General features: G+C 52.6%; 2 protein-coding genes across 2 annotated transcripts in view; one reads left to right on the forward strand and one right to left on the reverse strand.

The window, feature by feature from the left end:
- Positions 1 to 3,248: 3,248 nt before the first annotated feature.
- Positions 3,249 to 52,134, reverse strand: LOC123936313 (receptor-type tyrosine-protein phosphatase N2-like; the record flags this gene model as incomplete). Its single annotated transcript, XM_045996937.1, has 11 exons — positions 52,064 to 52,134; positions 49,389 to 49,593; positions 49,167 to 49,239; positions 48,990 to 49,075; positions 38,760 to 38,907; positions 27,141 to 27,214; positions 21,046 to 21,123; positions 12,420 to 12,539; positions 11,331 to 11,497; positions 5,517 to 5,570; positions 3,249 to 3,313 (listed from the first exon to the last, which is right to left on the reverse strand). Coding segments are annotated over exons 1-11 (1,141 nt in total), but the record flags the coding sequence as incomplete, so codon positions are not given.
- A 16,508-nt stretch (positions 52,135 to 68,642) lies between these two features.
- LOC123936314 (60S acidic ribosomal protein P1-like) overlaps positions 68,643 to 71,266 on the forward strand; it is an 8,620-nt gene continuing 5,996 nt past the window's right edge. Inside the window, exon 1 of the mRNA XM_045996938.1 lies at positions 68,643 to 68,992. The gene's annotated coding sequence lies outside the window, so the exon portion shown is untranslated. The remainder of the gene's footprint in view (positions 68,993 to 71,266) is intronic.

Genomic DNA, 71,266 nt, shown 5'->3' on the forward strand with positions numbered 1-71,266 from the left:
AGCGGCACCACCCGGTGCACCACCGCGAGCGGCAGCGGTAGCGGCGCCATAGCGAGCGGCATCGCCCGTGCACCGCCCAGAGCAGAAGCGGTAGCGGCACCACCCGGTGCACCACCGCGAGCGGCAGCAGTAGCGGCGCCATAGCGAGCGGCATCGCCCGTGCACCAGAGCAGAAGCGGAAGCGGCACCACCCGGTGCACCACCGCGAGCGGCAGCGGCGCCACAGCCAGCGGCATCGTCCCATGCACCGCCCAGAGCAGCCGCGGCAGCGGCGCCACAGCACGCGGCACCGCCTCGTGCACCAGAGCAGCAGTTCCAGCGGCGCCGCCTTGAACGGTAACACGAGCGGCGCCGCCCCGTGCACCACTGCGAGCAGCAGCGGCAGCGGCATCGCCCCGTGCACCGCCCAGAGCAGCAGCGGTGGCGGCGCCACTTCAAGCGGCGTCGCCCCCTGCACCGCACCGCCCAGAGCAGCTGCGGCAGCGGCGCCACAGCACGCGGCACCGCCTCGTGCACCAGAGCAGCAGTTCCAGCGGCGCCGCCTTGAACTGTAACACGAGCGGCGCCGCCCCGTGCACCACTGCGAGCAGCAGCGGCAGCGGCATCGCCCCGTGCACCGCCCAGAGCAGCAGCGGTGGCGGCGCCACTTCAAGCGGCGTCGCCCCCTGCACCGCACCGCCCAGAGCAGCAGCAGCAGCGGCGCCAACTCCAGCGGCATCGCCCCATGCACCGCCAAGAGCAGCAGCGGCAGCGGCGCCACAGCGAGCGGCATCGCCCCGTGCACCGCCCAGAGCAGCAGCGGTGGCCACCTCAAGCGGCATCCCCCCCTGCACCGCACCGCCCAGAGCAGCAGCAGCAGCGGCGCCACCTCAAGTGGCATAGCCCCCTGCACTGCACCGCCCAGAGCAGCAGCAGCAGCGGCGCCAACTCCAGCGGCATCGCCCCATGCACCGCCAAGAGCAGCAGCGGCAGCGGCGCCACAGCGAGCGGCATCGCCCCGTGCACCGCCCAGAGCAGCAGCGGTGGCGGCGCCACCTCAAGCGGCATCGCCCCCTGCACCGCACCGCCCAGAGCAGCAGCAGCAGCGGCGCCACCTCAAGTGGCATAGCCCCCTGCACTGCACCGCCCAGAGCAGCAGCAGCAGCGGCGCCAACTCCAGCGGCATCGCCCCATGCACCGCCAAGAGCAGCAGCGGCAGCGGCGCCACAGCGAGCGGCATCGCCCCGTGCACCGCCCAGAGCAGCAGCGGTGGCGGCGCCAACTCCAGCGGCATCGCCCCATGCACCGCCAAGAGCAGCAGCGGCAGCGGCGCCACAGCGAGCGGCATCGCCCCGTGCACCGCCCAGAGCAGCAGCGGCAGCGGCGCCACAGCGAGCGGCATCGCCCCGTGCACCGCCCAGAGCAGCAGCGGTGGCGGCGCCACCTCAAGCGGCGTCGCCCCCTGCACCGCACCGCCCAGAGCAGCAGCAGCAGCGGCGCCAACTCCAGCAGCATCGCCCCATGCACTGCACCGCCCAGAGCAGCAGCAGCAGCGGCGCCAACTCCAGCGGCATCGCCCCATGCACCGCCAAGAGCAGCAGCGGCAGCGGCGCACAGCGAGCGGCATCGCCCCGTGCACCGCCCAGAGCAGCAGCGGCAGCGGCGCCACAGCGAGCGGCATCGCCCCGTGCACCACTGCGAGCGGCAGCGGCGCCACAGCGAGCGGCATCGCCCCGTGCACTGCCCAGAGCAGCAGCGGCAGCGGCGCCACAGCGAGCGGCATCGCCCCGTGCACCGCCCAGAGCAGCAGCGGCAGCAGCACCACCGCAAGCAGCACTGCACCAGAGCAGCAGTGGCAGCCGCGCCACTGCGATGCCACGAGCGACGCCACCCTGAGCCAGAGTATCAGCAGCAGCACCACCGCAAGCAGCCACGCCGCCTCAGGCAGCGCTGCCATCAGGAGCAGCCTCTCAAGAGCCAACGGTGCAGCCATGCCGGGAGTGGGTCTGTGGTACAGTGAGGGTGAGGCAGGGAGCCTCCAGGGGGGACCCCAGCGACTGGGAGGTGGTGGTCCCCAGCAAGACTCGGGCACCTACCAGTCGGTTTGGTTTCTAATGCAGTTTGGTTTCTAATGTAGTTTGGTTTCTAATGCAGTTTGGTTTCTAATGTAGTTTGGTTTCTAATGCAGTTTGGTTTCTAATGTAGTTTGGTTTCTGATGCATGGCGCGAAATAAAACTTTGCTTGATTTTCGCTTTGTGTCAGTCTCGTTCCTTTGATCACGGACCCTAACAGTGTGGTCCGCTTTTCTCCTCCTTTTTCACCAGAAGAGAGTGGGGTAAGGAAAGTGCTTAGTTTGGGCTCGCCGGCATCTGCGGGAACACACACTGAAAATCATCTCTGTAATCAGCACCTGCTCCTGCTTCTGGACACACGATGAAGGACGGCTGTCCCGGAAGGCTGGGATAACATGCAAGTGTGTGCCCGTGTGTGTACAGACCAAGAGAATGTTCTGTTCTCGGGTGAGAGGGATGGCGGGATCCCCGCCTTGGCGGGCCCTCCTTCCAGGTCCCATGGGCCGCAGACGGGCATGATGGGAAGAGCAGTGTTTCCTGAGTTGCAGTGGGAACTCACCAGGACTCTCCAAGAGCTGGGTCCCATGTGTATCCTTCCCCAAAAGTGACTGTGGGGTGTTCTCCCTGGTCTCTGAAGAGATGCCCCCCAGCTTCGGTCTGGAGAGCGTGTCCCAGTGACCAGAGCAGCTCAGCGTCCACACATCTGGGGGGCCCAGGGGGCAGGGGCCGAAGCTCTGCCCCTGCCGAGCCGCTGGCGGCCACGTAGGCCCCCAGTGCCAGACCCGAGCCTCCTCCTCCCGGGGTCAGGTGCAGCAGGGGTGAAGTGTGCGGACCAGAGTGCGAGGGGCCGCAGAGGGGAAGACCATGGCACCCTGCTCACCCAGCTGTGGCAACAGGGAGGCTTGCACAGAGGGCGCGGAGGACACTGGGGCTGCTCAGGTGGCTGAGCCCGCGGCTGGCTCGGCCTCTGCAGGGAGGCTCCCCGGGCCCCAGGCAGCGACTGCTTATCCCCACCCTGCACTGGGCTGAGTACTGCCCTGGCCACAGGCACCAGCCCGAGAAACACCCTGCTCACGCGGATGGCTTTCATGTGACCCAGGAAAGGGACCAAGGCCAAGGAGAAGAGTCCCCCCAGGTTGCCATGGCAACGCGGTCCTGGCTCAGCTGCCACAAAGCAGCAGCCCTGCCCGCCTCACCCTTGGCCATCTTGTTGAGAACCATGTCGATCAGGACGTAGGTGCTGCTCCTGCCTGCGCTGTTGCTGCCAACGGAAGGGGAGACATGAGAACACCGCCGGCCATGGGACCCCCATGTCCAGCAAAGCCAGGGACAGTGTATTTCCCTCCGCGTTTGAGTGAGGCTCACGAGGGGAGAGGGAGACTTGATTTGGAGAGAAAGACGAAGAAAGTGGGATGAGGAAGAGTAACAGGATGGGAGGGGGAGAAGGAAGGGGAAGAGGAAGGGGAGGAGGGGTAGAGGGCAGAGAAGTGGAGGAGAGAGAGAATGGGAGGAGAAAGGGAAGAGGGGGGAGGAGAGGAAAGAGAAAGAGGAGGGTTGGGGTGGAGGAGGAAAGGGAAAAGGACAGGGGAGGGAAAGAGGAAGAAGGGGAGGAGGAGGAGAAAGAGGAGGGAGAGGGAGGAGGAAGGGAATGAGGGGGAGGAGGAAGGGGTGAAGGAGGGGGAAGGGGATGAGGGAAGCTGAAGGGAGGGGGAAGAGGAGGAGGAAGGGGAGAAAGGGGAGGAAGGCCGGCGGGGAGCTGATCAGCGGCAGAGGGATTAGCTGTGTGTTTGTACAGATTTGATCCTGTCTCCCCTTTTCCTCCCTCTCTGGCCAAAGACATGGTCGGTTTCGTCAGAATAAACAACACATGAGTCTGGCTGGGTCCGTGCTGAGGGTGTCTGCACTGGCGGTGAGCAATGTCACCCCAGCTGTGACTGCAGCGTCCCTGGGAGAGGGCAGCAGCCCTCAGAGGGCAGGGAGGGCCCTTTCTGGGGAAGGCAGCTGCTTTGTGAGGCGTGAGAGCATGTCTCCCCTCACCAAGAGGCCATGAGTTCCCACTCCCAAAGCAGCTGCTAGATGGGGACTGTCACATGCATACTCCTAGCTGAGGTGGTCGTACCCACTTCAGGATCAGGAATTATGTGACCACGGTCCCGGGAGAGATGGCGGGGCCTTGGGTGGCCTTTGTGGGAAAGTCTCACAGGCTCTGGCTTTACCAGACCCTCAGACCCATGGCTGGAAAAGCTGCGGGGACCCGCAGGGTCTGTGCATGTGGGGAGCTCGCTCATCGCCCCGTCCGTGCTGCTCCCCAGGTGACACCTAGCTGTCCTGGTTTGGATGGGCCTCCTTCCCAAGGCTGCTCGGACACCCGCACACACTGGCCACTGCTGCGGCCGCGGGGCACCTGTGCCTCCAGCCTCTTCTCTCTGCTCTCCGAGGGCCCCAGACCACGGCTGGCTCAGGTCCTCATCACAGACCCCAGGGATGCACATGGACACACGCAGGGACATGCCACGTGCACTGGCACAGACACACTCACACACCAAACACACACACATGCACCTGACACACACACACAGAGGCATGAACCCATGCACACACACGGCACACACACACACACTCAGACACGTACCCAACACACACACACATGCACACACACACGGAGGCAGGCACCCGACAGACACAGAGATGCACACAACAGGCACACTCATACACAGACACACATCTCACAGGGACATGCACACACCTGACAAACACACTCACAGGCACACACCTGACAGACACACACCCGACAGGCACACTGACACATGCACACACACGTACACTTCCCCACCGCACGGACAGACTGGGTGTCTGATCCTTGGAGAGCTCCTTTCTATCCCAGCAGAAGGGAACGTGCTGTAAGACACTTCCACAAATCGGAGCACGGTTCTCTACCCCAAGGAGGTGGGTGTGAGGCCCTGACGAGAGGGCACCGTGACATGGCCTTCTGGTGGGAACTCTGCTTGTCTGTGTGGGTCCAACGGGCTTGAGGAGCCCCCGGGTTTTACTCCATGGCCAGACTCGCATCCTAAGCTGGGTGAGGCCAACCCTGTGCTAATTCCCGACTCTGCCCCTGCTCCCGACGGGCCCCAAGCACGTCCCAGCCTCTCGGTTCCAAACCTCAGCTAAGTGAGCTGGCGGCAGAGACAAGGCCACGGATGGAAAACACCATCCCATGGTGTTTGTGTGCGGGCAGCGTGCGGGCCTGAGAACAAATGGGCGTGAGGACATGCGTGTGTGGTGGCGGCCCAGGCGGGTGGACCAGCCCAGCGGGGCACAAGCAGCCGTCTGCAGCCTGGTCTCCTTCAGCAGGGCCATTAGCTGTGCGTGTGAGGCAGCAAGAAAGCTCAACATGGGAATGTAACTGTGACTCCTTCTCAGGTAGCGAGCAAGGGGCAATTCACGTGAGGAGTGGTACTTGCCTGCAGTGAACAATTATTGGACAAGAACGGCCCCTGTAGCTCTTGTTTACTTTTCTGAAATAAAAAGGGACAGAAATCATGGTTATGCACTATGACTCCTGTCTTCGGTTTTGCAGACAAAGTCCTAAGCCCACACCAACAACTGCGTCTGTGACATCGTTTTGCAACCGTAGCCTCTTTTAACAAAGAGAATCAAAATTACACACACATTTTCAAAGATTTATTTTTCTGTTCAATATCAAGGGATTAAACAGAGCTTTAAAAGCAGTTCTTACATTTCCACACTTCCCCTTTCCCAGCAGGAACCCACAGCCTCTGTCACCAGCCTGTCCCACTGCCCCATCTAAGGCTCCAGTCACCTGGGCTGCTTAGTGGCGATGGGAATATCTAGATTCCTTGCTAAAATGTTTGAGTTCTTGGGGTGCCTGGGTGGCTCAGTGGGTTAAGCCACTGCCTTCGGCTCAGGTCATGATCTCAGGGTCCTGGGATCGAGCCCCACATCGGGTTCTCCACTCAGCGGGGAGCCTGCTTCCCCTTCTCTCTCTGCCTGCCTCTCTGTCTACTTGTGATCTCTCTCTCTGTCAATAAATAAAAAAAAAATTAAAAAAAATAAAATGTTTGAGTTCTGCCATTTATGCACCAAGTTTCTTACACCCTAGACATCATACTGGAACGTAACACAACTATCGTCTCCAGCATCTCACAGGGCCTCTTGGCTCTGTCCATCGGTGGGAGCTCTACATCGCTAAGAAACCACAGTGGAGACAAGTAATTCCTTTGTATGTATATGTGTGTGTTTACAAGCAACTCTGCTGTGCAGATTTTAGACCACAGTTTAGAAAAATTAACAACAATATAGATTATTTTGTCACCGAGCCCTAAATCAAAGCAAAGCACCGATTTCAAACGCACTGTATGAACTCCAAGTTTGTCGGAAGTCAGTGAAGCATGAAACAACTAAGCGTGTTTACGAAGTGCTTCGGAATTCTCAATAAAATATTTCTGCAGAGAAAAAAGTCAGTGGAATAACGTGTGCGGGGCTGTGTTCTAAAATACTCCCTATGAATTTCTACAGTGTATGACATGAAGCAAAATTGAAAACAAATGACAGTGCAGAAAAAAAAAAAAATCTTTTTCCTTGCACCAGACATGGGAAAACGTCACCGTTCTTTGTAAAGGCTTGCTGCCCAGCACAGGGTCAGCTGGAAGCTCATATTCTCTCAATTGGTGGCCTCGTCCTGAAATCCCAGAACTGAGGGGTCGGGAGGTGGGGGTTGTGTGCAGTAGGGAGCTGGCAGACCGCCCAGGCACCCAGCACGTGTTTCCACGTCCACCCCCAGAGCAGAGCTGGCTGCTCCTAGTTCCTGTACGGGCTGAACAGAGTGAGGTCCACACGGCCCCCCAAAAACAAAGGGGTACCTGGGTGCAATGCACCCCAAAGATGGGCCATGCCGGAAGCCACTGGGGTAGCCCTTGATCAGGGCTGCCTCCCGCACTGTGTGGAACGTGCAGACCACCCAAAACCATCTTAAAAATGAGAAGACCCAGAAACGTGGAGGAACAATTGCTGAGGATCCCTGTGACCACATCGCTATTTCTGCTGGAGCTTTTTCTCACTTGCGAGGTCATTGCAGTGTAAGAGTTTAGCGGGAAGGTGAAGAAGGTACGAGTGCACTCATTAAAATCAGCGGCGGGCCAGGATGCCCAGAAGATTCTTGGACCTTTGTGAATCAAATGGATTGGAAAATAAATCTCTTAATTTCTCCTTCTAAAGCCTCCTACACTTTGGGTCACCTGGCCAGCTCAGTTGGTGGAGTGTGCGACTCTCAGGGTCGTGAGTTCGATCCCCAGGTGAGGTGTACAGATTACTTAAAAATTAGGGAAAAAAATCTTCAAACTCCCATTCTTAACTCAGGTTGTAAAGGCAACATGAGCTTTAGGTCTGACGAAATGGACGCCAAACCCACAGGATGAACCCCAGACGTGAGCAACGAGAGGCCCGCTGGCCCCCACCCAGGCTGTGTGCATGGCCGCGGACCTGGCGTTTGCCTGCGTGTGTATGCACACACGGTGCGTGCACGTGCCAATCAAGCAAGCCCAGGCTCAGACTCGATCTGTGGAAGGTTCATTCCTACAGGCCTTTTAGTTTCAAACACAAGGTTTTACTAGAAATCTCTTGGTCACTGGATCTTTTTGATGCGAGCATTCTGGCCGTTTCCTACTTGGCAGTCCAGGCTGGGTTTAAAACGACTCTACCCAACGTTTGCCTGCTCACACATGGCTCAGTCTCCAGGTTTGGGGCATTTTTTCTGATGGGGCCGAGCATGGAACTAGTACATTAGAAAGAAAGAAAGAAAGAAAGAAAGAAAGAAAGAAAGAAAGAAAGAACGAACGAGCCCCCAGATTCCCTTGTTTAGACTGTACCGGTTTCAGAAAACAGTCACCATAAGGGGCTAGGAGAGCATCAACATCCCGTTTATAGCTGGTCAGCCCCATTTCTGGCAAAGTGCTTTGAGGATAACTGCTCTTAGAGAGGACGGTGTTCTCTAGTAAGTGCCCCTGTGGTCCCTGCTCTTATGTGACAGAATAGAGAGCTGCTTTCTCTGGTGGGCGGTGACAGGCCACCTCGGCTGGACCCAGGGAGGGCTCACTGCGGTTTAACCCTCCACGCTGACCCCGCCCTGGCTTAACATATTTACGAACAGCTAGGAGTCCAGCGTGCATACAGCTTGCTGCCCGGTGGAGAGTTTTATTTACAAAGAATCGGAAGCTTGTATCGTTACAACGTAAGACATCACAAATAGGAAAGTAACAGCATCACACAGTCAACAGAAGCATTCACCTGGTCGACTCCAGACAGAGGCGCAGGGTGTTCATGCAGATAAGCGATACACAGCTGTCTTGTTTGACTCGATTAGAACAAATCAGCAGTCGGCGAAAGGTTGCAAACGTTCGGAAAAATGGATATTATATATATTTCAGCAGGAGGAATTCACTGAGAAAGAATGATTAGCAATACAAACCAACCCCTTAGGTCCCTGAGAAGGAACCATCATGCAACCAACAGCTAGCCATGGTCAGAGGTCATTAGAGGCTCAGAAAAGGGGCTTCCCACACTGCCTTGCAGCAGAGTCACAGCTTCCAATGATCACTTTTGTGACTATGCAACTGGGCTCAGCTGCAACATCACAAAAATAACACTGGCCACCACTCACGAGCTGGCAAAGTAAGGGTCTGTCCATTTCTACAGGGGTCAGCGTTGTGAGTGCCGTTGCGTACAGCAAGAAGGGAGAGACTCAGAGACACAGAGGGAGAGAGAGATAATTTTTTTTTAAAGATTTTATTTATTTATTTGACAGAGAGAGACCACAAGCAGACAGAGAGGCAGGCAGAGAGAGAGAGAGGGAAGCAGGCTCGCTGCCGAGCAGAGAGCCCGATGTGGGACTCGATCCCAGGACCCTGAGATCATGACCTGACCCGAAGGCAGCGGCTTAACCCACTGAGCCACCCAGGCGCCCCTAGAGAGAGAATTTTTAAAAGCAAAGCCCTCGGGTGCCTGGGTGGCTCAGTGGGTTAAAGCCTCTGCTTTCAGCTCAGGTCATGGTCTCAGGGTCCTGGGATCGAGCCCCGCATCAGGCTCTCTGCTCAGCGGGGAGCCTGCTTCCACCTCTCTCTCTGCCTGCCTCTCTGCCTACTTGTGATCTCTCTCTGTCAAATAAATAAATTAAAAATTAAAAAAAAAAGAAGCAAAACCCTCACATGTGATGCTGATTATCTCTTGGCTTCAGTGGCTTCCCTTTAAAGTGGAAATGTGCTCCCTCTGGGCTCCTGAACTGTGTAATCACACATCTCAGTGCCTGACGCACCCTGGCCAGAGCAGGGGAAGGCGGGGTGCATGGTTGGGGATGGGGTTGGCGGGGGGACCCCGCATAAGGTGACCAGTGTCTCCGGAAGCCAATGCCCCTTTCTGATTGCTGACTTTTGGGAGGTTCTTCTACCCAGAAAACCCCAAAGCGGCAATCCGTGCCTGAGCACGATGCCTCTGAGAATGCGGTGGCTGCTGCCCACCATCCAGAGAGTCCATGACAGGCAGGCTGGTCTGGAATACTGGGCGGTGCCGAGTCAGGCAAGCCCGCAAAGCTTTTGATTCTAATAGACTGGCACATTTCACCTGAACAAAAACCTCCTGGAGCCTTATTTCCCAAGCTTCCGGGGAGGGGGAACTTGGGGCATCCGTGTTTCTTGGAGCAGGTTGTACGCACTGAGGGCTGGTCGTGTATTGTTCCATTCCATATAGGGATATGGATTTCCATGTCCACCCATAGCATACATGTGCGAACACTGGGTGAGCATAAAGACGAAGCTGGTCTCTCTTTGTAGCCACGTCCTTTGGCCAGTAATGACTCCTTCCCAAGACGCTATCTCAGGAAATGCACTCTAGGTCAGATTCTTAGGTAGCCCACGTTTAGAAAGAATGATCAGCCTGAAACCCCACTGTCTCACGTGACATGGCCACAGACTCAAGGGTGGTAACTGCTCGGATATCAATCCCTCTGGGGTGGGGAACCACGCTGGACTAAGGTGCACTTTATTTCCTAGTTCGTTGTTCTGGATGTCTGCCTGCTTTTGCAATGAGGCAGGTTTCCCACTGGTTAAGCGTGAGAGGGGTCTGCAGAGCCAAGAGCTCGGGCACCGTGCTGCTCAGCACCTGCCTCGCTGGGTGGCTGCTCATTCTTGACCTCTATAGGCAACAGCTAGTGCTGGCCCCCATTACCAACTAGTCCAATGGACAAGCCAAGCTTCCATTCTGAATTCCCCCCTTTTTTGCCTTGTCAATAGCTTCCTGAAAGATGGAGTCTGGCATTCATGTCAACAGCTCAGTAACCACCCTCTAGCGCCAGACAGCCCCCTGGGCAGCTGGCTGGTAGGGCGTGATCAAAGACTGGATGTTTCCAGACTGTTGGCTTCCAAACTGCACTAGAACACACAGTCATGCACTAATTCCATCTGTGCTCTCCCCCAAGGTCTAAGGCCCCCCAGGCCAGATCTGGGCCCGCGCCTGTTACATCTCATTATCCTGTCCGACCAGAGATTATCCAAACTAAAACCCTGCCTTTTCCTCATCAATATCCTGCGAAGCAGGAACTTCAGGACTCCAGCACTTGGAGAATCTTATCAGAAACAAGGACCGCATTTCCACAATTCTAACATGGCTACATCCCCCCGTTTTAACTCCTGTAAAACCAGAAAACACCTTGCGGGTACTATGTACCATCATCGAAACCCCTTCCCCTCCCCCTCCTTTGTGTCATACGGAAGATATCGCTGACCCTGGAACAGCGCGGCTCTGAGCTGTGCTGGTCCGCTCACACCCGAATTTTTTTTTTCCCTCGATAAATACAGGTCAGCACTGAAAATGTATTTTCTCTTCCTTGTGATTTTCTTCATGATGGTTTCTTTCCTCCGGCGTACTGTACTGCAGGACCGCAGGGCCCAGTACACCCAGCAACCAGGATGTGCCGACTGGCTTCTTGTGCCACTGGTGAGGCTTCTAGTCAACAGAGGCTTATTATAGTTATGTTTTGGGGGAGCCAAAAGTTAAACGTGTATTTTCCACGATGTCAGGGGGCTGGTGCCCCAAGCCCGTGCTGTTCAGGGGTCGACTGTATGTTTATGATCTATAAGTGCAGACAGATGGTGCGTTGTACAGCAAATGACCCCTTAGACACAGGAAACCTGGTGTTGGACCACGCTCCCTCCTCTCACGCCTGCACTCCAATCATGTTACCCTGCTTGCAGGGCTGTTTGTCATACCTGCAGAAATCCAGGAGGGACCTCACGGAGGAAGGCACTCCCTGGTCATTCCAGCTCAGGAAGTGGAACTGGGTCATTGTGTGCATCTCGTTGCTTTGAAGGATCTTCAGGTAGAAGCTCCTGATGAGGAAATCCTCACACCATATGTGCTTGGAGACAAGATTTACCTGTACAGGAGGACGGGGAGGGGGGGCATTGGGAAGGTAAAGCATTGTCTGAGCACCATGGCATTCTGAGCAGCGAAGGGCGAACATTACCCGGACCACACACGGGTCAGCAGTGGCTGGACGGCCCCTCCTACCTTCTCAGTTTTAACTGCGTTTATGCAAACGATAACTGTGGGTTCTTAATATCACCCAGGTCCATTAGCCAAATTGTTAGAAAATTATGTTACAATCCAAAGTGATTCTAGCTTTCATCCTTTGTATCTCTAAGCCATCTAAACCTGCAAAAAAAACTATGCTTTGGAACAGAAACACCAGTGGGTTCCACTGTACCTTAAATCTCACTGCAGGTGGTTATCACCTCGAGGTGGAGAGGAGACCAAGGGGTTTATGCAGACAGCGGGGCTGGGTGCTTCTCGGGGTCAAGGGCATGCTCAGTGGCCTAAAAGCCAGGACTCTGAGCTAGGGCTGGTCTTCACACCCCTACCCCCACGGGACTCTGCATTCTGACTGATGTTTAATGCAGAACATTAAACATAATGTGCTCATGCGCTCATGCGGGTTCATATTGAGCTGCCCAAGTCGGCACAGTTCATCGTTGACGTGGACAGAGTGTCCGGCAAGGGAAGGAGGCTCGAATCTGTGCTTCCACAGCCTTGAACGCCGCAGGAGGCCACCGTGCAGGCAGGCTCTTCCTACAACAGGCCCAGGAGCGTCTATTGCTCGGGGCCTGGCTCCATGGGCCTCCTTGGGACATAAATGTTTTTTGGTTCCTTCTGTCTGGATTTGGAACCCTAAAGCTTTAGAATTTATGCCAGAGCCCGGGGCGCCATAGCACGGCTGTTTGGAGGGTCTGGGGGTCCATGGACTGTGGGACCCTGGGGACGCCTGCTTGCCCACCTGCTCCTGTCCTCTGCGGGAGTACCTGGTAGACGTGGTAGAGGTTGGAGTCTTTGTCGGGCCAGGAATGGTAGCACTGCCGGACGCCATTATCCGAGAGGGGCGTCAGCATCACGATGACCATGCAGCTGCTCTCCCACACCATGCAGATAGAGACAGAGACAGGCCACGGCCACCTCGTGACTACTGGGTCCTGCGTGACGCATGCAATCCCTGCGCTCCTTGACATGGGCCATGGGGGCTCATGCTCGAGCACTGCCCTCTCTTTGGCCACGCCTCCTCTGTGGCTGGCTTCCTGCCCCTGAATACACCCCGTAGCTTCCACGCTCCATAAAATATGAAAAACACACCACAAGTGGCTCATTCCACACCTTTTAAAATGTCTCGAGACCCACGTTCAGCCGTCTGGCCTCCCAGCTTTGGACCTTTGGAGGGAACCTTCTACCACACGGTACGGACAGGCAGCGTGGCCTCTGACACTGTCCCCAGCAGTGCCACTGCGGGCACGTCTGCTCCCACATGCAGTGCAGATGGAAACTGGATGGCACGACTGTTTTTTGGTCGTTGTCATTTTTCTGCATGACGAGAAAACCGTTTTTGCTTTGTGAAGCTGCCGTCCTATGGGAAGCAGACTCTGCTTACAGAGAGCCATGGCTGGGGTTTCATTTACCTCCACGGAATATGGCCACACTAGGCCATGAACACAATTCACAGTAGCCACGTTACGAGCCACAGCGAATGGATGGACACACATCCAAACATGGTGGAGGGCAGACACTGGGCCCTCCACAGGGCTTCCTCTCCAGCTCCCAGTCTGGTGGCTGTGGGCCTGCGTGTTAACCCTGTAGTGTCGTCACTGAGACTGAGACCGCTGGTTCTGTGGGCCACGCAGAGGCGGTGCCTGGGAGCGTGTCAGCCTGGTGAATTGCAGAGCCCGGACGAGCATGCTTTGCCTGTGGTGGGTTACGGGGACTTCACAGAAATATTTACAAGCAACTGCATTTCGGGGGTCTGCCCTCCTGCCCGCAGCTCCCTCCATCTGGTGACATTTCCCAAATGGGAAACAGCTGCTTCTGACCCTGGATCCAGATGAGGCCACCAACGTGGATGGAACACGAGCCTTCAGGGATGATTCTTGAGTATAAACGGGGCCGTGCTCGGAGGAACCGGGTCCCGCTTGCTGGAGAGCCTCTGCTCGGATGCCCCAGGGCCACTGCTAAGACCTGGGACGCCTCCATGGCATGGCTTCACGCACCAAGGCAGTGGCCATGGCAGCCTCTGGTGTATCTGGTCCCTGCTGGCCTCTTCTTCGGCAATCGTGCACTGCAGAGTTGGGAGCAGTCCCAATGTCCTGTGCCACCACTGGCCGCCAGTCCCTAGGAGCCTGCCCCAGGCTTCTTCTCCGGGATGATGCAGCAGTTGAGCATGCCTGCAGTTCCAGGGGCACAGACGAGCCTAGTTAAAGCAGATGGAAAGAAACCGCCATGTCTCTTCATTCAAAGTCCATCTTGAAAACTAACTATTCAGCAAACCAAACTCTTTGAAAGCCCCACAGAGACCTGATGAAAGGAAAGCTGACCCATCCAAAATCGCAGGGAGCCCAGGTCAAGTTCTCTGCCAGGCACCCGCTCCCTCAAGGCATAAAACTGCTCTCTGTACTTAGATCTCTTGTGATGTGTCCCTTTCTACCTTTGTTATCCTTGTTCTGTACTCATGCCTTTCTCCCACTGGCCCAGCATCTCTGAGAAGACCAGAGGCTGGTCTGGGCACAATTTCCACTCTCCCCGGCAGCCAGGACCATGCCTGGTTCTAGTGAGTGCTTGGCTAAAAACAACACGTGTGTTTAGAAGAGACCCCTTGAATATTTCTGTAAAAGGAAATAAAGAAAATCCTGTCAAAGGCAGGCCTGGAAGGAGGTTTCCCGGGACCTGCTCAATGCCAGAAAGGCTTTTTTGTTTTTCATTTTCTTAGCATGGGAACCATGTGCACGGGTGTTGGAGCCATGGGCACATGAGGCAGACAGCTCTTCTCGTGGGCGCTGTAGCCCCCACGGGCCTAACCGTGCAGCTCATTTCTGTGCTGGACTTACTTTTACAGCTTGAACAGAGATATCTGAAGTCTGGCCAAGATGAAGTTGACTCACATTTTAGGAGTCAGTTAATAAGATTTAGTAACACTTGCGTTTTCGTCCTTAAGGGCTCACTGGTGTCTGTTGGCTCTACCGTGGTCTGAAACACATCCACAAGGGAAAAACAAGAGTCTGGGACACTTTCTGCAGTCGAGACCCCCAACCCGCCCTCGGCCTCCCCGAACGCCAGGTCTGAGCACTGCAGCAGGCTTCCTGTGGTCACGGGCTCTGCATCAAGCCACTTTGAGGACAGGCGGGGAAACCTCTGTCGTGTCTTCCGCGCACAGCTCAGAACGCACCCACCCAACCTGCTATTTGGCGCACAAGCACATCCGCATGGGCCTCCCTCAGCGATAAAGACACCGTCCACGCTGGCGGTGTGATATTCGGTGCCGACATCCTGCGCCCCAGCCGGTCATATGGCCGCCATCCCACAGGCTGTACACGGCAGTCTTGACCTCTGAAATTCCCTCCTACCAGGCGTAAAGAAGGCATCTCAGTAAGAAATCCTTGTCGTGTCCCTGGAACGGGGTACACATTCTCTACGGAAGATAGCACGGCTCACTTAGCTGGAGGCTGCTGGACGCGAACCCTGGTCACGCAGGGGTTCCCAGAGCCAGGGCACACGCTTCCTGCCACGTCTGCGTCATCCAGTCCTGTGCAGTCCCTACAGGTTCTCATCACAGTGTTTGGACATCTAGAACGCTCCCTGGAGGAGGGAGAAAAGCAGGGTGGAGGTAGGTGAGGGAGGGGACAGAGGGAGGGGACAGGGAACCAGGAACACACTTAAAAGCAGAACAGCCAGGATGTTTTCAGCTGTGATCTGGAATACCAGCTGAAAAAGGAACTCAGGTGGCTCTGGGGGTGCCTGGGGGACTCTGTTGGTGAAGCGTCTGCCTTCGGCTCAGTCGTGATCTCAGGTTCCTGGGATGGAGCCCTGTGTCCATAGGGCTCTCTGCTCCATGGGGAGCCTGCTTCTCGCTCTCCCTCCGCTTCTTTCCCGTTCATGCTATCTTGTTCTCTCTCAAATAAATAAATCTCTTTTTTTTTTTTAAAGGAGAGAAGACGACACTCAGGATATCTGTCTTTCACCGAGGCCCGCCCAAATGCGAAGGCTGATGAGAGGACTCAGGGCTCTCCGCTGTGCGTTCCCTATGCAGAGTCGCAAGTGCTTGGCAGATCAGGGGTTTCAAGCCCTACGTTGAGGGGAGGTGATGAACTTGTGTGTAGGGAGTCCGGTGAGACGATTTATCTGCGGTAAAACATCCTGGCATGTCCCTGGCATGGGACTGAAGGGGTTTTCCCAAGAAATGAACTCTCCTCAGTTCCTGTATTTCCTTTAATTTAACCCAACAATGTGCTTGAAAACCAGCCAGTCCCTAAGCTAACGGGGCTCTGGAGCCAATGTCCGCTTCCACAACTCCTCGCTGCCCCAGAAGCAGGAGACCCCTTCACACATGACCTAGAGGGTGTCCAGGGGGAAGACCAATGACAATGCATCAGGAGCATCACACAGCGATGGGGCTTTGGGGACAAGCTCAGACTCTCAGGTGGGGCCTCTGAGGACGGCTAGGAGTCCGACTTCTGACCTGAGCCCTGGTGTGATGTGGTCCCCTGAGGAAGAGGGACGAGGAGGCCACGGGGACCCTGGATCTGGGGGAGGCTGGGGCTGGCCCTGGGGACCAGGCTGGGGCTTCTCTGGACACTGGCTCCGCTCCTGCAGGCTTTGACGGTGATGCCTCTGACAGGGCCGTGTGTGGCCGGAGTGGACTGCCCAGGCACCAGCCTCCTCCCTCCCTCTGCTCTCCACCAGGCACAGGCCCAGGGCCTCCAGGGCAGGACAGATGCATGGACTCGGTCCCTGGCCGTGTCTGGGCCCTGGGGACCTGCCGTATGCATGCTGCTCGCTTGGGCTTTGTTTGACTCTTCCTCCCGGGTCCCCTTCTCACCTCCTCCCCACAACCCCCAGCGGAAAGTGCTCAGGACAGGGAACCTTTGCCTTCTTGGGCTCTCCCATGGGATCATGGCAAGAACTGCGATAAATATAACCCTCTATTTAAACCCAGCCCATCCCTCTTGGGAAAGAGAGCGTGCCCCCGGTGAAGGCTTCATAATGGAGGACCTTTGGAAAGTGGGGGACAGGACTCAAAGGGAGGGCTTTCTTCTCGGTGACACGTTGCTAACCGTGTCTGTGTTTGTGTCCACCGTGCACCAGCGGGACCCCCTCTATGGGGCGGCCCTCTGACCTGGGCTGCAGACTCTGGGCCCCATCCCCACTTGCTGGCTGCTGGTTCCACCTGAAAGAGCTCATCTGTTTGGCGGGATGGGCCGGTGTCCTCTTGGCTGAGCCGCCCCATGGTGAACGGGGATGACAACCAGTCTGCAACCTGTGGAGAATGTCGCAGGTCCTGGGCCGGGAGGCTGCCTGTGCCCTGCTCTACCACTCCCATCTGCAAGTCGTCCTCTCGTATCTGAGCTCGGTGAACGGGGTGGCCTGACTTTCCGGTGGTGACGCATCAACGCGGCCACTGTGGAAAGGACCTGGTTTGGGCAGCTTCCCCTATAATACGAGAGGAGGGAGGACAGTCACCTGCCTCCTCAGATCAGGATTCCCTCGGGCCTGGGTGGGGAGAGAGAGAGTGTGTGCAGGTCTGCTGGGAGCTACACTGTGGCCATGGGAAGAGGGGGTACCCGTGGCAAGAATGGCAACTGGCCAAGTCCCCCAGGATGGCCCCCTCCTCCTGCTGCCCCGGCTGCCCACATCCCCGTCCCACAGAGATGTCTCTTCTGGGTGAAAGCTGTCCTCACGCTCCTCTGGAGATGTCTGGCATGGAGCTCAGCCCACGGGCTCCGGGCTCCAGGATGCCTTGGGGGGCCAGAGCTCACTGCCTGCAGCTCTGACATGCTCTGGGCCTCGAGAGCCAGTGACGCAGCACCTTCGTTGGCAGCAATGTGTTAACTATGAGAACGCCCACCGTCTCTGCGGGGAGGCTGCCTGCCTTGTGTTTCCGGGAGGGGACGCGCCTGGGAGCAGCGCCTCCCCCAGCATGACGCCGTCTTCCCTGCCGAGTATGGGCAGCAAAAAGCCTGAGTTCTGGAGATCTGGGTCTGCATTGTGCCCAGCCTCCAGCTGGCTGTGCGGACTCGGTGAAGTCGTTAGGGGCCCCGGGCTCCAGCCTTCTGGTAGAACAGGGACCACGATCTTCTCCCACTGCAGTCAAATAAACCTAGGATGCACCTTCTCTGTCGTTTTTACAAGCAGACTTAAGCAGCGTTAAGTACTCTCGTTGCCACCACTCATCCCAGAACGTTCTGTCTTCCTGAACGCAAACTGTCCCCGTTAAATACCAGCTCCATCCCGCTCCCCTGGCACCCACCCTCTGCTTCCTGTCTCCCTGGATTGGACTCCCTGCAGCCCTCCTACGGGGGCCCTGGGAACTCAGGTTCACCCTCGGTCATCAGGGGCGTTGGCGAAGGTGGTTGCCCGCAGCGCCGCCCAGGGTCGGGCACATAGTGAGTCCGCAGTGGGTTTTCCCTCTCTTCCTGCTCCTTTCCTTCCACTCCCTTGGACTCCAGAGCCGCCCGTGCATATGTGTGCGTGTCTTTCTCTCAAAGGAACCACGCAGGCCACACCACACAGTGGCGGACACCCTCCTGGATCAGGACGTGTGTTCCTGCCTCAGCGCTCGAACCAACAGATGGCTGGCTTCTCCCGCCTCCTCCTTCTCCTCTGCCCTCCAGTCCCGACGTTCCCCTCCCCACATGGCTCATCAACGCCCAAGCTTCCCGGTGTCTGTGGGCTGTCACAGGCTGTGGGACTGTCCGCTACTCCCTGCAAGTTAACTGAGCAGTCCTGGGGACTTGCACATTCTGGACATGCTGGGCCTGGCTTGGGCCCCCTCGCTGACGACCTCCCCTGCCCCCGCCGCCCAGCAGCCTCTCTCTGGATTCCCGCAGTGGCCACGTGTCTGTCTCAGCAGCAAAGTGTTTGGTCTCAGCCAGTGCTCTTCTCTTAGTAATGCACGGAATAGTGTCCCCCATAGGTCACACACACCTGGAACCTGCGGACATGACCTTCTTTGGAAATAAGGCCTCTGCAGGTGTGTTCAGCACGATGTACACTGGCCAGAATGGACCCTTAGTCTAATGACCAGCGACCTTGGAAGAGGAGCAGAATTTGAGGCAGAAACACAGATATCCTGTGGGGGGTCACCCCGTGGATGGAGGCAGGGGGGTGCAATGTGTCCATGGCCAGAACCCCAGCCATGCTTGCTACTCCAGAAGCGGGAGACAGAGACACGAGCAGGTCCCCCCACAGAGGCTCCGGTTGGAACCAGTCCTGCCCACACCTGGTGTCAGGGCTTGTATGCGCTACTTTGTTAAGTCACGGCAGCCTTGGAGAAGCCGTGCCCCCACCTTCCTCGAGACCATGGCATCTAGCCTCAGGGTGTCTGGAGTCGAACCAGTTTCTTTATGATAGACTTCTCAGCGGCTTCGGTGTGCTGTTGTGTGCAATAATCCTGGAGTGTGAACTGGTCACCTGCAGAGTCTTCTTGTCCTGGGACACCTGCTACCATTCAGATGGACACTGGCATGTTCTGAGCAGCATGACTAAGGCTGCGATCCCGCCCATGGTCATGTTTCTCACGTTGCTTCATTTATGATGGCTTCTTCTGTTCCTGAATGTCAGACCTCCAGACACTTTGGAGAGTGACCCACGCCCTGCAGGCCCTGGTGACATGACGTGGGTCACTCTGACAATTACCTCCATCTGGAACACGGGGCAAGAAAAACATCCCAGCGCTCACGCTCATGTGACCTGGGCAAAGCGGAGGCCTCTTCGTCTTCCGACAGCAAAGATTGTTTTAACACACACACAACCCTCTGGACGGGACCTGGTCCACGGTAAGTGGCTGTGGATGTGACCAGCTGTTACCGCTGGGAAGTGTCCTTGTGCCTTCCAGAAGCCTCGCATGTGGGAAGCAATTGCCGGCACCTAACCGTTGTTAGAATCGGATGATGGGTCAAGGTTGAGGACTCCCTCCTCCCGGCGCACAACTTGGAATGTTCTCTGTCCCTCCTCCTGAGCATCAGAAGCCGGGGAGGCAGCTGGAATGGGATGGCAGCGGCACATCAGTGATGTTCTATGAGCAGAGCCATAATCTGTGGGCTCCCATGAGTCTCAGCTGAGCCTCTGCACGAAGGTCCCTCTGGAGCTGGTGTCCCAGGACCAGGTGGCCCATGGGTGCTGAGCTCCAAGCAGGGAGGCACCCCACGCATGCCACATGGCCTCTCTGGGTGTGACGTGGGAGAACGTCAGCGTCTCGTGGCTCGGGACCCACTGGTCCTCCCACCATCCTAACGTGAGTTTAGTGGCTCTGCACCGCAGTTACAGGTTTGGACAACAGAACCCTGAGGCTCCGTTGGTTTATTTTCTTCAGCAGCATAAAGGCTGCGAGGCAGAGCCCGGGGCTGCATGGACATGCTCTGATCTTGGTTCCAGGTGACGTCTGTGGTAAGCTATGGCACCCAGGATCAACCCACTGAGAAGGCAGGGGTGCATGCGGGACCCTCCTCCAAGTTCTCCAGAGCCCCCCACGCTGGGCACGTGCCCTGCTGCAGGTGGGGAGGCTGCAGAGGGCCCACAGCACACTGGGGAGCAGAACAAGAGACTCTGGGGAACAGAAGCATGGAACCTGTCAGCCCAAGGAGGCCTTTACTCTTAGAACTGCCACTTTGGACGCCAGCTTCACCAGCTGGGGTCCGAGGTAACCCCATCTGAGTGCATGGCCATGCTGCCGGGGTGGGGGCTTGCCATCCTCCCAGGCACTCTGTCTGCTCGCCCTCTCACCTCTGTCCTCCACGGGTTCGGCTGGGCGGCTGGATGCCCCCACCAGGGCTGGGGACAGCAGCATGCTTGATGCACAGGGGAGTTGGTTTGACCGTGCCACCTTGCAAAGCCCCTTCCCCCTTAGCTCTGTGGCATGGCAGAAGCTGGAGCAGGACGTGGGGGAAGAAGGGGAGGCCCCTCGCTCTCCTGTCTGCTCTCTGGGGCCTGTGCTCATGCTGGCTCTCAGCGGCTGAGCCTCCGTCTGGGTGTTCAGGACTCTGCTGGATGGAACAGACTAGCCTGGCCCTTAAATGAGTGAAAGAGGGTCTACAAAGAAGAGGAGCTATAATCTGACACCACTGTTTACCTTCAGAGAAGAGAACCATGGACAAGGACACATTTGGACAGAATGCAGTAATTTAAACACTTATTAATTCCATTTCCTACTATTTCATGAAATAAAATTCTAAAGTGTGTAGAAAAGTAAGGATCTTTAAAGTATTCAATCTCTCGAGTTTTGAAAAACAGAAGATTAATAATAGAAACCATTAAAGGACCCGCATAAATCAAGTAACATTGATGAGTGCCGCCTAGAAACAAGTTTACATTTACTGAATCAGGTCCAAGCCATTACTCGCGGCCCGTCTGTCAAGGTCTCGTCGTCAGAAGAGTTCTGACTCCCTGCAGACTCACCTGCCAGAAGTTGGCCACGGTGGCAGGCAGCGGTCCCTGGGTGGCAATGTAGGCAGGATTCCCAAGGTGGTGATCCATCTGCAGAGACAAGATTAGAGGAACAAAGATGAGCCAAAAACCTAGAAAACAACCAGGAAAGAGAACACGGCTAAGGAGGTGAAGGTGGCATGTCCCGGGCCAGATGCTGGCCCTGGGGTCGCAGAGTGAAAAGAGCAGGCCAGGCTTCCTTGCTGTCCCTTCTGATTGCGACAATGCTTGGACCTCAGCAGAGCCCCGTGGCCCTGGGCGAAGACAGGTGGGGCGCCCACGTGGCGGTGTGTGCAGGGATGCGGGTGTTCTAGACCAGCCCAGCCACGGACCAGCATGCATGGCCCCCACCTCAGCCAGGAGCCTTGGCCCCGGCCACCTGCCATGTAAGCTGCCCGCACCCGTACCCCAGGCCACGTGCAGGGGTGTGGCCAACACGCCCCTGTAGGAATTGCAGGGGTAGGAATTGGGAGAGGTGAAGCCGGGGGTCAGACCCATGAGACCCCCTTCAGGGTCCCAGAAGAATGAATGGAGGAGTGCATCCTGCCTCCCACGAAAAGTTAGCTCTTCTCACACGGATGCTGGTCCCCATTACCCAGAAAGGGGTGCCGGCACCCTGATCAGGCTGGGGGTCTGTGAGCGTGGGGTGCAAGACCTCCCCTGGAGATGAGCCCAGCCTTCTGGCTGCTCGTTTCCCATTCCAGTCCTACAGAGCCAGGCACGGGGCTGAAGACAGACAAACAGCAGAAGACGCTGTGGTGGGCATTCTGGCTGGGTGGTCTATCCAAGCACAGCCTGCTGGTCGAGACAGAGGGAGTCTGGTTTAAAATACCTTTGTTATGACATTTAATTCAAAGACGTCTAAGCAGGAGAATGCAGGGAGAAAGTGACCCAAGGAACAAAGCCTGGAAAAGGAAAGTGGGGGAAATGCAATCTGAGGGTCATCGAATGGACAGCCCCTTCCCTCCCGGGTCTTCCCGGCCCACTGTGCACCCTGGATGGACGGCACCACGGGGGGTGGACTGGGCCTTGAGCTGAAGCCTCACCTCGGCGCCAGGCTTCCGCTCCCCTGTCCGTCCCTGATTTTCTCCCATCTGGAGCTAAAATTTACTCTCCTGATACCAAGGTTTGAGGAGAGATTTAAAATCCTCTGTGTTTAAAGAAACCTGTTAAGAAGACATTTCCCAATACAATGAAAAAAGGAGGCGTTTTCAACACACATGGTTGTGTGGCAGCCCACGGGGGTGTCGGCTGTCTACCCCACAGCCATGGTGAGACCCGGCCCAGCGCTGGGGTTGAAGTTGCCGCGGGAGGCGCCGTCTCTGCATCTGGGGCGTCCTCGCAGAGATGACGGCCGTCAGCACAAACGGGTGCGGGGCCCACCTTGTAATTACGAGGCTCCTGGAAGATCGGATGCAGGTCAGTCCCACAGAACAGCTGTGGGACGCCAGTGGGGGTGGGGCAGGAAAATGCTTTTTCTGCCTCTGGTCTGTGGGTCCCGATTAAGACTGGGCCTCGTTTTCAGAACACGCATTTGTTGGAGGCAACAGCTATGTACAAAAACCCTGTCTCTTTCCAGCAAACAATTTTGCGTGAGAAGTAAAACCCCACCTCCTTTTCAAATGTGGGTTTTTGCCCAAAGCAATTTAGAGAGCACCACATTTAAAAATCATCAGTGTGTTCAAACTAGCACCTTAGTTGCTTTCAAACTGAGAAATCTCTGATTAACAGTCAAAACCTGAGGAGGGCTTCAGGAGGGTAAACAAGGCGACTCACTGAGGTTGGTGTCCGTGGTCCGCCATGGCAGGGGAGGGCGTGGACAAGGCCCACCGGTCTCCCAGGCCCTCGGCCACGGCCACGCGGCTGCCACTTGGCAGACAGTAGACAGCATAACGATCACAGAGTGGCGGAATGTGTCATGCAACCGTTTAACAATAATTCACAGACAATTAGGATTATTTCATTCTGCGTACATTCTGTTGAACAGAAACTAATCTGGACAGAAGTGCTTTGTATGTGCAGCAAGTATCGGGCAACAGAAGGACTTCTCACGGGTTTGTGCAATCTTTAACCCAAAGAGAATAAAACAAATACTTGACTAAGTGAACAGAAGCTTATATTTAAGATTTCCAAGGCAGGAGGAGCTCCCCTGTTCTTGGCAGAGAGCACTTCACTCGTGCGCACGTATGTTCACACATGTCCGCTCTGGGACGGGGGAGGAAATCAGCAGCTGTGTCTGGGCCCCGCGGTCAGGGTCCGTGAGGTGGGGCGGGTGGAGGGGAGGCTGCACACATGACCCCGTGGCCCATCGGCTCTGGGAAGCCACGTGCATATGGTGCGGACTCCCCTGTGCGCGCCGTGGGCGTGTGTTGCCAGTAACCTTGAGGCTATCAGTCAAAGCCCGTGCAGTTCACACCACGCCCTCAGGTGGCCTTCCCCGTGGACTGCAGGGCCCCCAAAATCAAACAGGACTTACGCCCAGTGACTGCATAGCAGGCGTGGGCCATGGGGTGCCGGTTCCCAAGTACGACTCACACCACCATTTTGCTCTCACAGACTGTTGATTCCACTGTCCATGCTCCTGGCAGGGTACGGAGAGGTGTGTTCCCATGAATTTCTGAATGCACAGGCCCTGCAATGCAGTCCCAGCCAACTGCTCTAGGCTGTGCAATGCCAGTTAGTAAAGGGGTGCAAGTGGCTTTCAGAAACTCTAACCTGCGTTACAAACTTGGCAACAGTGTCCTCAATAGTATGAACAAAACAGACTTTTAACCTCAATCATCCAGCATGCCAAGTCCAGGGACCCATGTCCCAAAGCCATTAAGAGCTCGGGGGAGAAGCCGGCGGGCTGCCCGCTGCTGTGTCCTGCGGGGTCAGCCAGCTCTGTCCAGCACGACCCTCATCTTGACCACAACCCAGGGAGCAGTGCGGGGCCAGGCCTCTCACTCCGGGCTCTCAGAGAGTAAACACGCACGTCTTCCTTCTCTATTCCTATCTGACTGCCCCTGCATCTGTTTTTTCTAAACTTTAGAGCACACTTCACAGACCATTTTCTTCAAAACAAGTGAGGATGAAGCCAGAGTTTTCAAGTCAATTTTCTAGACACCCAGTCTTTGTAGGGGAATTCACTGAGAAACGGTCGCTTCTGTAGTTGATGTGAGAGAGGCTGATTTAGGAGCCGAAGCTGTTTTCATACTTTTTTCTTCTGAGTTGGGATTCAAGTAAATTATAAAAGATAACATACACACAGAGGTGCTTGCGTGTAAGTGTTTTCTGAGAACCAGAGAGTCGGCTCCCATATTTGGCCTGTTTCTATGATATTCACGACACCACACCGGTCACCCTTTCCTGAGGGGTCCAGGTACGCCCCTCACATTAGTTAAATGTGTTCTGGATTAAAACGTTCAACAACTTTTTCTCCCTCCGTACACAGCGGAAGGAAGAATAAGTTTATTTTCGAGTCGGGGGGACTTTCAGACCCATCCCTGGTCACGATGTATGTGGCGTTTCGAGCACACGGCATGGCAGGCGTGTTAATGACCTGCCTCAGTCCGCATCTTCGGGAAGAGCCGGCACCCCCACATGCACCCCCCCACGCGCCCCCCACCATATGCCCCCCACATGCGCTGGGCAGGAGCACGGAATTCCCATTTACTTCCACAACCCCTGCTCTCAAAGCCAAGACTGCACGTGGCTGGCGCGTGAATGACTTCCCCGGGATTCAGTGAGGACTAAGGACAAACATGACGGATGTAATCGTCATAGTTTCATTCCGCACAGCCAGGGTCTTCTTGGGCTGCAACTGAGCTTTCCGTTCAAGTGCAGCTGGGAAGCTCATTGTCACCGTCCCTCAGTCATTTCAGAAAGGTACCACGGTTCATTCTTACGACCCAAATGAGGAAAAAGAATTCTGGTGTGAAATGAAGGGGAAACATAAAATATGGCTTAAATCCCCTCTTTCTCCTGGCATCGCCTCACAACCCGTGCCATGGCCCCGTGGGGTCAGGGTCGGGGGTGTAGTCCCTTGTTTCCTGCAATGGAGGTGAGGGGTGTGGGAGCAGCTTGGGCCCCGTGGGAGCACCAGCCGTGTCCAAGGAGAACACAGCTTCTGCATTGACACTTCTCTTCAACTGGGGATCACCGGACAGTGGGACAGTGGGCCATTGGAACCTGTCAAATAGGCGGGGCAGTCGGGGGAGGCTGGATGCGCCCCAACTCTGAACGCTCACCATTTAGCTTGAAAGTAACAGCTCAGTCCTCTTCCTGGCCCAGTCACATGGTTTATGCCCAGGACGAGGAGTCCAGCAGGGGGACATGGCGCTCCAGGAAGTTCTGCGCTGCCGGCACCGTGGCCTGCCGTGGGGGACCACGTCCAGGCCCTCACCACGGCCTCCCTCCCAGAAACCCCGCTCCACCCACAGGAGAGGCTGCACACCCATGAGGCTTTGGCTTGGTTCTGAATCAGCATTGACAGAAACTACTGAGCCCAGTGCGGCATTTTTTGAGAGACTGGCTCAGGATGAGAACCTTGAAGACACGGGTGGGGCCAGTCCTTGTGGTCTCCCTGCACTGGGGGAAACAGTCACTCCTTACCAGCAACCGCAGGAGCCGAGGTCTGGGCTCGGGTATAGACGGAACAGCAGACCAGCCCGTAACCTGCTTTCTCGCGGTGAGGACGCTACCCTGTGCCCCTGCTGTGCACCATGAGGGCCACGGGACGGGCTCAGACCCATGGCACCCTGGGCTCCTAGGAGTATGCTTATACGCCGGGCGCCCCGGAGACACCTGCAACCAGTAGCTACTAGAATGTTCTGAAATCAGAGGGTGAACGTCCTCAAGGAAAGCCTGCTGCTGCCGGAATGCAAGTTTTTGTCAGGACGCTGCGGGGTGTGTCCCGAACACAGACGAGCTCACCGCCTCCCTCAGCCACCCACAGGTCACCAGCAAGCCCCCCGAGCTGGGACGCTATGTGCACTGCTCCCCGGAATGCAAGTTTTTGTCAGGATGCTGCGGGGTGTGTCCCAAACACAGACGAGCTTACCGCCTCCCTCAGCCACATGCAGGTCACCGGCAAGCCCCCCGAGCTGGGACGCTATGTGCACTGCTCCCTGGAATGCAATCTGAGGCTTCACTGAGAAGTCCTGACGCCTCCCTGGTGACCAGCTTTGACGCTGCAATTTATGGGGGGAGGGACAGGGAGGGGACACACCAACTGTCCCCTGGAAATCCCTGCTCGCTCCCAATCCCCACGATAAGCCATGCTGCCTAATACTCACACCACGGAGGCATGTTTCCCCGGCCTCCCACTTATGATCACTCGGACTTCACCTTGAGAAGCCAGGCTGAGCACCGTGCAGGCTGGTCTCTGACCGTCACCCTCTGGCTGCCCCAACCTCCCTTCCCGCCACTCTCCCGTGGGGCTCATGCTGGCGTGGGCTGCAGGGGATCCTCTGGGAGCTGGGGTGCCCTGGGTCACGGGGGTCCCCAGGGGTTCTGTTCGCAGGACACCTGGCCTCGGGACGCACCGCCCCGCGCACCGCTCACTGCTTGTCTTAGGGGAGGTGCACCTGGAAACAGCTGCAGGGACCAGCCTGTGCACGTCTGCCTCGGTGCCGCCAACTTTTCCATGAGGGGAGGGCTGGGGCCCGTTTCTGCTCCCCCTGAACACACAGTGAACAAGTGGGTCTAGAAAGGAGGAACGCCCCAGATTTTCCTGAAAGCCATAGGTTCCCATCAGAAAACCAGCGGCCGCTCTTGCTGGGCCCCCAATCCAGGGTACCCAGGACTGCTCTTGCCTGGGGAGGACTCAGCCCAGGCCGGCTGGTTGAGAGGACTCACCTGGTTAGGATTAACTGCCAGGTGGAGTCTAGTTGCCTGTCAAATACTAATTACCTGGTTCACGAGTCGTTTGGTTGAGCCCAGTGCCTGGCTGAGACTACCTAGTTCCCTAGTCACCAGTTGAGACAGGTCACCCGGTCAAGACTAATCACCTAGTTGACTAGTTGCCTGGCTGACACAACGGGGGCTCACGACTGAGGACAGGCAGGGGGGCCCAGGAAGGTACTCACGATAGGGCTGGCGTTGATATAGTCCAAGTTGCTGTGGCTGTTCTCAGATTTCAGCAGGATCCTGGAGTGATCGTCTGCAAGCAAAGGCAGGAAGTTAGATGAGCACAGAGGCCGGTGTCCCCAGGGGCCACACGAGGGGACAGCAGGAGCCGAATGCCCTTCGAGGCTGCCAGCTGCCATGCTGGTGTCCCTCCTTGGGGCTCTGTGGAGGCCACTATGAGTCACATCCCCCCCATCCTCCATTCACACCCCTTTAGCCTCAGGGTGGAGAAGCGGGGAGTGTGGCAAGGGACACTGGGTTTCATCCAGCAGAAATGAGGTATTCTTGGGTTTTTCTTAGAGTCCGACACTAGGGTCAGGTGTTCCGCTGCAGGATTTTCTCTGGGATCTCCCTTCAGCCAGTGGACACATGTGGCCACCCACAGTAGACACGTTTCTATGTGAATACCCAGGTATCAGGCAACTGTTCTCTGCACACAATTTTGTGGTCTGGACACCGTTCTGTTCTGGAGATGACAGCTTTTTTTTTTTTAATTATTTTATTTTATTTTTTTTAAAAAGATTTTATTTATTTATTTGACAGAGATATCACAAGTAGGCAGAGAGGCAGTCGGGGGCGGGGGGAAGCAGACTCCCTCCTGAGTAGAGAGCCGATGCAGGGCTCAATCCCAGGACCCTGAGATCATGACCTGAGCTGAAGGCAGAGGCTTTAACCCACTGAGCCACCCAGGCGCCCCTATTTTTAACTTTTTGAGGAACCTCCACATGGTTTTGCAGAGTGGCTGCACTGGTTGGCATCCCCTTGTCCCAGCATTAAAGAAGCCTGCGTTTGTGCAAGGCCATTTGGTTCTTTAGGATGAAAGGCTGTCATCTTGGTCTGTTGGGTTTCTGAATGAAGTCGCTTTCCTTCCCTCACCACCCTACCTCTCGGCTTACTGGCCTGTTGCATGGTGAGCAGACTGAGCCCGGCCCCGGTTACACTACGCCCACGAGGTTCGGCAAGCCGCGGTCCGCAGTGTGGTGCCTCATGCACACATCCGGCTAGAGACCGTGCTGTGTTGCTCAGACGCGGGCACAGTTTCTGCAGGACACCCTGGGTCTCCTGCTGCAGCCTACACAGGATTCTGGAATAAAAAAGCAGCACTTTTGGCTGCTTCCAAAGGGTTCCAGAGGGCCTCCCGGGGGCCCTGCCACGTTGGAAATACGTTTGCCACAGCCAGCCTCCGGAGCCATTGATTGCTGCAGTGGGGATCCCTCCCGTCGGTCTGAGAACCTTTTACAAAGAGCAGGGTCACAGGCGAAGGGACGGGAGGGGTCTAGGGAGGAAGAACCGCACCCCCTGATTTCTGGCCTCAGACAGCCCCAGACGTCACCCAGCCGGACAGACGCAGGCCTGGGGGCCACTGGGCACCCTTCACGTCGGCTGGCACTGCTCTGTCTGGTGAGCAACCGGCCCAGGGCATCCCAGCCCAGCTGGAGTTTCTGGTCAGCACGTTCACGCTGCACAAAGTGGGAGTCTCGGTGACATAAACATGCAGCCTGGCATTGCGCTTGGCACTCAGAGCTCTCCATTCGGACAGCTGAGGAGACAGGCTGTTTGGAGAGCCCGAGCCCAGCGAGGAGGACGGGCTGTGCTCCGTGCGGCCCCGTGAAGCGCTGTTTCAGCTGCGCTTGCTTCCTCCAGGCTATGCTTTCCAAGCTGCCGTTGAGTCTGGGATGAGGACTTCGAATGCCTCAGAGTTCCGCTGCCTCCCATCACACACCTGACTTTGGCAGCAACACACTCATTTCACGGTTAATGGTGATCTGGTTTTATTTTTCATGTTGGGGCGCTGGGTGACTCATAGGTTGAGCATTTGCCTTCGGCCCAGGTCATGATCCTGGGGTCCCTGGATCAAGTTCGTCGGGCTGCTTCTGCTCCTCCCTCCCCTCATAATCTCTTTTTCCATCACTGACTCTGTCTCAAATAAGTTAATAACGTCTTTAAAAATAAAATCGGGCCATCTAAACCTCCCTCTGGAGCAGCTGGAGCTGCCCCAGAAGGGTCGGAGTCCAGCAGAGGGACACTGCCGTTGCCGGGATGGCCCGGGGGGACTTTGATGGGTTGGGCAAATCTCATCAAAGTGGCTCTTGTGGCTCGCTTGTGGCTCTTGGGGCTCGCTTTTTCCTGCTCATCTTTTTAAAATGGCTGATGTGGGGGCCAGTGAGTGTTAGGATGTCAAGCTGCCATCAAGCAGAGTCTGGCTGCCTCTAGTCTTTGTGTGGCCTGGCAGGATCGCAGGGTCCCCCGAGATCGCTTGAGCACGCTGGAGTTGAGGCAGGGCAGAGCTCATGACCACATGGTCCTCACCATCGCCAGTGCTCCCCTGACTGAGCACGGCCCATGTGAACACACACCCCTGCCCCGGAAGTAGATATGGGGGCCCCAACCACGGAGCGAGGATGCATAGCCACCTGGGGGGTTGCCCTTCGGCTGAGAAGGCCATGTGTTCTCTCGGTTCTCCCAGACCTCGCTCAGGAGCCAGGAAATGGGAACTCAGAGTCCTCCTGTCTGTATTAAGCCCTAAGACGGAGCTGTTTTCTTTCACGGGGTCCACAATAGTGAGCTCTGTCAGGGAGAGGAGGAGAAAGACACCTACCAAGAGGAAACTTGTTATCTTGGTATCAACTTGTTATCTACACATGTAGGGCACGTTCCTTCTCTTTTTTCTTTTTTTTTAAAAGGTTTTATTTATTTATTTGACAGAAAGAGATCACAAGTGGACAGAGAGGCAGGCAGAGAGAGAGAGAGAGGGAAACAGGCTCACTGCTGAGCAGAGAGCCCAATGAGGGACTCGATCCCAGGACCCTGAGATCATGACCTGAGCCGAAGGCAGCGGCTTAACCCACAGAGCCACCCAGGCGCCCACGTTCCTTTTCTCAACTCCTTGCTCAAGTGCTTCAGTGCTCTCTGCTCAAGGGTAGTCACACACACACACACACACACACACACACACACACACACACACACCTTTCATCTTCCGGGAATGCGGCGCTAGAGATAGAAGGGGGTCTGTGTCTCCATTTTAGGTTCAACTTATTTTCATAAATTCCAACAGAAGAAACAAGTTCTAGAAGTTCTTCTTGATTATGAGTGGGACAAAGAGCACGTGAAGACAGCCCAAGGTACATCTGGAGGGCTGTGGCCGAACCGCAAGTGGGCACGTTCTGCTCTCACTGTTGTCTAGAACATGTCCACAGGAGCTGTTCAAGGATGGTGTGTGGAGGCTTCCTTCTAATCTGTCCTGTGGCACCAGGGTCCTGTTTCTTTAGGTTCCTGTTATGCCATTTGTGCCATGTGAGCTGATACATGTGGTCGATGACCTTCACAGCAGGAGCAGATGAGTTACTGGACACTGACTGCCTTCACACGAGGCATGTGCAAGGTCACGCTGGACATCGGCACCGCGTGAGGGAAGTCTTCACTGAGCGCTCTGCCCACGTCGCCGTGGGGCCTCCCACTGGTTCATGACTTTCTCTCCTGCTGGCTGCTCTTACCTTAACTTCGGTGGTGTGGCTGGCAGAAATGCGGAGTGTGTCCGGTGACACCCAGCGCCGTGTGCTGTGGAGTTGGGGCTCTGAGTCTTTACGGGGACCCATTACCCAGGGAAGCTCAGCGGCATCCGCGGCTGCCAGTTTCTCCTCAGATTTCACAGGGCCATGGACAGTCTGGTGCACTGTGAACACACAGCCTACGGCTCTCTGCTGCCGCCGGCTCCCAGCCGCTAAAGCTGGTCTAGCGATCCCGGCCAGTTCTGCATGGCAATGTCCTTGTTGATTTGGACTCGGCATCATTAAGCAAAGCTATAAATGTCTGCAGACTGGATTCAAGACTGAGTAGCTACACAGATAGCAAGCTTCTTTGCAGACCTGGGAAGCGGAAGACCACAGTGAGGTCAGGAAACAGGCCTGCTCTGAAGCATAAGTCCTCCAGAAAGGCTGGCTCAAGCTTCTTCCCATGGCCTTACCTTCCTCAGTAAGTAAGCGGGTGCTCTGCTCTCGGGTAAGCGTGTTTGAAACCCTTAGCTCAAACTCTAAAGATCTCTAAACCTCCCAGAAGAGAAAGCCACAGGGTTCCGCTCAGTGCCCCTCGGGTCAGCACACAATGCTGCGTTTGGGGGTCTGGGTGGTGAGATCCCAGTCACGGTGCCCTCCCGCATCCAGAGCTGGTGAGGGAACACGACCCGTTCTGTCACCCTACCCGTCACCCAACACAGAGCCTCTCGTTGGCCTCCGGCTCCGCATGCAGCCAGGGGAGGTCTCGGAGTCCCACAACGGCCTGGTCTGCCTCGTGGCTTCAAGAGTTCCACCCACATTGCCACCGATCTCTCAGAAAGAAATCCCCAAATTGGATGGGCAGCTTGCTCTCCAGGGGAATGACAGTGCAGAGGAGGACGAGGGCTGGACCATGCCAGGACAGCCGCGCACGGGCCTCACCCGTCACCGCACAGCCCTGGGGACAAGGCACTTTTGTGTTCGGCATGTGTTCAGAGCACAGCACAAGCAGGAACTGACCCAGGGGTTCCTGGTGTCTGGGGCCTGGCACTGCCCACCCAGCCTCTGTGGGGTCAAGAATTGACCCGGGTGACCCTTGTCTGCTGGCATCCCCACCCCAGGGCCCTCGGGCCCCACATGGAGTGTCTGGTGTCCTTACACAGAGAGGCGGTCATGGAAGGAAGACGACGTGTGAGACGCTGAGCAGAGCCTGGAGCCGGTGCTCCCTCAGGGCCTCCGACGTCGGCCCCGGGGCCAAGAGCTGCTGGCTGCTGTCGCTGCTATGGCCTGTGGTCTAGGGTGCCCCGGGCTGTACACCTGGAGTCAGGTCTCCATCCCGCTCCAGCTTCTGCACAACCAGCTGGCCTTCCCCTCGCCTGGCTTGTCGCACGTTCCCTGACGCAGTTTCCCCGTCTCTCGCAGCGAGACCATCAGGAAGGGTGCCAGCAGCGGGAGAGGATCCGGATTCTCCGAGAGCGTTTGGCAGACAGACGAGGGGCTGCATCTGGAGCCCGGCCCGAGTGGGGGAGCGGGCACTGGCCCTGCTGGGACGTGCGGGCGGCCCGCCGCGGCAGGTGGAAGGAGCGCTCTTCCCACGCTGGTGTCGGGGCCATGGCTGCCGAGCACACTCGCAGGGCGCCACGTCCAATGTGGAGGGCAGAGCCGAGGGAGGCAGTGTGGCCGGCATCTCGTGGGAACGGGGCCACACGCACACCAGTGACCAGAGCGGATGCCACGTGAGCACAGCCTCACCATCCGCATGATTCTGCTGAGCCTTGCGGTCAGTGCCCACGGATTTCACCTCTGCTCATGCGAGGAACCACAGCACACACGAGGCTGGGATGAGGAAATGCAGGGTGTGCAGGTGGCGGAGGCTGTGGCTCCCGCAGCCCCGGGGCTGGGCAGTCACACACATTAAACAACAGAGCTGGGTTTGTGGGGAGCACAGGCTGCCCCCAGAAAACAATCCCACCTACACCCATGCTGACGGGGGACTAAAGCCCCTTGGGGGTGGACGGTGGGCATAAGCCATCGTCTTCGAGGACAGTCCTGACATCTGAAGGGGACCCAGGCGGACAGAGTGTCCCCTGACCCTTGGCGCTGCTGAGACAACATTATTCCCCCAGGCCTTGCACACTCGGATACTTCTGGAAAAGTAACAGAAGAGAGCACGGCAGAAAACTTGCTGATTAATGTAACAGAGGTGGGGAGCAACTCCTAGACACCCCACAAAACTAGCCCTTTCCATGGGAGAAGGGGTGTGGCACTGGGGATGGAGGACCATGATCGGACGTGGGAGCAGCTTCTGGCTTCCTCAGTCCGTGCGACTGGGCCCCAGCGGCCAGCACCTCCCCCTGGGTCAGAGGGCGCCACACGGGCGAGGTCAGCGTTCCCGCTGAGGGAAGGCCGGTGTCCACCGGCATCTTCTGGACCTTTCCCTATGCGACGATGCGAGCACTCTCCATGGAAATGGGGTTGATGTGGACGAGGAGACAGGGAGGGAAGCAGTGGAGGGGAGGGGAGTAGAGGGAGGGAAGCGTGGGCCTGGGGATGGAAAGTGCAACTTCGAATCCTGATTTCCCGAGGTCCTGGGAGCCCACAGACGAGCGTTGCTACTCACCCGCACTGACTTCTAATGAGGAAAATATTACTGAACTCATAGCAACCTTGAGAGGAACGTGGACAGCTCATCTTAAAGTGTCAGGTTGCCAGAAAGAAAACCCTGGATGGACAGTTAACATGTAGGCAGAGGAGAGAACTTTGTTCCAGAGATCCTAGAAGGGAGCCCAGCCCCAGAGAGAGGATCGCTCAGCATTGGGGCCCCGAGGCCATGGCTGCAAATATCCCATGTAACAAAGGGACAGATGCCCAGAGCAGCAGGACGTGTGGGATTTCGAAGGCCACATGCTGTTGTCCACCCAATGAAGGGGTCACACAAGGGTGCAGACCTCATAGGAGAAGTGCTGGGAAGGCTGACGCCCTCTGTGGGTTGATGGTGGAAAACAGAGAGGATGATCACTGACCACCTTTTCAGCTGCGTTTGTTTAGACCTAAAGATCTCACCAGGTACGAAGTCTCTGTCTGGTGCAGAGGAAGCTATGTTAACAGGCGATTTGGAGAAAAGGTATTCGATTACAGCTCTGCCTGGACCATCTCTTTCCAAACCAGGAAGGGCAGAGACAGGGGGTTGAGGGATGGTCGGCGGATGCCGTTCGCTGCCAGTCTGGTGATCGATCGAGCTCAGGCATTTATGAGTCCTGCAGGGACGCCACAGAAGCATGCTTGCAGCTCATGTTCACGGGGGCCACTTGGAGATGTGGAGACTGGCACGGCCACTCTCAGTCTCATGGCGCCCCTGGGCCCCGGGCCTTGGCTGCGAGACCAGAAAGGGACGGGGCCGTGGAAGGGGGGAAGCAGGCCTGCAAACAACAGGTAAGCTCCCCACGGACCCATCGGGACAGTCCGACTCCTCGCTGATCCATTCGCGATGCTGGAATGGGAATGCGGTCGGTGGGAGAGCAGCTTCATTAGGGACAGGTCACGTCAGAAAACATAAGGAGCTGTTTTCACAGGACCCCCAGGAGGGAAGCTCCACCTGATTACATCGTGGTCATGCAACATTGTACGCAGGTGCCTGGGAGGTCCGCGGTGCTGATGATGGACCAGAACGAGAGGCTCGGTTTCTAGCTATAGTGACAGGGTTGTAGGAACATAGGAGAACAGAACATCCTTATTTTTAGGAGGCACAGTCTAAAGTATTTACATGGATGTCACAATGCCTAAGCTCACTTTGAAAGAGTTCAGCCAAAAAATGGGTAAAGCACATACATGTCGAGGAAAATCGGCACAAGACTGCCTGGCAGCTGGGCGGTGGGTTTGCAGGCCACCGCCCAGTGGTCATTTCTACTTGACTGTTTTCAAGCTTCTACAATAAAACATGTGGAGGAAAGCTGTGCTGCGGGTGACGTTTCTTTGCCAGGGCTCCTGGGCTGGCCCACATGGGAATCCCTCCTGGTCCGGTCTCGCTGCTGGCAGCCTGGGGCCACCTGCTTTCCTTTCTTAACCTCTGGCTCTTCTACGGACAACCGGGGACAAAGGACTGGAGCCTCCCGGGGTTCACATCTGTGGCTTCTACCCCCGTGTCTACATGTAAGTGCTGAGTGAGCATCTTGACGTCCCCGGGGCCACCCAGAAGGGCTGTACGTGAAGCCCTTGCTCTCCACGGTCCACTGAATGTCCTGGCTCAGACCTGTGTCCACGTGGGGGGCCTGGGTAAGGCAGAGCCCGTACTGACCCCGTCAGATGTGTTGTTATAGATGGAGACGCATAAATCATGTCTGTCCAACGTGCAAACGTCAGAAAGCTGACGGGGGAGGGGTGAGTGTGGAACCAGAAATTGAGCCCTTGTTGGCGGTGACCAAGGACCCGCGGATGGAACTGAGAGCAAAGTGTCTCAGCGGCATCTCGGTGAGGATGGGTGTGGACGGGCAGGGACGGGGGGTGGGGGGGGATGGGCGGGGATGGGCAGGGACTGGTGCATCTGGGCGACGGAGGGGACCAGCCGGCCTCATGGCTCATGGTGTGCGTATGGCAAGGTGGCTGTGGATGGGTCAGGGAGGAGGCACACCCCCAGTCTGGGCAAGGGAGCTGGGGCCTGTCCAGAGACGGTGGCTTGGGCTGCTGGCAGGCAGCATCACGGCCCCAGACCTCGCACCCCCGAGGTCAGTCTGTTCACAGCAGCGGCGGGGAGCACAGGGACCAGAGGCAGTGCCCCCCACACGGCTCCATGAGCCTGTGGCCTGGCTCCGAGCAAAAGAGGAAAGGGAATATAAAACGTGAGCTGTGAGTGGTTAAGTTGGCTGACAGTCACTGCAGCTCCTGAACTGACCAGCCCAGGGCACCTCCAGCCCAGGTCCTGGAGGCACAGAGGGGTGGGGCAAGGACAGCACTCCTAGGTCCCCTCAGGACACGGCCTTGTTTCCTGAAACACTGTTTTTGCCTCTACCCGACTTCCCTTCGAAACAAAATCCAGAACCCCAAAACGGGCCCTCTGCCCCAAGCAGCATGGCTGCCCGGGACAGCGTCTGTCTGACGTGCCCAGGACCATCTGCTGTGGTGTTTTCCTCAGCTCTGGGAGGTGGGAGAGGTGCCTCAGATGGGCCCGGATGCAGAAAGACGCAAAGGCAGGTGGAAGGCTCGGGGGCTGTGCGGGCTGTGTCCGGGCTCTGGGGAGCCACGGGGTCCAGCTGTTGGAGTCCACAGATGCCGGCCGGCCCGTGCTGTGGAAGTCAGGCTGTCGCTCCAGCCTCCTGGGTGGAGGAACCACTGAAGGGTTTCCTTGCGTGGACAGGTGCGGAGGCAGGAGGACAGGAGGCCCTGACTGCGGGGGTCCTGCCCTGGGTATCCAAGAATCTGTCAAACCCAGCAACCAGGGAGCTCAGGGGAAGGGACAGGGCGGGTCACAGCCCAAGAAGCCAGTGCTGGGAAAGACGGATCTGGCTCCCTCCTGCCCATGTGGGTGCCGAGAGGGGTGGGTTCTGTGCTGATGGCCCCAGCCCTTGACCATGGGCCCCACACTGGCTGGCAGAGGCCGGAGGTGCGGGGAGCCGATTCTGTACCATGGGGAGTGTGCACGCCTGGCCACAGGAAGCAGGGTTTCCAAAAGAGGAGGCAATTATCTCCGGTACAGTCTGGCAAGACCAAGACAGTGCACGTCCCCACCCCCACCCTGCTCAGGAAGGGGTGCAGGCTGAGATCCGATGGGAGGACTCCCCCGATGTGGGAAGATGGCCAGAGGCATGGGAAAGGGTGGTCACTACAAACGCTTCTGTGCCAACAGCGTGTGGTCCCTGCCCCGACTTCCCAGACCAGCACAGCTGCGCCTTCAGGACCCGGGACAGCGAGGAGCCCAGCCAGGCTGCAGGGCACCGGCCACGTCTCCCCAGTGCCACGGGAAGAAGCAAGAGGCTCCTATCAAAGGGCAGGTGTCAGGGCTCCCATGACCTTGGGACGGGACACTGCACCATCACTAAATTCCTGTGGGCACAGGGGCCCCATGGGCTGCTGTTGTGGTCTGGGTTTCCATTGTGGGAGGGGTGCTGGAAGAAGGAGAGACTTTGGGTTTTAGTATTTACTGTTCGGGACCCCGTAGTCCAAGTAAGCGAGCAGACCCAGGGGATGTTCTGTGTAGGCCTGCTGGGTGTCCGTGTGCCCCAACCACTGTGCACCTGAGGCTCAGGTGTCAGCCTGCCCCCATCCCCAGCCAGGTCCTCCTTGAGCTCAGTGGCCTAGCTAGAGCCTCACATCTCCCAGCCTGTCGGCGGCCCCTGCACACAATAGGCACCTAATAAATATGTCAGTCAGTTGTGGGTTCTTTGTTACTTACCTTCTAAATACAGAAGCTCTTATTTTTATGTTGCTTTTAAAATTTTTTAAAAAGATTTTATTTCCTTATTTATTTGAGAGAGAGAGCAAGAGGTGAGGAGGGGCAGAGGGAGAGGGAGAGGGAGAAGCAGGCTTCCCGCTGAGCAGGGAGCCCAATGTGGGGCTCAATCCTGGGACCCTGAGATCTTGACCTGAGCCGAAGGCAGATGCTTCACTGGCCGAGCCTCCCAGGTGTCTGTAAAACCTCCTCTTTTTAAATCCCATCACGGAAAACACCTCAGACCTCATGGAAACGGAGGGCCTGGTCTGAGCCCCCAGGGAACTGTGAGAAAAAATCCCCCCCGGAAGGGCCTTCAGATGTCAAGGTTCTGTGGTGCCTGGGTCAGTGTCAAAGGCAGTGCAAGGGGTCAGCTTTTAAAAACCCTGACCTGTGAGGGGCGCCTGGGTGGCTCAGTGGATTAAGCCGCTGCCTTCGGCTCGGGTCATGATCCCAGGGTCCTGGGATCGAGCCCCACATCGGGCTCTCTGCTCCGCAGGGAGCCTGCTTCCTCCTCTCTCTCTGCCTGCCTCTCTGCCTACTTGTGATCTTCTCTCTATCAAATAAATAAATAAAATCTTTAAAAAAAAAAACAAAAACAAAAAAACCCTGATCTGTGAGCCCAGTCGGACTGCTGCCATTTACCATCAGCACACGTCCCTCGGCCGGTGCCAAGCCAGGTGAGGGGGGACCATCGGGAGCATGTTGGGGGGGCACCATGCAGGCGGCAGTGCTGGCTTCCAGGGTGCTGGGACACAGCGTGTGGGACACAGAGTGTGGCTGCGCTGTGTCTTCCAAAACGTCAGCTGACCAAGAACATTTTCCTATGTTTGAAATGTGCCTGACCACTCTTGCCTGCAGTTCTTGGGACGGGGACCAGGTCACTCGCTCACACATCAGCTGCACACGTGGGCAGCCTTCCGAGAGCATCTGTTTCTGGTAGCCACTTGGGTCCCAAGCGCGCCTCGCAAGCCTGTCCCCTCTGCAGGGGGTTCCTACCTTCATCTGGCTACGAGCCTGGCCTGAAACCTGCTGGAACACGGGAACTTGCTGCGTTTCTTAGCCATGTGACTGAGAAAAGATCCTGGTGGCCAGGCAGGGGCAGACCAGGCCAGTCTGTTTTCGCCCTCTGCGTGGGCCTGTCTTTCTGTCTGTGAGTCACACCACATACAACACGTAATCTAAGACTGTCTCCTACTGGATGCAAGTTGATTAAAGCACTGGTCTCTCTCTGTGTCTGCTTCCTGGTGCCAACCTGTGCAGAGAGCGGGCTCTCCATGACACGGTCAGGACGCGGGAGGCTGGTGGGCATCTGCGGACCCTCCCCCACACCGGGCCCACAGCACTGACAGTCCTCAGGCTCAGAGCTCTCCAGGATAACGGGAGGATCACAATCAGACAGGGGAGGCTCCACGAGGCTAAGAAATGAGTCTCAAACCACACAGCAGCAGCGCAGAAGGCAAGTGTTCACTGGGGCCCAGACGTCCTCAAACCAGGACTGTGCCCCTGGACCACAATTGAATCCACCGACTCCGTCTCCGGGCTGGAGATGGCTCCCCAGCCACGAGCGCCCTGCAGAAACCCAGGCAAGCAGGGGACGGCGTGGTGGGCCCTGCTCAGCCTGAGTTCCCCTCCCCCGACCCAGAGCATGGCCTGGTACGTACAGGTCAGCACCGCTGGAGAGCGGTTCTTGGGCACATTCTCCTCCCTCTGGGCCACGAGTGAGCTGTTGGGCTTGGCCTGGTAGACACAGAGCGCCACCCACTCCTTCTCCAGCCAGTTCTTGTTCTTCAGGTGGTCCTCCATGTAGGCCTGGAATGGAAAACAGAGACTCAGGGACAGCTGCGGACGGTGGGTCCTTGGTGTGACACGGGACACAGGGCGCAGCCCATGTGTCCCTGCGCGCATGGGTGAGGAAGTGGTTCTCCGTGGACCTGGGAAATGCACAGGCCCACCGGATGCACAGGGCAGGGCAGGCTCTTTACCTGTTTCGCTGGTTGGTTTCCGGCTGTTCGTGGCATGTGTGTTCCAGGGGCAGAGCCCGGCGTCAGGAACACCCAGGCATGGCATGGCCCCATCAGGTATTACCAACCAACGGGCAAAGAGAAGGACACAACACAGACCAGATCTGATCAACCGACCTGAAGCCGGTATAGACAACGTGTCCACACAGACACCGTTTTCCTTATAACTGACCTACTTTTCTGAATCAAGTGGGTGAGGCACTGAAGATACAGGCTGCTCTGACGTGTGCCTGGTGTTAACCAGTGTGGGGTGGCCGCAAAAGACAAACCAAAACCAAAACTCAGAACAACGGAGCCGATGTCCTGACCCTCGGCTGCTCAGACCTTAATCTTTCCGGACCCTTGTCTGTCAGCAGCAATGGCTGGAAGTGGATGAGGAAATACTTCCAGAACATTCGCTCCCACAAAGACAGCCCTGTCCGTGCATTCTCACCAATTTGTATAGCTGAGAAACGACCATGGCTTTAAGGAAAATCATTTCAAAGGACCAACCCCCAGCGGCTTTATTGTGCCCAACGGAAATACTGGTCCCACCCTGGGATGCCGTATTTGTGGGTCTTTGGTGTCATGTGTGGACACAAGTCTTCAGCTATATCCACATGCAAAATGAGACACACGCACACAAGTCCGGGTCCTTGGTGGTTAGGCACCCCCACGCCCAGTGAGGGTTGGCCCTGACCCCCGCCAACCCCTGCCGTCCTCTCACTGTGGGGAAGCACGCATGTCAGGCCCCTGCACAGGCCAGGACAGGACTGCCCCACACCTCCCCCCTGGCCAGCTGCACTGGACTTGGGGGAACCACCTGTTGGACTAGAGCTGACTCGGATTGGTTTGTGTTATTCACTCAACAAACAGCAGCTTATCCACATCGGTCCACAAACGACAGAAAGTGCCGTAGGAGAGAAGGCACCACCCTCAGGGCTGCCTGGCCCAGCAGGAGGGTCAGCGATGGCTGTGACCAGCAGCTGGGTTGTCACTATCACTTGGGGAATGGACACACAGACTTTTTGTACAGATGACACCGAATCACATGAGCCACGCGGTGGCATCCCTGCGACCCTCCGCGACACGGCCTCCTCAGGACCGGAGCCGAGGTTGCCGCGCCTGCCCACCCCTCCCCGCAAGGGCCCTGCACCGTGACCTCCACCCAGACAGCCCCTCCGGGTTCTTGGCAAGGGCAGGCAGTGGATTGAAATGAAGTCGAGTGGCCCAATCCGGAAGACATCAACTGCAAACTGCCTGGTTCTTTTCTTGCAAGACATCCTCCTGGAATACCGAAGACAGAGTTACCCTGATGAGGACAGCTTCGCATAAGATGACATTTAAATTCTGTGAAACATTTACCAGCTACAGTATGGTGTGAGGGAGCTGGGGGAGGGACAATTCCGGCTGAAGTGGGTACTCTCAGTGTTTCTGGGGTCACTGCCCTCAAGATGCTGTCTGCGAAAGGGGAGTTGGATGCCCCCTGAATTCCTGCAAACACAAATGTGCACAGGTTCACCTCGACAGAAGCAAAACCACGCCATGAGCTCGCTGGGATTTCTCAATTTACAGTGAGAAATACCAACCAGGACTGTAGGAAGCATGGCTGGAGGGAGGAGGGAGGGGGCAGAAAAGAGCAGATGTGGCTCTTTTTCCTCATTGAGAACAAATCATGTAAAGATACACTTGATTAGATTAAACGTGAGGGAACTTTTTCATTCTCCAGGCGTGTGCGGCTCCGGTAGCCTGTCTGTCATGCTCTGTTCTTGATTTGATCTGTTCTGTTAATGTTTTCATGAGACATCATTTATGATATAAAACTGATGTAATTTCCCCATTCATGGTTTTGGAGAATTTCCTCTTTCACGTTTGTAGATAAGATTCTTGCTTTTCCTTTCTTTCTTTTTTGAAGATTTTATTTATTTATCAGAGAGAGGGAGAGAGAGAACACAAGCAAGGGAGAGGCAGGCAAAGAGGGGGAAGCAGGCTCCCTACTGAGCAGGGAGCCCCATGCAGGGCTCCATCCCAGGACCCTGAGATCATGACCCGAGCCGAAGGCAGACGCTTAACTGACCAAGCCAGGTGTTCCAAGATTCTAGCTTTTCATCTGTGACACGAGAGTATGTTTTCATGTTGTCTGTGGGGAAGCTAGGCCTTAGTCATAAAATAATGTGTTTTAAACAAAACCAAAACCAAACTGGCAGAATAACTTAATTCTGGGAGTTCCTGTCTCTCAAGGGTGTGAGATGGGTGGATCAGAACAGGTACAGTCCCCTCCTGAGACACAGTCGCCTCTGGAACAACGGGGCAAGTCAGCATATGGTGAAGCTCCACTCAGGCTCTTGCCCCCAGAGTGAGCACAGAGCTGCGGGCGTTCAAAACTGACATCCCGATACTTCTGTTTTGTGTGTGTGTGCACGCGCCTGTGTGCGTGCGTGTGACAGTGAGTGTGGTGGCAATGGCGGGAGGGTGCAGGTTTTAAACTGCACATGTTTATTACACAGTAGCATGCATAGAAAAGAACAAAAAATGAAGGTAAGTGTCATGAAAACAAAAGCCACTCATAACTCTGCCACGCGGAGCGAACCATAAGGCTCTTCCGAGCCCTCACACGGCTGCCTTTCTCTCCCTTCTTCAGTGCCACTCACTGCTTCCGCTTTGGACAGCATCCACGTTACAGGACTTTCTTGTCCAAGATGGAAAGAAGCTGAGATGAAACTTGCCGCTTATTTTTGGAGAAGCCAAGGCCTAGATTCCTTAAACACTTACCCCAAAGCCTCTGGCAGCCACCAGCAGCACTGGAGCTTGGGTCTTGCCACCTGGGACGCAGCTGTTCTGTCTTGGCTCCCTCCTGCAACCTCCTCCCCACACCCCTCCCTTCACACCCACTTCCTAGTCCACTCACAGAGCGACAGGATCGCCACTCCTGGTCCCAGATACCACCGGGTTCAAAAACCACCAATGCAGTCTAGGCCAGCACTAGCCTTTGTCCAAACTTCGTTTGACCAGTCTGCTCGTTTCTGTCTCACCAAGACTACTTCCCCGTGTTTTGACCACCCCCACCCCACAGCACCATCATTCTTTACACTTTGTTTGTGTGATTCTTCTGTAATGAATCTATCCTGACTTTGAGGTTGGTGCAAACACTATCATGTCCTTTGTGAGTCTGGGGCATGCTCCAGCCAGCCTGTCTGGTTCTCATTTCCTACAAACCCACCCTCTTCATCAGACACTTACTATTTTAAAAGCTACGTCTTTGTGACAATCATCGCATTCTGCATTGTGCTCTGGCTCGGGGGCATCAGGACATTCCGTCCCTCATGAGATCAAGATTGTTGAGAATGGGGCCAATGTCTCATTCACTTGGCACAAGCTTTGAGCACACGGTCAGTATTTGTTGGATGACTTCTCACAACCTGGAAGTTTCTGGAAGTAATTCGTACTACAGATAAACAGTTTATGTCAATGATGGCATCCAAAAAAACTGCCATAGGATCTTCTGAAGTTGGAAGAAATGCCCTGACAAGTAACGCATGGACTTTGGAATGTTTCATTATCTATTTACTCACCTCCTTCCTCCTTGTGGGTTATGCAAGCCCTCCAGCATCCACGCCAAGTGGATGCTGCCACTTTCGAACGGTCCCGTGGCCACCCAGGCATAATGGCAGCCTTAGGAACTTGGAGGAGCCACAACAGTTCAGAGAGCTCTTCCCCCAACCCTCCTCCTTGGCCCTCTGTGTCCAGTTGTTGTCTCCCCCAGTTCTCCTCTGTCATTGTGTGAATCCACGCCCTTGACCAGTGCCTCCCATTCAGGACGTGATACGTGCTGCCATGGATGCCACGAGGGATGTTTCTAGAACCTGTCATCCCCAGAGCTGTGAGCATCTGCTGGTTAGATACCCGCCTCAGCCACATCACTTTACACAGTCCCTGTTACGGGCTCTTGAGTACCTCTGAATTGAAACTTCAAGAGACAGGCCCTGGGATACACAAAGTACTAGTTAATAGTACTAGTTAATAGGACTAGAAGGAAAGCAGCCTGAGCTGGTGGGACCCCACTGTGACGTGCACTCTGGAAACGTAAAAGAAGTGAGGAGTCGGGGCTTAGCAGTAGTTGGTTCCATCTGCAGGGCGTCGGCAAGTCAATCTTGACAGCTACTTCTGGTCATTAAGGAGTGTTGGGAAGCAGGACCCTGAGCTTTGAGAGGGGTTCACTGTGCTCTTAATACTTGTGCCCAATTCACTTGTGCCCAATACCTTGTGACCAAGGTTTTGGATGAGTGCTGAGCGGGGAGCTGTATAAACCTTTTTGAATTCTGATAGGTTTCCTGGGACTAGACTTAACGGGCTTGCAGAAAAGATAATTCCCAGATAAAGTGTTTGTGGGGAAAAGGCCGTGGGTTCCAGAACATGGCTTTTCCATGTCAGTAACCAGGACACACCAGCTGACGCCGGTCTCAGGCTCTGTGGCTTCATAGTTAGGGCAGGTGGAAGAGGAGCCAGCACTTCTTCTGAGTCCTCTGCCCAGCGAGAATGACACCAGCTTTTGTGAGCCGTACTTTATGAGATATTAACCCAACCAGAGGTGCCCCCATTTAATCTTCCTCGTACGAGTCCAGATTCCCATCTCGTGTCTCCTTTTCTGGTTCACACTATTAGAACACTGGTAGGAAGACTAAAGATCCTTTCTGGGTCACAGGGACTGTGGCCACCAGATGACACAGCGTCCATGTGTCAAACAAACTGACGGGCCTCCACATTGAATGGGATCATTTTACACAGAATCCCAAACTCTTGGGATGAAAATGTTATTGCTTGGAGACATGTCCACCATTTGTCTGGATAGCGCAAACATTTTCTGTGATGAGCTTTCTGATGGAATTGTCAACACTGTGACGTCAAGAAAGTGATTTCTAGAAATATGGAGCATTTGGGATGCTCTGGCACATGATGGGGTTTTACTAATAACCGCCAGAGCATTGTGTGTCTTTGGGAGCTGATCACAGACTCCACCAACAAAGCCTTCAGGAAAGCCCCGGGAGCTCCCACTCTGCTGGGAAGCAGTGGAGGGGAGCAGACACCGGACTGGGCTTTGGAAGTCTTCTTAACAGTGTAGGACACGGCAAGGGCTGGTCCCCACATAGACTTTCTGGTTATACTCTCCTCTCACTAGCCCTTAATTCACTGCTGCATAAAATGGGGATCAGAACAAGGATTTCTCAAGGCGGTTCTGAAGGCTGACTGGTCACTTTGTGAAGTCGCTTTGGGAATATGAAGTGTGCCCACGCGGAGAGGATGGTGATCGTGGTGGATCTCCGTTTTTCTTTGGAAACAGAGGGACTCTCTTGAGTTGGTGTCTGCAATCTGTGACTTTACGGCACGTCCTGGGGACATTGTCCCTGACCTAATGACATACAACACATGGGTCTCCAGAAACAGCAGCCGCTGGTGCAGCCTGAACACAAAATCCCAGGGCTACTGCGGGGGCACTGCCACGGGGGCCATCGCCGCAGGTGCATCCGCACCGTCGCCCTGAGTGTAGCGACACCATGGTAAATACTGCCGGAGAGGAAAGAAGCAGCGCCAGCAAGCACACAGTCCCTGGCTTCAGAATCCTGTCCTGGTCCCCATGGACAATGGTCCTCCTCACTCAGTCTCCACCTCGTGTGGATGGAGCCAACATGTGCTGGGTTCACAGCCGGCTGACCGTGCAATCAGGGATGGTTCCGGAACTCATCCCCTCCTCTCGCCGTGCTCCCATCTGTGGCTCAGCGCCTCGGGAGGGAGGTATTGGTGGTCAGGCTTGAGGAGTCACTGGAAAACACCAGTAGAAGAGAAGGTGTGAACTCAGCCACTAAGGAGACGTTTTCCAGTGTGGAGAGCAGGTGCTAATACCCTGTGGCTGTTCGGACTCTGCGCCCCCAGCCCCCGTCCTGATGGGGACTGTTTCCCGGGCATTGTCTCATGTGCAGTGTCAACGTCCGGACTGGTTCCCAGGGTCATGAAGGAAATAATGCCACTTAGTAGAATTAGTCCCCACATGGGACAGGTGCACATCTACACTCTGATGCCAGGTGGCAGGGCTCTGCCTGCCTCTGAACGTCGGGTGCAGGGGCTCAGTGTTGTCGGGGATCATCTTGGCCCAGTTCAGGGCAACACGGAGGGACAGCGAAGGTTATTAGTTCCATGAAATGTGGGGCAGTTTCTGTGTCATTCCAGCATCTCCTGCCACCAGCAATGAAGGCATGTGATGCCTGGCCAGCAGGTTCATTATCACCCGAGAGAACAGTGGGAACAGCTCCCTCTCACGGAACACCGACGCTCATGGGGATGGAGGCCTGCGGACAAAGACGTGAAACGACCTCCAGTCGGCCTCACGTGCCCTCAGCCAGTGTATATAGAAACCATCAACGTCCACATCCGACTGCCCTCCCGGGTGTCCGGACACCTCCTCTGTGGGTCCTCACATAAGAAACACGCAGAGAACCACCCGGTGGAGCTTCATTCTACAACAACGCTGCCGGACACCAGCACCTGCCTGCCATGTCCAAGGCGTGTTGAAGCAAGCTGGGCTTTGGGAGACCCAGTTTTTATGGGGGAAGCTTTGTTTCCATTCCTTTCTTTACCTTGGTGCCTATGAGCGCTTTACTTTACTGTGTGACAATCAAACCTTTTGTCTGAGTGAAGAATGCAGCCCATTTACATTTCCTTCCTCCTGAGAGGACCTTGTGTTGTGCTGTGAAGTCGGCGAGCAGTAGACGAATGTCTGTAAAGGCAGGAGTAAGCTGCTTCTGCTGCCGTTTGGGCAAAGGGAGGACCTTTTCCTCTTTAAAAATCAACATTGCCACCTATCTTCATTAATACATGAAAGGCAAATGTTGATGCTAAATGTTTGATTTCCCGCAGTGAGAGGTTTGGATTCCAAGCAGAAAGTATGAAAAGATGAACGGAGAAGTTCGTAGGTGTCGTCATCCTGACTTTAGCGGCTCTCGGTGCCGGCCGCCGGCTTGGCGAGGGGAGAGGCTCCACCACCCGCACAGAACCACTCCAGACCCACGGCCGCACTGCTCTTTAACACCCTGAGCGGGCATGTGAAGGTCCTTGAGATTCAAATGAAATTTGACATAGTACATTCACGTCCTAAGAAGCACAGATCTGGTAAAATGATCAGAGGGTAGCCTTGTTGCTTCTCAGCTTAGGAAAGATTTGCTAGAAACAGGAAATGTGCTCCCAGATCATGTTCAGATCGTCGCCTGAGTCCTCCACAACAAAGCCGCGTAGTGGGGCCCTGCACGGAGGCCATCGCCTGCCAGCCCAGCGGGTCTCTACTATGCACCCAAGCCCTGCACCTCCTCCTACTTGCCACGGGACTGCTCGTCTCCCCGGGTGGCTCAAACACGCGTTCCTCTGGCAGATAGACACACGTTATCCTTAAAAATGGCAAAAAAAAAAACCCCACAGACCAAGGAAAGGCCAACTCAAAGCATGTTCCTGTGTTGTCAAAACGGACTTTACCTGGGAAAAGCAAACACAGTCTGGCCTTCAGCCTCTGGGTCATGTGTATAAAAAGCCTAAAGATGTATGTGTGAGGAATAGAGGAAAGGCTTGGGGTTCTAATCCTTTTGATTACATTTTTGAAATCGCTGCCATGGAAATTCATTCTAGGAAGGGAACATTTCCACACGTCTTTGCAGTGAGCCTGGTTCATCCTGGTGAGGTTGACCAGCAGGAACATCATGTGAGTGGCAGAAATGACCTCACCGGCAAGTGTGAACCCTTGTCATTTCCCCCAAACCCTCCCTCCAGGAGCTCTGGAGGCCCAGCAGAATCCCTGTGGAGGGGTGTCAGGGCTGTATCCGTGTGACTTAGAAACGCATGCTCACACGTTATGTCGTCGCCAATCTGACGGCAGTGACAGAAGTGTGAAAGGGTTAAAATGGTGGAGAAGAGTGCAAAGGCTGCCAAGCAGAGAGCCTTTAAGAGAGAGTCCCCAGCCCGCACGCAGGCCAGGCACGGAGTGGGTGAACATGGGGACACAACCAAGTACAAAGGAACATGCTGGGTTTGAGCCTGTGAACACTGAGTTCTCGGTTTTATTTAAAATCCCTTTTGTGACTGAAAAATAAAACACATGCCAGAACTAGGAAAATAAACAAAACCTGTAAAGAAAACAATATGTTTTTCAAAGAACGTCTGGGACGCCCCCTGGGCAGGAGTCTCCAAGGCAGGTGTGGAGACGGCTTCCGCATCCCCTGTGCTTCTGGAGGCTTGGGGAGAATGCAGGGGCCTCTCGGCAAAGTGACCACAGAGGGGGACTTGGAAAGTCATTACATCTTGATTATGAGGAACCAAACTAATTGGGAGCGTTATTATAATTTTGGGTCTTGGTATCCTGCATCTAGAACCAGGTCCAGAATGGCTAGTGATCGTATTGACAAAAGAGGGGCCTTGAACTGCAGCGGACAAGCCTGTGGGGCATTTCCTGGAATCCATCAATAATTACCCCGGCCACAGGGTGGTCTTCTGGGGGTGCCGCACACAGATGGGCGGTGTGTAGCAGGCCACCCTGCTGGACTGAACACGCACGCTCATCGAGTACATGCGTGACTTCCATTATCCTTTACCTCACAGACTTGCAGAGGAAGAAAACCACAGCTTGATGAAAACTCACGATTAAAACCTCTATGGGAATGGGTAATAATGAATGCCTTCTGTCCCAGAAAGGTTCTATTTACTAAACTTCAAGAAAGAGGCAGATCTGTCATTACCACCTACTCTTACTAAACAGGAAGAAGGGAGAAGGTCTGTCCTCCAACATGACGGGGGCTCCATGTGCATGTGGGGGCAGCGGGAGCGACTCGGGCTCCGCAGGGAGACGGGGTAGGGGGGCGCATGTTGGTGGCAGTCACGCTGTCCCGGTGTTTCAGGTCATCACTCCTCGAGGAGCTGGATGAGCTTAAATAAACAATTTTATGAGTCTTATTATCTTATACAGCATCTTAGAAATTAAGGTTCTATGAACAGAGGTTAAAATACAGCGATGGAAAATAATTAAGAGAATTATACCGTACTTTCCATCCACGTACAGGTGTTAAAGTTTAAATTTCAGGCAAAGAGCTGCCTTGACTGTATGAGTGAAAGTGGAACTTCTCCTGTAATTGGGGGAGCGAGACCCGAGCTGCACTCCTGGTGCAGACTCCTGCCTGGTGCTGGTGGCTTAGTGACTTATTTATTCATTATTCACGTGGTCTTGAGCACGTCAGACGAGCAGTGTGTGTGTGTGTGTGTGTGTGTGTGTGTGTGTGTTCCGGGGACCCAGCAGAGACTCAGTCTGTGTGTGGCTGGTTTCTTCAGGCAGGGGACAGGCCGCAGACAGATAAATGAACATGGTTACAATGGTGACTTCATAGAGCGGTAAGAACACACGACAGAGATTAGGCGAGGAGTGGGTGCGGGAGGCAGGGGCTCAGACCCCAGGAGGGGAGGCCCCTCTGATGAGCAGATTTCTGAGGGTATCCTGCCCGGTGGGAAGGGCTCATCGTCTCCAAAATGAGTGGTATCACAGGGAGACAGAGCAGCCAGAGTGACAGCCCGGGGTGGGAACGGGTCTGGACTAGTCCAACAACAGAGAGAAGGCCAGCATGGCAGGAGCCAAGGGAGCGAGGTGGGGCAGCGGCCTGTGCCCCGACTCCAGGGGAGCCTGCCAGTCGCGCGGGGGGGGGGGGGGGCGGCGGCTGAGGTCAGCAGTGAGATCCGCGGGAACCCTCTGGGGTGTTTTAAGCAAAGAAAGCACATAATGGGAAAGATGCTTTTAAAAGGTCACTCTCACCCCAGGCGGAGACCAAGCCCACAAGATGAGCCGTCCGCATACGAAGTGCGGGGGCTGACATTTGGCGACAACAGCGGGGAGTAGGGCATGGAGAAAGGGGAGGAGGCGTCCTGTATTCCGGAGCCGAACTGCCGGGAATCATTGACTGGCAAACAGGGGACCCGAGTCCAACAGAGACGGCGCATCTGCTTCCCCGGCTGCTCTGCCTGCCACTCCTCGGTTTCTGGGACCTGCACTTTGTATGACGTTCTGCAGCCGGGCCACAGCTTCGTCGGTCACCCAGCCGCCACGGGGCAAGGTCCCGCCGAGCTGGTCGGAGAAACAGGGTCACAGCATTCATCTGCCCCAAGTCAAACGTTGGGGTAAAATCCGACACATTCCATCCACATTCTTGGCATTTCCAGCACCCTTCACGCTTTCCCAGCGTGGACGAAATGTGCGGATGGCTGCTGCCCCACACGGTTGTCAACATCACCACACGTGTCCAAAGAGCCACACAGAATCAACAGCCGACCGCTTGGCTCCCGGTTCAACACGTACAGTCCCACAGCCACACTGTCCGGAGCAGCCTGAGGCACGCAGTCACGCGTACAGTGGTTCCCCAGGCGCACACAGGTGTGCGAGCGCGGCTGGGCCCAGGCCCCGGAGGGCGGGGGCTGCGTGCTGGGCAGGGGAGACGCGGTGCTGACTCCTGCCCTCCCACAGCCCCCGCCAGGACGTCCCGCCGCCGGCCCCAGAGCTGCTTCCACGTGACGCCAAACGATTCCACGAGAGGTCTGCGGATTGGAGGAGAATGATGGATCCGTGCATTAAAGTGTATTTTTAAAAATCTTTTAAAGACTGAAACCAAGAAGACATCAGGTTGAAGGAGAAAATGAGACTTCTGAGGGAACGGAAAGAGAACTGCTCTGCACCCCCTGCCTGTGCTCTTTGGGCGCCAGGTGGGGGGCAGCCCAGAGTTTCCAAGGAACTGCCACAGAGCCCCACGTCCCACGAGTCCTCCATCCGCGCGTGGCTCTAGCGTGGCCTGAAGCCCAGAACACATGTGGGGTTTGCTGGGAGCCCTGAAAGGGAACCTGCCCTCCCACGCCAAGCTTCCTGGGCTTCTAGAAACACAAACAGGCCCTCCCCTGTTGGTGGCGACACCAGGCACTCACCCGATGGTGCTATAAATTTAGTATTTTAGTCCACATCCTCAACTCTGGGGAAAAGCAGGACAAAAAAATAAACATGAGCCACATTTTAGGTGCTCCCAAAAGGCCAATTATTTTACCCCTTACAGTCTCTCCACTGCCTGCAGGGAGGCTGGCGCCTCGGCAGTCAACAAATATTTGCTGTAGGAATCCCCTCCTGAGACTGTGGGAGGGCTCCATGTCACCAACTCGTGGCCCCGGTTTTCGGAAGCGGGGCCCACGTGGGGACACCTGCATCCATGCAAGAGCCTTGGCAGTGTCGCCAATGAAATCTTCCTGGGCAGATGGATCCCAGTGCTCCGTTTAATGGTTTTCTTTGAACAATATTTACCATTTATGATCTCAACTCACAGGAGCATTCAGAAGTGGGGAAAGGCAGATTTCTAGACTTTTAAGCAGATTTCCATTGCTTTTAACATATTCTCATATGTTTTAAGTTTTTCAGCTCTGGCTCCTTCCTCTGGCTGCCTGACGGATCCACTCACCTTCGCTGGGATATTTGGGAATATTGCATAATCCGTTCCCGGAATGCATGAGCAGTTCTGGGCCCTATAAAATACTCATTGACTTTTAAAAATATTTGCACCCCACTGTCAATGAGGACAAATGCACACAGAGTCGCAGAAAGTGGCTGTTTTAATGGCACACACTTTCTTCAAACCTCTCTTTCCACTAAAACATTTTCTTCAAAATTATTTTCATAAGAAAGATGAACAATTTCAACATTAGCTGCTAATATCCTTTCATTTAAAACTCTGCTGATAAAATTCTTTGCTTGTCATTCAAATAGTAAGTTATATATAGATTTGAGGCTTCCATCTCTGGCTTCATTAATGGTAAATTGCATGCAAGTTTGAAGCGTAAGTCCGCTTTGATACATCTCAAAATGCAATTTCCACAGCCTCCCTGGGCTATGCACAATTAATTATACAGTTAATAAGGGTACTATATTAATGAAAGGAGCATTATTCATCCAGAAGACCTGCCTTTACCAAATATCTTCTGTGTGATTCTCTTCTTTTTGTAATGTTGGTGTACAGACAATAACAACAACCAGCACCCGTCCCCACAACTCCTCAACTGACAACATCGCGATTTTAAATATCCATCTGCTCATTGGCAGCTCCTTCAATCATCACAAGTCTAAAGAAAAAATAGTTCAGCTTTATGATATTTCTGCTGATTTCTGCTTCTTAAGAGTTTAAAAGTCTGCCCATGGCATGTTGAACTCTTGAGACAACTCTTTCCTAAGCAAGAGCCTTCCTACGACAGCATCTAGCTTCTACCAATGACGGGCTGGGAGTCAGAAGGGACTTCGCAGAGATGACGGGACCCGATGGTCCCCCGTTCCCTCCTCCCCCATGCCAGGTCTCTGTGTTTTGCAGTAAGTAAATCATTCCATCTGTAAGACTGAAGTTTGACTACGGTTCTGCGCAGACACTGATGTTAACTTTTACAAAGAAAGTTCACGTTTCTGAAACTCTGATGTAGAACAGAAATCAGAACACTTTAACTGGAGAAGAAAGCCACCCAACAACGCTGCATTTCTATTTATTTCTACAGATTACTTCAGCAGTATGAAAGAATGTGTTTGCAAAGGGTTTTACAAGTCCCTATTGACATAAATTAATATGCTTTTTATTAAATGAGAACATGAGAATTTGATTTCAGCTGTAACCATGTCCCTTTGACATATGAAAAATACCTAAAGATGCAAGTTATTTAGAGACTCCATTCATGTATGAAATCCAGCAGGAAACCAACGCTGGGTTCCAAAGAGTTGACAGGAAATGCAAGATGGGGACACAAGAGGAAACATGTCATGAAAATGCAGTCCTAGGACAACCAAACCCTGAAAGACCTTCCGTTAACAAATTCTTGTAGAAAAATAGGGTCTCCAAACCAAGGGCACCCACTGCCACCTCTGGACCTGGAGGTACCTGATGGCCACTGCTACATCTACATGGCAGTGCGGGCACCCGATGGTCACAGCTACATCTACACCAGCCATGCGGGAACCTGGTGGCTGCTGCTACATCTACCCGATGGCTGCTACTCAGCAAGAGGAGGTGAGATGGAGGAATCGGTTCACCCGTCCTCTCTGTCTACACTGGCGTCCGTGACTCAGGCAGCACTGGTTCCTAGTGCTCTTCAGAAGCAGGTTTTGAAGAGCTGTGTCTCCATGCGGTGGGCCAGCAGACTCATGCATTGAATGGCTGTCCACCTACCGTCCCCAAGTGGAGGGTCAGCTGCAAAATTCACAGGGCCTCAGTGGTGTGACACGAGCACGGTGTCAGCAGTCTGAGGACAGGGCCCTGGAGAGAGGGGGAGGGGCTGGTTGCCCCGCTGCCCCCAGGTGGCAGGTCCTCCCTGGGCAGCACTGGGCGCCCCACACTGATGACGACATCCTTGCTGTGACCTCCTGAAGAGCGCTCAGGGAGAAGAGAGAGTCGCAGTGAAGCAGTGAGGTGACGTCGGCTCGGCACACAGACACGGAACTTCCCTCCCAGGTGTGGATGGGCAATGCTGGTTCCTGCCGCAGCGCACTGTCGGGACATGCTTGCAGGAATTCTGAGAGCACTCCTTGGGTCCAGAGCATTTTGGAGATTTGCTGTCATAGAACCAACAGGCTACGTGCTGCGGGCAGTAAACGGGAATGGGGACCAGCCCATGGCACAGATGCGAGCAACCCACAGAAGACCCCACGTTTGTTTTCCCCTGGAAGAGGTCCGAGTGTCCGTGACTTTCCCACAGCATCCTGGAGGCAGTGGGACAGCTGACACACGGTGTGGACCTCGGAGCAGCAGCAATCAGTCGGCCACCACAGCTGGGACTGATGGGCTTCAGTCTTCAGTCGATGCCTTTGAAATAAGGAGCTCAAAGTAGAAAAGAGAAGTGAGTTGATCTATCAGAAATTATCTTCCCTTGTAGGGTGAAAAGTTAGAGGTAAGACTATCAAATATATTTTTAATCTTCTAGGTCAGCTGCCAGTCTGACGGTGGACGGCCTGCATCCCATGCCCACGAGTTCTTGGGTCTGATGGGTGAAGTGAGAGTACGCTGTCAGACGTCACACCACCTACTCTCCTGGCCCCGCGAGTGCAGCCATGGAGCCTGGAGCCACCCCTGCCCACAGCTGTCTTTATTGTCACTGCAACAAGGTACCATCTGGAACACCTCCAGGGCTGCCAGCCATCAGCACCAAGGGTTAGAGGCTCTGGGCAGTGCACACCCTCGGACAGTTCAGTTTGGACGCTCGGGTGCAGTGACACTTCCTGAAGCACGTAACACCTTTGCCTGCGGATGGTGGGGAAGCGTGGGACCAGTCCGAATGAGGCCACTGCCAGGCTTTCTCTGACAAGAGCTGCCGCTGTTACGTCTTCCTCATAATGCAGAACATGAAGTCGGCTCTCAGACGCGACTGTCAAGGCAGTGTGAAATCAAACGGGGCTGCGCACTTTCCCTGCGTTCCCTATGTTTAACCTGCTTTAAGTCTCATGTTCCCAGAGGCATGAGGAATGAGGTGTCCTGAGGAGCCTTCCCGGTGAGACACGTAGAAGTGTCACGTACATGCCACAGTCAGCTCTCCATACGATGAAGAGAAGTCCTCGGAGATCCACAATGAGGTGGAGAATGGACTGGTTAGCTTGTGACCCAAAGGCACTCAAGCCCTTGCGAGAGGGCGGGGTGTGTAGTTTCCAGCCCCTCAGACCCAGGGTAAGCATGTCTCTTTTCACAGGGATGCAGAACGGGAAGGCTTTGGACCACCTGGTTTAATGGGAGCCTAGACTGTGTGGCAAAGTGACCTAGGACCTCTCTCGAGTTAAACACCCTCCATGCAGCCTCCACAAAATTCTGAAAGATGGACGTGATGGACTGCATCAGACAGCAAACTCGCCCCCTAAACAACTCAGCAAACACATCAAGAGCAGGATCAGCTTCAGAAGAACCTGGATGACAGAAGCATTAGACAGAAACAATCAAATCCTGGGTTTACAATGACTGAAGATACTGCAGCAGGGACCAAAGGCAGCAGAACAGTATGGCAGGCAGATTCAAGAAAGAATAAAGACATCAACCACAAATGAAAAAGATTCCCCTTGGAGTTATCCACGTGATGGGTGGTCACACATCGATTAGACGCTGCAGAAGAGAAACAAGGCAAACTGGACAGCAGACCTGAGGGAGTGCCCTGGAACTCAGGTGGAGGGGTGACAAGAGACCGGTGAAGACACATGGAAGAGATGTGAGGGCCACGGGAGCACCACGATAGATGCTTCCCCAAGAGCAGAGAGCACAGACTGTCACACGTCAGTTGTGAATGACTGTCCTTCCTGGGGACCCACGCACAACAGGGATTCTCCGAAGGAGGAGTACAGTAAAGCTGGGGCCAAAGTAAAAAGAAAGTAGGTCTGCACCCAGACTGGGTGCAGGAAGATCCTGGAACGACACAGGTGTAGGGTTCAGGAAGAACGTGGGGAGACCCACAAAGGCAGCCACAGGGCCGGTCACCAACAATCTTCTCAACAGCTATGGCATCAAAGACAACAGAACTTTTGAAGGAACGAAGGAACATCAACGAGACTTTTGCCTGTTGACTGATCCATGATGTAAGCATGAGGATTGGTAACATTCGGGCCCATTTGTCACGGACACTCTCACCTCCTAGTCAATGAAACAAGCCAAGTAAACCAGCGAAGGTCACTTCTCCTGTTTTCAGGAAACCACAGCAGTCATGTCAGGATCAAGCCCAGGCTCACACGTGGAGCCTCTGTCCGGCTGGGATGTGGTCCAGGTTTATGCACACGCTTCCAGACCCGGGGCCAGACTCAGGGCTCCGAGGAGCTGTGCTGGTGCCTGCTCTCTCAGCCGCCCACCCCAAAGAGCTGCTCCTTCTTGGCTAACACATGGAAGCCGGCAGTCCTACAGGCCTTGAGGGACATTTCTGAGGCCATTTTTGCAAGGAGCCATAAGTAGTTTCCAAACGCAGGAAACGTTCCTCAGTGTCATGAACATTGACAGAAATGCAAATTACAACTGCCTTATAATAACAGCATTTTCCACATCCCAGCAGCAAAAACGAAGGGTGGTCAGTATCCAAAGTGGGCAGGGTCTGGGGACACAGGCACCCTTTTCTACATAGTTGGTGGGAGTATCAGTGAGTCACGCATTTTGGCAGGAAGTTTGCTGTTGCGTCTCAAAATAAACGAGAGGCCTCTTCCATGACCTACGGTCTTCTAGAAATGTAGCCTGCAGTGATTTTCACCGTGCTGTTTGTTTGAAGTGCAAAATTTGAAAATTGTCTAAATCACCCTTAGCAGTACAAAATAAATAAGTTATTGTATGTGGGATAACAGGAGATCATGGGTCCACGAAGATGAGCAGAGTCGGGCCGCCAATGGCGCATGGAGCCGCCTCTCAGACGCTGTGACATGTGCAGGACGGTGTTTGGTGCTGAGTGGCTGTTACTTTTTGTCACAAAAGGTCTATAGCAGTGCTGGCTTTGGGGAAGGAGCCTGTCCCTCACCATGAGGACAGCTGCCAGGGTGCCGTGGGCACTCGCTCTGGTCTCACAGAGCAGGGCCAGGGAAGGGGCACCCCAGAACCACGTCCTTTTAGAAAGACTATAACATACTGGGTTTTTTTAGAATTTTTTATTTATTTCTTATTTTTTTATAAACATATAATGTATTTTTTAAAAATATTTTATTTTATTTATTTGTCAGAGAGAAGGAGAGAAAGAGAGAGAGAGCACACAGGCAGGCAGAGAAGCAGGCAGAGGTGGAGAGAGAAGCAGGCTCCCTGCTGAGCAAGGAGGCCATGCGGGACTCGATCCCAGGATCCCAGGACCATGACCCAAGCCGAAGGCAGTGGCTCAACCCACTGAGCCACCCAGGCGTCCCTATCCCCAGGGGTACGGGTCTGTGAATCGTCAGGTTTACACATGTCACAGCACTCACCATAGCACATACCCTCCCCGATGTCCATAACTCCCCTCCTCCCCCTCTCCCAACCTCACCTTCCCCCAGCAACCCCCAGTTTGTTTTGTGAGATTAAGAGTCACTTATAGTTTGTCTCCCTCCCAATCCCATCTTGGTTCATTTATTCTTTTCCTATCCTCCTAACCCCCATGTTCATCTCCACGTCCTCATATCTGGGAGATCATATGATAGTTGTCTTTCTCCGATTGACTTTTATTTCACTAAGCATGATACACACTAGTTCCATCCACGTTGTCCCAAATGGCAAGATTTCATTTCTTTTGTTGGCTGCATAGTATTCCATTGTGTATATATACCACATCTTCTTTATCCATTCATCTGTTGATGGACATCTAGGTTCTTTCCATAGTTTGGCTATTGTAGACATTGCTGCTATAAACATTCGGGTGCACGTGCCCATTTGGATCACTACGTTTGTATCTTTCGGGTAAATACCCAGTAGTGCAATTGCTGGGTCATGGGGTATCTCTATTTTCAACATTTTGAGGAACCTCCATGCTGTTTTCCCAGAGTGGTTGCACCAGCTTGCATTCCCACCAACAGTGGAGGAGGGTTCCCCTTTCTCCGCATCCTTGCCAGCATCTCTCATTTCCTGACATTAATTTTAGCCATTCTGACTGGTGTGAGGTAATATCTCATTGTAGTTTTGATTTGTATTTCCCTGATGCCGAGTGACGTGGAGCACTTTTTCATGTGTCTGTTGGCCATCTGGATGTCTTCTTTGCGGAAATGTCTGTTCATGTCCTCTGCCCATTTCTAGATTGGGTTGTTTGTTCTTTGGGTGTTGAGTTTGCTAAGTTCCTTATAGATTTTGGATACTAGCCCTTTATCTGATATGTCGTTTGCAAATATCTTCTCCCATTCTGTCAGTTGTCTTTTGGTTTTGTTAACTGTTTTCTTTGCTGTGCAAAAGCTTTTGATCTTGATGAAATCCCAATAGTTCATTTTTGCCCTTGCTTCCCTTGCCTTAGCCGTTGTTCCTAGGAAGATGTTGCTACGGCTGAGGTCGAAGAGGTTGCTGCCTGCATTCTCCTCAAGGATTTTGATGGATTCCTTTCTCACATTGAGGTCCTTCATCCATTTGGAGTCTATTTTCATGTGTGGTGTAAGGAAGTGGTCCAATTTCATTTTTCTGCATGTGGCTGTCCAATTTTCCCAGCACCATTTATTGAAGAGGCTGTCTTTTTTCCATTGGACATTCTTTCCTGCTTTGTCGAAGATTAGTTGACCATAGAGTTGAGGGTCGATTTCTGGGCTCTCTATTCTGTTCCATTGATCTATGTGTCTGTTTTTGTGCCAGTACCATGCTGTCTTGATGATGACAGCTTTGTAATAGAGCTTGAAGTCTGGAATTGTGATGCCACCCACTTTGGCTTTCTTTTTCAATATTCCTTTGGCTATGCGAGGTCTTTTCTGGTTCCATATAAATTTGAGGATTATTTGTTCCATTTCTTTGAAAAAAATGGATGGTATTTTGATAGGGATTGCATTAAATGTGTAGATTGCTTGAGGTAGCATGGACATTTTCACAATATTTATTCTTCCAATCCAGGAGCATGGAACATTTTTCCATTTCTTTGTGTCTTCCTCAATTTCTTTCATGAGTACTTTATAATTTTCTGTGTATAGATTCTTAGCCTCTTTGGTTAGGTTTATTCCTAGGTATCTTATAGTTTTGGGTACAATTGTAAATGGGATTGACTCCTTAATTTCTCTTTCTTCTGTCTTGTTGCTGGTGTACAGAAATGCAACTGATTTCTGTGCATTGATTTTATATCCTGACACTTTACTGAATTCCTGTACAAGTTCTAGCAGTTTTGGAGTGGAGTCTTTTGGGTTTTCCACATATAATGTCATATCATCTGTGAAGAGTGATAGTTTGACTTCTTCTTTGCCGATTTGGATGCCTTTAATTTCTTTTTGTTGTCTGATGGCTGAGGCTAGGACTTCTAGTACTACGTTGAATAGCAGTGGTGATAATGGACATCCCTGCCGTGTTCCTGACCTTAATGGAAAAGCTTCCAGTTTTTCTCCATTGAGAATGATATTTGCGGTGGGTTTTTCATAGATGGCTTTGATGATATTGAGGTATGTGCCCTCTATCCCCACACTTTGTAGAGTTTTGATCAGGAAGGGATGCTGTACTTTGTCAAATGCTTTTCAGCATCTATTGAGAGTATCATATGGTTCTTGTTCTTTCTTTTATTAATGTGTTGTATCACATTGATTGATTGCGGATGTTGAACCAACCTTGCAGCCCTGGAATAAATCCCACTTGGTCGTGGTGAATAATCCTTTTAATGAACTGTTGAATCCTATTGGCTAGTATATTGGTGAGAATTTTTGCATCTGTGTTCCTCAAGGATATTGGTCTGTAGTTCTCTTTTTTGGTGGGATCCTTGTCTGGTTTGGGGATCAAGGTGATGCTGGCCTCATAAAATGAGTTTGGAAGTTTTCCTTCCATTTCTACTTTTTGGAACAGTTTCAGGAGAATAGGAATGAGTTCTTCTTTAAATGTTTGGTAGAATTCCCCTGGGAAGCTGTCTGGCCCTGGGCTTTTGTTTGTTTGGAGATTTTGGATGACTGTTTCAATCTCCTTACTGGTTAAGGGCCTGTTCAGGTTTTCTATTTCTTCCTGGTTCAGTTATGGTAGTTTATATGTCTCTAGGAATGCATCCATTTCTTCCAGATTGTCAAATTTGTTGGCATAGAGTTCCTCATAGTATGTTCTTAGAATTGTCTGTATTTCTTTGGTGTTAGTTGTGATCTATCCTCTTTCATTCATGATTTTATTTATTTGGGTCTTTTCTCTTTACTTTTTGATGAGTCTGGCCAGGGGTTTATCAGTCTTATTGATTCTTTCAAAGAACCAGCTCCTAGTTTCATTGATTTTTTCTATTGTTTTTTTGGTTTCTATTTCATTGATTTCTGCTCTGATCTTTATGATTTCTCTTCTCCTGCTGGGTTTAGGGTTTCTTTCTTGTTCTTTCTCCAGCTCCAGAAAGGGATTATTCTAACAGAAGGCTTTAATGAAGCCGGGGAAACAAGGGAAAAGGGAAACAGGCAATGTTCCACCCTGAGCGACCAGGGCATCCCCAGCTGCTGAGCTTCAAGGATGTGTATCCTCCTCTCCACCGGAGGCCTGCTGCTAAGTACAGGTTTTCTCAAGGTCATCCTCAAGCATGCTGCGTGACCAGTACATTTTCTCATTAGTGATATTTTAAGCAGTCTATCGTTCTTAGGGACGGTTACATTTCCTCCTTTTTGTTAATGCAGAAACAGCAAATCTGTTTGCAAGTTCTCGAAACTTTAGTCGTCAGAAAGATTTCCGTGAGCATTTGAGGACTAAGCATAAAATGATTATAGCAATAAAATGTGTCATCATTCCACCTATAATGCAAAGACCAGTGTTTTGATCCAAGCAAAGGGGTTTAACCTCAGACAGAATATCATTAATCCTTTGTGCGGAACTCACTCTTGGAACTGATTGTAAGAATACTGAGGAATGCCCTGAATAGTATCTTGAAGCTGTTTAATATCCACTGGTAAATTACTGCTATAATGACTGGTAATATGGGTCTGGGATGTATCACATAGCACAGCATGGCCTGGGACTTGAGCATAAGTAGAAGTACTTGACTGGACATTTAGATATGAGGAATGTGGCAAGTTGCTGGGTTTCAGTGATACTTCTGTATCCATCATTTTCATATATTCTCTACTCAATTTTAGTTAATGTCTAAATCTGCACTCTCATTCTATCCGTCCTTTTATTTCCCCTTGAGATTTGTTTAGATTGAGATCCACTGTTTCTTGGGCAAATAAATCATTTGAATTTTTTGTTTAATCATCACTTAAAAGGGATTTTAACTCTCCCCGGTGCAGGTTTCCTGTCCTTATAAGAAAAAAAAAAATTTTTTAAAGATTTTATTTATTTATTTGACAGAGACAGAGATCACAAGTAGGCAGAGAGTCAGGCAGAGAGAGAGAGAGAGAGGAGGAAGCAGGCTCCCTGCTGAGCAGAGGAGCTGAAGGCAGAGGCTTTAACCCACTGAGCCATCCTGGTGCCCCCTTTGTATGAAAAATTTTAAGATACCCATCTGCCATATTAAATTGCTGATTTTATCTGAATTGCAACCCAGATTTCCTAATTGAAATGATAATTGGTTGAACAAGCATCTTTTCATTTCATTTCATTTTTCATTTGCAAGTGGTCTGCTTTTTTGGTTCATCCACTTGTTCTGCTCTATTTCTCCTGTAGCTGACATAGGATGTGGCCTCTTAGTAGTCCACTTGGGAAATAGTAAGGGCTTCTCGTGGCCCTGGGGGAACATGGCAAACTACCGGAAGCCTCCCTAGGACAGAGCTGTGACAATGCAGATCCACGATCTGGACCACAGAATGGTGTTTCCATTCACTGGGGCGGGACCTGCGGATCTGTGTGGTCTAAAGTTGTTTAGGTCAGAAAGGGCATCTAACCGGGATCATTTCCCAAAGAAAGGAAGGAGTTGAATCAATGGAACTAAGTCAGGAGGAGGAATTGAATGTGTATTAGTCCGCATTCTCCAGAGAAACAACTGTGTTTATACCTACATCTCCATGTAATCTTTCTCTAGAGATGGATTTATTAGAAACTGGCTCACACAGTTATGACCCAGGCAGGAGAAGACCAATGTCTCAGCTCAAAGACAGAGGGTTAGAAAGAGGGGCATCTCCCTTACTCAGCCTTTTTGTTCTGGCTCAACCAGTTGGATGAGGCCCAGCAGCATTAGGGTGGCAATCTGTTTTACTGAGTAACTGATTCAAATGTTAATCTCATCCAGAAACACTCTCATAGGAACAGAGCAAAGTTTCATCCAATTCGGTACCTTGTGGTCCAGCGAAGCCAACACAAAAAATGAACCATCACAGCATATTCCACAAGAGTGAATGAAGCTTCTGGGTCACGGGGAAATGATACCAAATTAGGTCACGGAGGAAGAAAAGAGAGATCCCCATCTAGGAGGCTGTGCAAGTGCATTTGAGGACCTTTTAAGGGCTTTGAAATTTCATGGAGAGTTTTCTCCACATTTTCCTTGTTCTAATCCTTGTGGCATCATTGAGAGTACCTTCAAATCTGGCTCCTAGTTATTTAATTCCTCTGTATCTGCTTAGCCCTCTAGCTGAGTTTGTAATTTTAGTTACTTCACTTGTCAATTCTGGAAGTTTCACCTGGGTTCCTTTCAAATGTCTGGACATTTTTGGTAAGCTTTCGTCTTGATGTCAATACATTCTTTTGAAAATATACAGAGTTTGTCATTTGCAGTATGTGGTCTTTGCAAGTTTTTCTTCTCCTTCTCCCCCCCCTTCCCTCCCCTCCCCTCCCCTCCCTGCCCCCAGTCCCCTCCTCCTCCCCCACCTTCTTCTTTTGTTCACATTCTGCACTGTTGTATGGGTTCTGATTATTTCCTCAAAAGTTTTTCAATAGGAATATATTAATGCCTGGCTTTAAAACACATTTCTGTAGAGTAAATTTTATATGTATTCGTCTCGGTACCTCCAATGCGAGTAGATGTAGTAAACTCACATTTTGGCTTAGATTTCTCAGTCCACACAGGCAATGTGAATTTCAGGCTATGAAAATTAAGAAAGGGAATTTATAAATAAAATGAATGGAAATTAATATTTAAAGGCTTAATTGTTCATGTTAAAAATAACCATGCTTTGGGAGAGCAGTGGTTTCCCAGTGCATTTAAGGGGATGACCTTAAGCATCCCATCTTGCAACCTGGAGATCTTGTCTACTGGAAAAGAGCTCCAGAAAAAAATCTCTTCAAGCTCTTTGGAAAGGCCCATATCAGGTCTTGCTAACCAACCCTGTGCTACCAAACTCCAGAGAATAAGCTCTTGGATTCACGTGGCACATTTGAGGAAATCTCCAGATTCTGTGGGACCTGCACACCATGCAGTGACCTAAACGTACAGATTTCCCAGCATGAAGTGGATGGCATCTCAAGAGACAGCTTTGCCACGATGCCTGGATGAGACCCATGTACCTTTTCTCACCCTTGCTTCCTCTCCTTCCTGGAAAGACAGTGCTCCATCCCACACTAAACCTTACAGAAGAGGCAGCATTTTGTTGTTGTTGTTGTTGTTATGATCTTTCAGAAAGAGCCTCCTCATAATACCATGACAAATCAAACTTTTCCCTTGTTTTTGCTGGAGGGCAGAAGTTCCTGAATCCACAAGAGTCTTTCTTTCATCAGAACCACTAACAGACTCCGGATTCTTAGCCACATTCACGGTCTCCGCATTTGTGCACGTACAGGCTGTATTATTGGATAACACTGGTTTCTAAACAGTTCTTTGGGATAATACAATTCTAATGCAGCTGTGACATCTTGCTGTTTTGCAGATAGTTGTCCACCTCTTTTGTCGTGTCTATACCTGCACTGCATCTTCCCGAGGGCACTCGGTTGATTCTCTGACAGGCTGCTTGCAGGGCCCACTACTCTGTTTTCATGGCTGTTTGAAGCAGGGACTGCAGGAGGCATGCATGGCTCTGTCTGGGTTGGCCTCCACAGGGAGAACTGTTCTCTCCTAAGTCACAATAAGTGCCAATGACTGTCTTCAGTTGGCTACTTTCTGACCTAGGGTCCTGATTTAGAACCACAATACAATTTGGAATTTTCATGTGAATTTTTATTTTTCTTAAAGATTTTATTTATGTATTTAAGAGAGGGAGAGAGAGCATATGCAGCGGGAGCAGCAGGCAGAGGGAGAGGGAGAAGCAGACTCTCCTGCTGAGCAGGGGACCCGAGGTGGAACTCTGTCTGATCCCGGGACCCCACGATCATGACCTGAGCCGAAGGCACATGCTTACCTGACTGAGCCACCCAGGGGTCCTGGATTTATTTATTTGAGAGAGACTGCGTGTGTGAGCTCTTGTGTGAACAGAGGGAGGTTCAGAGGGGGAGGGAGAGGGAGAGGGTGAGAGAAGCCTGAGATAAAGAAACATCACCCACGACAGAACTGGAACTACTTAGTGACAGCAGGAGAGTGATTGGGGGGCACCTGCACCCCTGCATTTGGCAGAGAATCAAGTCAAAGGCAGGTGGAGGAGCAGGAAAGCTTTTGGGTGGTGAAAGGGGAAGGTCCGATGACAGGTTGTTGGGGTGGGGGAGCGGGACGGGAGCTGACTGAAGAGGGCTGTTCTATGTCACAGACCATATTCGAGGAGCATATCTGTTTCCCTCATGGTCTCAAGTTCGGGGGTGTGTGCTAAGTTGGGAGCAAGAACAAGAAAATCTATCTGGGGCCGATCGCTGCAGAGATATGGCTTGGCTTTCCAGGAGGGCCTCTGCAGAGCTTGTGGGTCCAGCCCTGCCTGGTTTCTTGGCAGATTTAAGAAGTTCCAGAAACTGGAATCCCTCTCCTAAGCTGTCTTCAGACAACTGAACACCTTCTATGGATAGAGAAACTGTATTCCATAGCAACTATGATTAGTACTGTACATAATAATTACAATAATGATCAATAATAATGATAATCACCTACATATCATTCAATGTATAAATATTAATATGTATGAAATTATATAATCGATATATAATGCTTATAGCATGTATTTAATTATACATATTTATAATTATGATAACATAAGTGATAAACTACATTAAAACATAATAAAGTAATACATGAATGAAGTATTAAATAATAAAAATTTTATGATAAAAATGATTGACTCACTGGGAGCCAGAGATGCTCCTTTTCCTTATTGTGAGCTGCTCCTAATGCTTTAGACTGCCAGGTATCTGATCTCCAGATAACCGAGTGTTTCTGTACAGGGATTATCAGTGTTTTAGAGCACTTTGAGCAAGGGACCACCACCTGCACGACCAGACTATGACCTGCTTTGTGTGGGCCCCACGAACTCTGGCAAGACCCTTCTGTTGTCAAAGGCCTTCAGTGAAAGCCCTGAGAATTTGATCTCAACTTGGAAAATTGTGTGATGAAAAATAAGTGCACAGAGGCATGAAGGACAATGTGGGGTTGACAAAACAGATTTTAGTATTTAAAAGCACTGTTTTTCTAGAATGCCATCTTGAGGGGTGCCTAGCTGGCTCAATGGGTATAGCATGTGCCTCTTGATCTGGGGGTTATGAGTTCAAGCCCCACATTGGGCATAGAGATTACTTAAAAACATGCCATCTTGAACGTAAAAGAGCTTGAAGAGGCTGATAATATCTGGAAATACTCCCAAGGATCTCAAGGGATCTGGAAATGCTAGAAAAGGACTGCAACTCAGCTCTTCAGCACCCACTGTATCCTTTTTACTATTTGCACATCATCAAGACAAGCCATCTGCTCACTCAGTACAAGAGACCAAAAGCTACTTCGAATCTGAACCACTTGCATGTGGAAAACGCTAGATCCTCATCCTTACTTGCTGGGTGACTTGCATGTCCTGCAAGACAGCTTCTCTCAGCTGATGAATTCATTAGAAGGAAAAGACAGGTGTCAGGCTGTGAGAAGATGAAATCTGATGAACACAATCATTTCCCAAAGGCCTTGAACCTATTGTGTTCTTTTCTCATTGCTATTTTATTTTGGCATCAAGTCTATAATAGCTCCAGTATTCCTTGAGTTATCTCAGACTCTCCTTTCTAGACAAGTGAATATTCTGTAAATCAGGAGAACGATCATTGGCATTCACATCACGCACAGAGAACTGAGAGAGAATGGATTCTCTGTTTACCATTGGATTCTCTGTTCATCCTCAAAGCCTGCCTCCTCCTTCTGTTCTGTCTCCTCTATATTCCGTGTGAAAGTGGATGGAATTCATAGCTCAGGGAAATCAATCCCTTGTGAAGAACTCAGCCTGGGTCTGTGTGCGGAGTGTTGGGTCCCTGGTACTTTCTCCAAGATCTCTATCAGTTCCAAGATCTGGGGATTTTATTTTAGTGTGTGTGTGTGTGGTGTGTGTGTGTGTGTGTGTGTGTGTGTGTGTGTGGTGTTTGTTTGTTGTATACTGGACTTATACGTTGGGAAAAAAATAAGTACCAAAAACTTCAGTTAATCTCTTTAACAGAAAGGAGTAACCTGCCATAGTAAAATTAACCTAAAAAACTTAAAAACAACATGTATGTTTCTTTGATGACATCTGAAGACTCATTCCACTCTTAAGAGCAAAGACATTGTTTTAGTTTTGGAGAGGAATTAGATGAAATTTAGGCACAGTGCAGGCATCACTAATTACTATTCTATCATTTTCAAGCATTTTTAATGGAAGATTACTGTACAAAATCAAGATACACCATAACATAAGTATATTTTCCTAAAAGTCTTAAGTGTTTGAAAAAAAGAAAAGCAATTTTCAGGTAATAGATACAAAATTTTAAAACCAGCCAAAGGAGTATAGTTTATATCAGCTAAATGCAAACTGACATGGATTTCACAAGATAACAAAGCCAGAATCATCTGTATATTCATCCATTAACTGCTCATGTGTCTTGATGAGCTCGCCAGCCTGCACCAGCCATAAAGATACAACCTCAGCCACAGACAGAGCCTTGGAAAATTTGTCCACGGGACTCTGGGCCAGGGATATCTGTCAGGTGAAGGATGGGCTCTCCCAGGCACCTCCAGGCCCACGCTGGGCCGGTTCTTGGCTCCAGAGTGGAGCTGAAAATTTCACCAGGGGCACCCTGCCTGGACTCTTCTCAGCCAGTGTGAGTGCTGCCGGTCTCATGAGTACGATTCAGAAATATCCGTGGACAAAAACCCATCCTTCCATCCTTTCCTCAGTCCATTGGACACCCTTTGTGGATAGAGAAACTATTCAAAAAATATAACAGCGGGGCATTGGGTGGCCTGGTCTGTTAAGCATCAGCCTTCTGCTCAGGTCATGATCCCAGGGTCCTGGGATTGTGCCCCGAGTTGGGCTCCCTGCTCAGCGGGAAGTCTGCTTCTCCCTCCCACCACTCATGTTCTCTCTCTCTAACACATAAATAAAATATTAAAAAGTAATAATAATAAATAGGTCAACTAATCTTCAATGAAGCAGGAAAGATTATCCAATGGAAAGAAAGATAGTCTCTCCAACAAATGGTGTTAGAAAAATTGAACAGCCACATGCAGAAGAATGAAACTGGACCATTTCCTTTCAGCAGACACAAAAATGACTCAAAATGGATGAAAGCCCTAAATGGGAGACAGGAATCCATCCAAATCCTGGAGCAGAACACAGGCAGCAACCTCGGTGACCTCGGCTGCAGCAACTTCTTGCTAGACACGTCTCCAATGGCAGGGAAGGAAAGGCAAACCTGAATCACTGGGACTTCATCCAGATAAAAAAGCTTTTGCACAACAAAGGAAACCGCTGGGACAGAATGGGAGAAGATATGTGCAAATGAAAAATCAGATAAAGGGCTACTATCCAAAATTTATAAAGAACATGTCAAACTCAGGATCAGGGAAATACAAATCAAAATCACAATGAGATGACCACCTCACACCAGTAAGAAGGGCTACAATGAGCCAGTCAGGAAAGGACAGATGTCGGAGAGGATGGGGAGAAAGGGGAGTCCTCCTCCACTGTCGGCAGGAATGCAAGCTGGAGCAGCCGCTCTGGAAAACCATATGGAGGTTCCTCAAAAAGTTGAAAATAGAGTTACCCTACCACCCAGCAATTGCACTCCTGGGTATTTACCCCAAAGATACAAATGTAGTGATCCAAAGGGGCACCTGAACCCCAATGTTTATGTTTATAGCAGCAATGTCCACAATAGCCAAACTATGGAAAGAGACCAGATGTCCAATGACAGTTGAATGGATAAAGAAGATGTGGGATACACACACACACACACACACACACACACACAATGGACTATTGCTCAGATATTTTAAAAAATGAAAGCTTGCCATTTGCAATGATGTGGATGGAACTAGAGGGATTTTGCTAAGCAAAATAAGTCAATCAGTGAAAGACAATTACCATATGATCTCTCTGATATGTGGAATTTAAGAAACAAAACAGAGGAGCATAGGGGAAGAGAAGGAAACAAGATGAAATCAGAGGGAGACAACCCTTAAGAGACTTAATCGGAGGAAGCAAACAGAGTTGCTGGAGGGGAGGGGGTAGGATAGGGTAACTGGGTGATGGGCACTAAGGAGGAATGTATGCAATGAACACTGGGTATTATATAAGATGGATGAATCACTGAACTTTACCTCTGAAATTAATAATACAGTATATGTTAAATAATTGAAATTAAATTTAAAAAGAAAAAATAAATAATAAAATTATCCATATTATTACAATAATGGTTAAAGCAATGACAAAACCAGAATTATTTACTATTTATAGTAGCTCAAATTTATAGTTAAATTTATATTATAATTCATATATATGTAAAAAAATTTAGCACCGGTGTCCTTATAACACTTTATGTTTCTATAAAAAGTATCATTGCTGTAAACCTCAGGACACCTATTCCTATTCTATCTGACAAACACCACAGATTAACCTGTTCATTTGGGGTTCCAGTCTGTCCACCTGGTCTACCCTCCATGACACAAAGGTGTTTCAGCCCTCATTTTGGCGCCAGCGACCAAGTCCGTTTATTCCCACGGTATCTTGGTGCCAGTTTTTAAGTCCGATTTTCCAATCAACGGGGGGGAGGGGGGGTCTCATATCTGAAACTTCAAATTGACCCAAAAGCAATCCTGAGGTCCTGCTGGTCAACCTGGACCCCAGAAGGCGTCAGGACCGCCAACCTGCTCTTTTCTCAGGCTCAGCGGGTGCCCCAACACTTGGCCCGCCGTCCCCTTGCTCATGTGTCCCTGAGAAGGGGACCCTGCGAGTTGCCACGTCCTATCGCCTTTCTCCGTGGCTCCCACTGCTCCCCAAACCTGTCCCTGCCCCTGTTGAGACCTGGCAAGGTGGGGAAGGAAATGGGAGTTGGCCGTGGCGGGTATGGGCCACGGTAGCGATTCACAGGGAACCACGGAGAACCCGTGGCGCCCTTTCGGCACTGCGGGGTCCCCATCTCTGGGTCCCGAAGGCCCTATCCTGTAACCTCTCGGCCGTCCAGTCGGTTCCCGCCGGCGGTCGGGCATTGGCGTGTGCTGGATGACCCTCTGCGAGGGAAGTGCGAGGCCCACCTCTTCCCCAGCAAACCTACTGGTACAGCCCTCGGCGGATTGGAGACCTGCAGACACCCGGCCCCGCGAGGAGATTCTGGGAGCACCGTGGGCCTTCCGGAACGCTGCTTTGCGGACTGCAGCCAAATCCCATCCCTTGCTCTGGAGGCACACTATGACGGCGACGCCAGGTGGCGCCAGACAACAGGCCAAAAGTGCGGGCTGTGCACCGGGGACGCAGGCCCGCGGGGTGCGCAGGCGGCTGCTGCAGGTTGGATCGAATCCGGTCTGGCTGGGATCCCACTTCCCAGCGTGAGGAGGGCATAGGGCGCCGGTTGTGGACCGGGATAGCCTGGCTCGTAGTACAGGGCCAGCGGGATCGGCAGGCCTGGCACCCCGTGACTCCAAACGCAGAAGAAGGGCTTTGACTTTTTTATCCAAGAGGTGTCCTGAAACCGCCTTTGCCTGCCCGGGACTGCCAAGGAGAAGGCGGCTGACTCTTGGCGACTCCTGTGCCAGAGGAAAACATCAAAGTTTCCCAGAGACGCCAGCAGCCCCCATGCCCTACCCCAGCTTCCCAGAGCGACAGCGGTGCTCCTCCATCTCCAGGGTGGACAGAGAAGATTCCATGGGGGTCCAGTGGGCCTGCCTGTGAAACTGAAACCATGAAAGTACTGGCCGAAAACGTGGATGGATCAATTTCAGTGTATGACGTTGGAGTGGACAAGGTCTTAGGAAGCATAAAAGTAAGTCCAGAATCCATAAAGGAAATATAATCGATCAACTTGACCACCTGAGTAAATACAGTTTACCTTTGCATAAACCACAAGGAAAGTCAGCAGACAGTAAATAGGTGTGGGGAGCATTCAGGTATATATGGATGTTCTACGAATATCGATTTCAGCATTCCTTGTTTCAGGAACAAAAAGTTGGGGAAAAATAATAGTCATTCAGAGGAGCCAGATGAATCTCTGGTGTGTCCATACAATGCAGTACTGTGTGTGTTCTGGTTTATGAGCAGTCCAACTCAGTCAGCTGTGACAAGTGACTAGAGACTGGGTGACTTTAAAACAACAGAAATTCATTTCTCCCATTTCTGGAGGCTAGAAGTCCAAGGTCAGGGCACTGACATGGTTGGGTGAGGGCCCTCTTCTGAGTCGCAGACTTCCCTTATAATCTCATAGGGCGGAAAGATCTAGGGAGCTTTATGCAGTATCGTTTATTTTTATTTTTTATACTTTATTTTAATTCCAGTATAGTTAAGTTTCAGGTATAAAATACGTGATTCAGTAATTCCTTACATCACCCAGTGCTCATCAGGACACGTGTCCTTCTTGCTCCCCGTCACCTATTTCAACTATTCCCCCCCACCAACTCCTGCTCTGCTCACCATCAATTTGTTCTCTATAGCTAAGACTGTTTCTTGGTTTGCCTCTCTCTCTCCCCCGCTTTGCTCATTTGTTCTGTTTCCTAAATTCTACATGAGTAAATCATATGGTACTTGTCTTTCTCTGACTTATTTCACTTAGCATTATATTCTCTAGTTGTAGCCATGCCATTGTGAATGGCAAGATTTCATTTTTGTGGCTGAATAATATTCCGTTGTATATATATATGTCCCATCTTCTGATCCATTCCTCTCTTGATGGACACTTGGGTTGCATTCACCGTTTGGCACTGTAAATTTTAAAGAATACTGCAGTAATCACAGGGGTGAGTGGGTCGCATTCAAATTAGTGTTTTTCTATTGTTTGGGTAAATACGCAAGTAGTGTGATTCCTAGATCAGAGGGTAACTATTTTTAAATTTTTGAGGAAACTGCATATTGTTTTTCAGAGTGGCTGCACCAATTTGCATTTCCTCCAACAGTGCAGGAGGACTCCCCTTTCTCCCCATCCTCACCAACACTTGTTTCTTGTCTTGCTGGTTTCAGCCATTCTGATGCATGTGACGTGGTATCTCGTTGTTTTGCTTTGTATTTCCTTGATAATGAGTGATGGTGAGCATCTTTTCATGTGTCTGCTGTCCATCTGGATGTCTTCTCTGGCAAAACGTCTGTTCGAGTCTTCTGCCCATTTTTTAATTGGATTATTTGTTTTTTGGGGGCTGTTGACTTGTACCAGTTCTTTATAGAGTTTGAATGCTAACCCTTTATCGGATTTGTTGTTTACAAATATCTTATCCCATTCAGTAGGTTGCCTTTTAGTTTTGTTGATTCCTTCCCCATGCAGAAGATTTCGATGATGTCCCAATACTCCATTTTTGTTTTTGTTTCTCCTGCTTCAGGAGACATATCTAGAAAGAAGTTCCTATGGCTGATGTCAAAGAAGTTACTGCCTGTGCTCTCTTACAGGATATTTATGGTCTCAGGTCTCACATTTTGGTCTTTAATCCATTTTGAGTTTACTTTTGTGTATGGTGTATGGAAATGGTCCAGTTTCATTGCTTTGTGTGTATCAGTAAAGTTTTCCCAACACCATTTGTTGAAGAGACTGTCTTTTTCCTCTTGGACATTCTTTTCTCCTCTGTCAAAGATTGACAGAACACGTAGTTGTAGGTGTATTTCTGGGTTTTCTCTTCTGTTCTATTGGTCTATGTGTCTGTTTTTGTGCCAGTACCAGACTGTTTTGGTTCCTACAGCTTTCTAATATAACTCGAAGTCTAGATCCAGCGTCTCTGTTTAAAACCACTCATCCTACCCACAACTTGTACAAACGGGAACTCCGGATGGATCACATACTTAAAGGTAAAAGGTAAAATTATACAACTTTAAAGGAAAAATTCTAATAAAAATATGTGGACTGTGGGGCTAAGCAAAGAGAGTTTAGACTTGACACTCCAAGTGTGATTCATGTAAAGGAACGGATCAGCTGGAATTCACCAAACTTAAGAATCCAGGCTCTGTGAAAGGGACTCTGAGAGCCTGAAACCAAGACTGAGAAAATATTTGCAAACCACGTATCTGACCAAGTGTTAGTAACCAGAATGTGTAAAGAACTCTCAAAACATAGCAGCAAAAC

Source organism: Meles meles, unplaced genomic scaffold, assembly GCF_922984935.1.
Source record: "Meles meles unplaced genomic scaffold, mMelMel3.1 paternal haplotype, whole genome shotgun sequence".
In the NCBI taxonomy this organism is placed as follows: domain Eukaryota; kingdom Metazoa; phylum Chordata; class Mammalia; order Carnivora; family Mustelidae; genus Meles; species Meles meles.